Source organism: Pteropus medius, unplaced genomic scaffold, assembly GCF_902729225.1.
Source record: "Pteropus medius unplaced genomic scaffold, Ma_sr-lr_union100, whole genome shotgun sequence".
Taxonomy (NCBI): domain Eukaryota; kingdom Metazoa; phylum Chordata; class Mammalia; order Chiroptera; family Pteropodidae; genus Pteropus; species Pteropus medius.
In genome coordinates, this window is record NW_024354502.1 from 25,666,792 (window position 1) to 25,738,880 (window position 72,089).

Consider the following 72,089-nt stretch of genomic DNA (forward strand, 5'->3'; position numbering starts at 1 on the left):
GTGTAAAAAGAGAAGGCTCGGCTTCCAGATATCTTGATATTCTTGTGTACGTTATGTGAGCAACACAGCCTGATGATGGAGGTGCCTCCCAAGGTACCTTGAGGAGCAGGGGAGGCCTCTGCACTTTAGGGTTTAGGTTATCATTTATACCCCCACACCTATAGCCAGTCTCCTGGCTAGTCATTGTAGAAACAAATTTTAAAATAAGGATACATACTAGAGGAGAAAGACTTTTACTTTTGATTTCTTTAAAATAATGACAGTATGGTAGACAGTTAAATGTAAAATAAAACTAAAATACTGAGACTAAAGTATGAGAGAAAATGAAAAGAATCCTGCAAAAGTTAAAAATGAAAAAAATTCAAATTCCAATAAAATTAAAAGGTTAAAAGTTAAAAATAAGATAAAATAGATGAGATGTAAAATAAAAGATAAAGAGCAAAAAGCGAATGAGATAAAAAATTAAACACATGAAAGAGGAGAAAATGAAAAAAATAAAAGAGTAAAAGGCCACAAGATAAAAAGTTAAATATGTAAGAGAAAAAGAGTAGAATGAAGAACTTAAATGTAAAGTTAAAAAAACTGAAATTAAAAAACTAAGAAGCATTAGGAGGAAAATGTTTTTAAAGGGAAATGGAGATAAACAGCTTGAATATTAGAGAAAAAAGCATTCTTAAAAGCATGGAAAAATCTTCCAGCAGTTGACTAGGAGGAATAATTTGCTATAACATGTTTCTTAGGGATACTTGTGGCATTCTCTTCCTCCAGTGGAATTAAGCACCCAGGTTTATACAAGCAACATCCAGTTCGTCCTCTGGAAAATTCTAGGGGAAAAAAAAAAAAAATAGGACATATAGAGTTAATATTCATCACATACATTTGCCTATTATGTTAGTTTGGAAATTACTTTCCCAATTATTATTTTCTTTGGACCTTTATAACAACTTCATGAGGTGAGCAGAGAAAATTTGTACCTTCAAGTAGAAACAGGTTTCTAGAGTTTGGAGGCTTACAGAGCTGACAAGTGTGGAGTCAGGTAGCATTATACTATGAGGAAAGAGCACTAAATGTGAGCCTCGTTTTTCTAAAGGTAAGGGAGATGAACCTGTGTGTTAACAATTCATAAAGCAGTAAGAAGAACTCAGGGTTGATAAGAGGAAGCCTTTCAGAATTTTTTAAAGGAAGCCCATTTGCTCTACCTGTGCTGTGAATTGCCTTAGCAAGAAGGAAGTTTCTGTAAGGGCCTCAGTGCCATTTCAGTATAATCCCTTTCCTGTTTTCTGCTTGCCCTGCCATATGCAATCTATCCTACAGTCATTTGTGCAGCCACCTAGTGACCTTGCTATGGCAGGTAAGAAATGAGAAATTTTGAGGACGGCTGCACTCCTGGATTTTCATGGCCTTGGCATAAAAATATTTAGTATAGGTGCTTTCTGAGCAGTGAACTTGCAGAATGCTGTGAGCCTTGAAATCACCTTTCTGCCTACAAGGGGCTGCCCCAACTTCAGGGGCCATAGTAGTCTGTAAATACCAAGCCCAGCAAAGGGAGAATTATTGTTTTCTGTGCCATCATTAGAGAATTCCCACTTCTTTTGAGCTTTTCTAGACTTCACTATAAAAAAAAATGAGTGTTTTTTGGTTGGTTGATTGGTTGGTTGGTTGGTTTGGGTTGGGGTTCTTTTTGTTTGTTTGTTTTTGTGGGTTTATTTTATTTTATTTTATTTTATTTTATTTTATTTTATTTTATTTTATTTTATTGGTTTATTTCTGAACTTCGAAGGGAAGGACTTTATAACCAAGGATTAATATGGATTGGAAACTTCTTTGGGTTTATCATTTGCTGATAAACCAGATGTTTGATGTTGGAAAGAGTGGGAAAGAACAATCATTTACTCTCCAGCCTCTGCTTCCTACAATTCTGAATTTCGTTAATATGCTGACTTGATTTTCCTTGCCCTTGAGTTGTTGAAAGATAGAAACAACTAAGTATATGTAAGACAACAAAATAAAGACAACAAGGAAAACAAAATAAAGACAGCAAATAAAAAGTAAAAGTAAAAAATTAATTAAGTAAATAAACTTGTCCTAATAAGTATATCACTTCTTTATAACTATGTTGAAGCACAGGTAACAGACGTATCACCTAAGAATTGAAAAATGAAAAAGAAAGGTTCATAATACTGTTAGTTTCTCACTGTTGGGTTTTGTTGTTGTTATAGTTTTGTTTTTTCAGTTTTTGTTTGTTTTTAAGCATAATAGCATTAGATATGGAGTCTGGCCTAAGCAGGAGACTTTTGTTGTTTTTTCATGTTCTTTTCTCGAGCATTTATTATAAGGACAGGATCTGGAGGTTTAATTGATGGAGGGGATCAGCATGGAACATTTGTGTGTTAGTTGGATGCAAAATCTCACCTGATTTCCAACATCGTTCGATAATAAATATTTAACAGGAAGCCATGCAGAGATGGAAGGTATTCAACTCAGAGGAACTTGTAGCCCACCAGGCCAATGGTTAAACCAAATTACTACATTTTACAAACTGGAGGTAGCAGATTTATAAATGAACTGACAGAAGAATTAAACCACCTCCTAAAGTGCATTGAGTCTGGTAGATGTTAATCCATCTGCTGGCTGTGATTATTTTCATTTAAATATGTATAATCTGCATTTTTATTTAAATGTATGTATTAATTTCAACATGTATAAACATTCATTTAAACAGCTCTATAACATAAGCAAATTTGTAAGTCCAAGTAACAGGAATCAAAGAAAGGCGATCTTTAGAAAAAGAGCTGCATCTGTTACAGCCTACTACAGGTAAAGAAATTATCAAAATAATTGTCCAGTCTGGTCTAAACTGTTAATCAAACAGAAAGAATCCTCCATCACTGAATAACAAGCTCCTGATGAGTCTCCTATTCTTTTTCAGAGTTTTTTCAAATGCTGGTATCATTTGTTTTCCTCAATCTCTTTATTGTCCCTTCAGAAATTTGTAGCTAAGGATTAGGGATTTCCAGAGGGTCTAGTTATTAATAAAATGACAATGCAAATAAATTAATAAATAACTAAAGGATGGTTATTGAAAAGCTCTTTGCAAACCAATTTTCTTTCAATTGAGTTCTCTTTTAAATATACCTGAGACTTTTGTCCTTAAGGCAGCCCTGTTTTGAATCATACAAACAGCAAAGGTTGCCTTATTTCTGTTTTGAATGCTAGATTTCCACCAGTTGAATTACCTAAAGCAAAGAAATCATTAATAAATACCAATTATGAAACTGACTATGAAGTTTTTAAATGATGCAAGCTATTTCTTTTCCTTCTAGCTTTCTTTCATGCCTTTGTTCTTTCTCTCCACACCTTTCTCATTAAAAGGAGAATAAGTCTGATCTCTTGAGGCCATTATTTTTTCTGAAGACAAATAAAAAGACAGCAGTATCCAACCTCCTTCCCACCCTGTCCCCCACCTCCTTTTTGTTCATATACCATGAGGGACTTAATTGTCTAACATGGGTCAGATATGAATACAGTAAGGAAAGATTTATGGGAGGTTGTCTCTTCCCACTTAAAATTCCTGAGCCTCACACATATTTTGACAGTCTTGTAAAATAGAACAGCTTCAAATCATTTAAATTAAAATCTTTCTTTTTTCCTTCTGTTTTTTTTTTTTAAGTCACTCAATTCATGTGATGTTTTCCTAATAGTGATTTTATCATTCAGTGAATATGTAACCTCTGTAAACTACTTAATTGCCCTGACCCATAACCTGTAGTTTGGATAAGAAGCCACTGTCCGGACAGAATAGAGAGAGGCAGGATGGTTTTCTTTAGGCAAAGGTATCAGACAAGGGTGAATTTTATATCCCTGTTTGTTTAATCTGTACACAGAACATACCATACAAAAAACTGGGCTAACCTGAGAGGAAGGAAGAGTAAAAATTGTTGGAAGATGTATCAATAACTTAAAATATGCAGATTATACCATTTTATTGACATAAAGTAGTAATGATTTGAAACAACTTTTGATGAAAGTGAAAAAGGAATGTTCTAAAGCAAGACTGCATTTGAATATCAGGAAGACAAAAATCATGACTGTAGAAGAAATATACAACTTTAACATAAACAATGAAGACATTGAAACTGTTAAAGATTTTGCTTACCTTGGTTTAGTCAACAATTTAAATGGAGATTGCAGCCAAGAAATTAACAGAAGGCTGAGACTCATGGGGCAACAATGGAAGAATTAGGAAAGATCATTAAGAGCAATGATGTGTGGTTAGACCCACGGCCAAGATCATCATATTCCCAGTTATTATGTATGGATGCAAAAGTTGGACAGTGAATGCTGATAGGAAAAAATGATTCATTTCAAACGTGATATTGGAGGAGAGCTCTGTGGATACCCTGGACCAACAGAAAGATGACCAAGTGGGTCCTAGAGCAAATTAAGCCTGAAACATTGCTGGAGGCAAAATGACAAAACTGAAGTTGTCCTACTTCAGGCACATCATGAGAAGAAGATAATACTGCTGGGAGAAATAGAAGGGAGCAGAAAAAGAGAAAGAACAAATATGAGATGGATTGATACCATAAAAGAAGCCATAGGAATAAGTCTACAGGAACTGAGCAGAGCTATTGAAGACAGGACATTGTGGGCATCGCTCATTCATAGGTTGCCATGAGTCAGAGACAATAGCACATAACACACACATTATTCTTTGTAGTTTTAAACACTGATTTATTGAGCAGTATGTACATGTACTTTATATAAATGGAAAGATTCAATTCTTTTTAAATCATCTACATAAGATAAAAGTAATAATAACTAACATTAATTCAAAGAATACTATGTGTCAGACACTCTTCTGAGTACTTTGTATGTAGTAACTCATTTAATATTTGCAACAATCCTGTGAGAAGTGTCATTTATCCCATTTAACACAGAAGGAAGCAGAGAAGTTGAATTACTTACCAAGGGACCCAAAAACTGGAGGTGGCAAAGCCAGCTTTTGAAACCTGATAGACTATCTTCAGAGCAGTGTGCTCTTAATGAAATGAAAGATTGAAGGAAATGAGGACACCTTTTAAAGAGAAAACATGAAAGTTATCCAGAGGTGGTGCAGTGATTGAAAGAATAAGAAATGCACAGTTTCTTACTTTTTGATTACTGGAGAAGAAATGGCCACAGATAACCATCATCCAGGGTACAAGAGTCTCCCTCAAATCTCTTTCAGATCAAGTGGAGTATAGAGGAGAGTGCTAATGTTTAAGGTGATGATTTCAAAAACAGGGGTAAGAAAAGGAACTGAGAAGAGAGTAAAGCAAGACAGCTCCCTGTGGTAAAGATGAACTTAGAAAGAGAAGAGTCTATTTCAGCTGAGAGTCAAATCCATAAAGAACCTAGCAGAGAAGCAGAAGTGCAGATGCAAAGCTATGAGACTTTGAAGAGTCTAAAGAGGAAAAAGAACACGATGGCCTGGGATCTTTAAAATGTTCCTGTAAGTGAGAGGAAGGGTCTTTTTCATAGGGAACTTAACTGAAAAGTGGTATGTTACAATGAAGAGCCAGTTTCAGCTATGTTCATAATTGACTGCTACCAAGATTCAGCCTCAGCTATTCTCAGAGCACTCTGCATTGATTGTTTCTCTACCATCTAGTCTCAGTAGAAGCCAGAATAATCCTAATCAAATATAAATAAAAACATGGGACTTTTCTATTCAATGGTTTCTCATCTACTGGGAACAAAATTCAAATCTTTACCATAACCCACAAGCTCTTCCACACTGGTCCTTACTCACTATGCTCTGGCCCACATGCTGTTCATTTCTGCTAAGTGCCCTGTCTGTTACAGGGCCTTTGCACTTTCTGTATCAGTTGCACTTAAAATAGTACTAGACACACAATAGACATTTAATAATTGTTGAATGAGCAAATACATTAGTCATTGCTGAGAATTTTTAATAATGGTAATGAGATTAAAAGATAGAGAACACAAAAGCTTTATTAGTCTAGTGGCAGTAGACTGCCTGCCCTTAGGCTGAATTCAGTCCTCAGACATGTTTTGTTTTATCCACAGAGCAATTTTTCAACAATATAAACCAATATTTAAATATCAAGAGAGTTCACAGGAGAATACTGACTTCTTTTCAAAAAGTGAAGAGATTTGGCATCCACTGAACCTGTGTTTCTACATTTCAATAATCGTCTGAATTTGAGTAGTAGTTGCCCTTTTAAGGCCAGGCTGACTTCTCCAGCTTGCACACACACCTACAATTATCTTCCAACATCAAGGCCGAGTGTTAGTTGCCATTTATCATTGTTATTGCACTGTCGTATGGATTAAGGAAGAGAAATATTACTTTATACCAATGTCTCTGTCAACAGCAGAAAAAACAAAGGATTAAGAGAACCACATGATTCAAGAAAAATGGGAAGGAGCATATTTCTTTGTAGAAGTGAAGACATTCCTATGTGTTTAGCATGCCAACATTGGGCCACTTGTACCATATGTATTACCTGTGTGGGCCCTGTAATCACTTGAGTTTGCCTCACCTGCTCTCCATACAAACAGACGAGGGAAAGTGGTAAGCTAGGTCTACCAGGCCTCTTGGTGATTTGGCTTCCATGGCCTTAGAATAAGGACTCTCAACTTGATACGTATGTCTACTTCTAGGCTTTTGTATTCATTTCTTATTTGTTATATTTTTTACTTAGTTTCTTAGAAAAATTTCTTTGGAAAGAACACTATGTCTTGGGTGAAGAAGATGAAAGACATGATTTATCATTGAGTACTGTGTGCCTTGAACAATGTTTTACATGCACTGATTAGCTCATTCAATCTTCCCAACAAAACTACACAATAATGATTATTACTCTACTTAATAGGAAAAATTGAAGCACAGATAGCAAAAATATCTTACAATAGCATTAGAGCTAGTAAATGGCAGAGCCAGAATTTAAGAGCAAGTCTGTCTGGCTCTGAAATCCATGCTCTTAATTATCTCATTGTGCTGCCTTCACTATAACACCAGCTACAGCAGAGTCTCACAACCTTGGTGTGATTAACATTGGGGGCAGGTGCTGTTCTGTGCATTGTAGGACGTTTCACAGTACCCTTCACCTCTACCCACTAGATGCTGGTAATACTCTCCTCTTGCCCATGTGACAACCAGAAATTCTCACAGACAGCTAAATGTTCCCTAGGGAACAGAGACCTTTGGTCGAGAACCACTTTGTAATGGAAAACTAGGGTTGTTTGTCTCCTCTTGGCCAAGTCAGTTAGAAGGCAGCAACATTTTGAAGTTAAAAATTTAGGTTATATATATGTATAGGCTATATATATATAGATAGATAGATAGATAATATATGTATATATGTAGATACTATATATGTATATACTATATATTGGTATATGTATATGTATATACATATTTATGTATATACATATTTATGTATAACATATATGTATATATATTAATATATGTACATATAGTGTTATTTCAGTTTGAGCAGTCGTGGCTTCTGGATTTAGTATGAGCATGTAATACATATGTGTGTGTGTGTGTGTGTGTGTGTGTGTGTGTGTGTGTTACATAAGTGTAGAGCTCCAAAATGCAGCATATAGACAAAGAATGAACCTCAACACAGGAAGAGATGTATGGGCGCTAGTCATTGTCAATCTATTCTCATCATGAATTTCTTCCTGTGGGGCAATTGTGGTATAATGTAAAGAAAAGTCACTCATAGTACTGATCAGTGTGAGGCATAGGCAAAGATGAATTAGAAAATTAATGGAACCAAAAGAGCTGGAAATACTAAAACATCCTAGCAATGCACTAGACACCGAATTGGTTTTTCAAACGAATGCTTTAATCGATAAGCTGATTGGTTTCATTTTTAAATAGAAATAAAACATGCATTTTAATATTTCACACTTTATGGAATAAACCTGTTTTTCTGCTGTTAGAACACAAAATAGTACAAGAATAAAATTATGATCTTCCCTGCTCAGCTTTGCTTCAGTACTATTGTTGCTCTTGCTAAGTGCCTCTACTCAAAACTGTCATTGGACAGTTACCTTCACTGTAGAGTAAGTGCACTATGCCTTTAAAAGGATTTGTTTCAGTAATATCTGAAGACAATAGTGTTATTTCAGTTTGATTGAGCAATGGTGGCTTCTGGATTTAGTATTAATTATAAGGTTTAGATTCAATAGTTTATATTTCATAAAAATAAATATTTATTGAAATACCTGAAGGAAATTTCTAGCTGTAAAATAAGAGGGAAAATTTGATTTAAAAAAAGTGAAAGATCGCTAAAGTTCTCTTTCTGTATATGTGTTTGAGTATGCTTTCCCTTTACTGAGGGAAGAACAATAATATGTGTGTGGTTTAGCAAAATAATATTTATTATTGGAGAACTGTTTGACAGGTGGCCTGTGTGCAAAAGAGTGCTAATGGGAGGCACAGTGGTTTAGATGAGACCCTTGCTTACAAGTCACAGAGGCCATCTCAAACTGGCTTAATCAAAAGGAAATTTATTAGAAGGATTCTCGGGTGCTGCACAAAATCCAAGAACATTATTAAAACCAGGACTCAGAAGATGGGAACCAGAACAGCCTGAGAATTTTAACAGCAGGCATTTACAAACTCTCCCTGGAGTTGCGCTTTTCACAGTGTTCACCCTCCTTTCGTTCTCAGTTCTGAGAATTTTTTTGGCCCTTTCTAGCTCAGATGACAATACTTGGTGAAATTAGCTATGTCCAAGAGGTCAGAATCTCATGATAGATAGCAAGATGGCTATGAGAGACTAATATCTTGCTGGGAGATACGGCATTTCTAGGTAAAGTCTAAGAAGTCACTCTAATAAATTCTGAGATTATGTTTTTGAGATAGAGGAAGAAATAAATGTAATATAGGGAGAAATACGAATTCAGAAATCATGGAAGTACGACATAGTGGCATGGTCTTAGAAACAAGTTGGCCTGTGCTCAAATTCTAGCTCTGCCACAGCCCTACTGTGTGACTCTGAGCAAGCATTTAACCTCTCTATGCCTTAGTTTCTCCATCTGTAAAAGGAACCAGTAATAATATCTGACTGATAGCATTGTTTTAAAGATTAAATAAGTTAATTATCTAAAGCATTTAGATAGTGCCTGGCTCATAGCAAACACTAGATAAGTGTTAGCTAGTATTAAGATGTTGAAGATGAAACCCAGATGTGGCTGCTGTTTATGTGTAGCTTGGCTCTCGACCTTGTCAGGTTTTAGATTATACTGAACACAAACTTTGGGTATTCCCTCCCCTGAAAAATTTCTAACTTCACAATATATTAGGGACACAGATAGCTGATTAGATAGATGATAGATAGATGATAGATAGATAGATAGATAGATAGCCTTTCATGGGAAGCCAAAGGAAAAATGTGTATATATATAAATATATATATTTATATATATAATATTAAATATATATTTATATTTAATAAAACGTATATAAAATATTAAATATATATTTAATAAAAATTCTTACTAAGCATTTCTGATCTTTCCTCAAATTACTTTACTGCAAGTTTCTTCCTTTTTTCCATGCAGGCTTCGAAGACCCTTGTAACAGCTTCAAAAATTCAAACTGGCTCCAGATTTGTGCTCTTCTGAGAGGGTAAAAAACAAGTGCTGCGGTTAACCAAACTCACACTCCACCCCAAGGGGCCTGTCCAGGTATCCAGACACAAGTCAACCATGCCTTGTCCTGTGCTGAGTGCAGAGAGAGGGAAAGCGGGAAACTGAAGAGGACAGATTTTGCCACTAATAAAATCTAAATTTTACTTCAAATTTTTAAAATTTCAAAACTGGAAGATATAGAAATATTATTTGAGGCAGAGTGTAGCTCAGACAGAGAAAGAGTATTTCATCTTATCAAAGGCAAATTGACTACAACAGGCCTGAAACTGTAGCGACTGCCTTTCCGATGATCTCACGTTGATGGAAATGTAAAGCCAAGAGCGGAGTAACCTACCTGTGATGTCTGGAGGGCCGTGGGAGGAGGGTGGGTCACTGCGATATGATGCCCTGCAGTGTGGGCTAAAGAAAGCTGGAAAAGTGCGTGATTGGCACTGAAGTTTTAAATTGTAGTTCTCCTACTCGGCAGCTGTAAGGCTTTGGCAAATTACTTGATCCCCTTCTATCCCAGTTTCTTCATCTGTAAAATCGGGATAAAAATAACACATACCTCATAGGGTTGTTTTGCTCATTAAATAATATAATATATTTGCAGTGCTAGTAACAGTGCCTATATATCACAAGAACAAGTTATTATTGTAATAATCATGACACATTATGATTAAGGTGTCTTTCCATGAGGCAGAAGATGCATGAGGTTTGGGGAGAGGTTGGAGCTGAGAGTAGGGAATCTAGTATAAAAGCCTGTTAAAATTCTAAAGTGGTTTAAGCAATGGACATTTTAATTTAATATTTATAGTTATGAAATTATATACTTGTATGTATTTTTTCTTGTGATTACAACAAGCTGTAATGAAGTAATTTTCACCCTAAAGGATGAGGAGATGAAAAGGAAGTAAAGGAAATAGGTCATGGTCCAGTAAAATGCCATTTGAGGAAAAGTCCCATCACTCACTTCCTCATGCCCAGTGGCCTCAGAGTATGGGACTCCTGGCCTCAAACTCTACATCACAAAAGAGCTGTGGGAACTAGTGAAGTGTGAGTCCTAGGTTGTAACCATACATGACACCTCCCCAGTGTAGTTATCAGTCTTCATTGTCTGATGATCACTACCTACTTTAGTGTATAGCTCAAGGCATATTTATTTAATAAAAGACTATAGCAGGCATTTAGTCCCTTTAACCTTGTGAATATATTATCATCCTTGGCTATATTATTATCCACATTTAGTAACAACGAAGCTGAAGCTCAGAGAGATACATACTTCTTCAAGATCATACAACTGAGTGGTAGAAGCAGGGTTTAAGCTCAGACTGCTTCTGTAATATTTTGTGACTTATTTTTTCTGGCAGAAAGCAAACAAAAAGAAAAACCTGCTTCTCATTGTAGTAAGAAGTCATTAGACTGACATTTCAGTTCCTGCAAAGATCTCATACCCATTCACCCTTCAAACTTCCTTTCTCACCTGTTTCTTACACTTGTTTTATCTTCAGCCAAGTCAGACTGCTCTCCCTGAGTTCCTGAAATTGCTACGTTTTTGGTCTTACTTTTATTTCCACTTTCCAAAGTGGTTCCTGCATTCCATTAAGCTTTTTCCAACCTCCACAATGGAAGTGATATGCTTCCTTAATCAGTATAGCATATTCTTTGTGCTTCTACCAAAGCATTTTTAATTTCTTAATTACTAAATGATAATTGCTGTGACTTAAACTTAAGAGAAGGAAACCACATCTTTACATCTCTACGATGCGTAAGGTAGTGTCTGCAGCCTCTAACAGTCTTAACATAGGGCATACTCAATCATTATTAACTGAGAGAATAAGCATACAAGATCATTTCCAGAGGTAGTCTGGTAGAAGGCATAGCCAGAGAAACAATACTTTGATAGGGCTAGATAATGTCCTTTGGGTATGATATGTGATTTGAGCCAGCATATAGCTAGGATGCACGAGTCTAGGAGCCCAAGGGTAAAACTGAGAGTGGATCCTATAACATGTAATGACTTACTAGAAGTTTGTCATTTTCCATCCTCAAAACTTTGGGTTCCTTTTGATTAGAGTTCTCAGTTTGCAAAAGAGAGAAACCTCTACATGACACAGTAAAGGTTTCATTGACCTGAAAATTGAGACTGACACCTGGCCACTTGGGGTTCCTCAAACAGATGAAGTATATATGTTGTCTGTGTGACTAATCCTGATTATCAAGGGGAAACAGAGTTACTATTACACAATAGAACATAAAGAAGCATGCCTGAAACCCAAGGGATTCTCTGTGGAAACTTTTAGTACTCCTATATTTCATAGTAAAAGCTACTGAGAAACTACAATAACAGAATACGAGCAAGACTACTAAAAGCACAGACCCACGAGGATAAGAACCACATCATCTAGGTACTGACTGAGTGCAAAGGAAAAATGAAATGAGCAGTAGAAGAAAGTTACAAATTGCAGTGACAGCCTTGCGACCAGTTGCAAAAATGACAACTGGATTATTTACGCATATATTTCATTGTTTAATATGAGCACACAAACTATTTTTCCTTTCCCCAACTCACTTTCTATTTGATATAAGATTGTTAATAGTGGTTAACTCTATAAATCAGTATTTAAGTTAAAGGATATCAAAAGGATTGTGACTTATTAGAAGAGTAATAAATATCACTCAGGGTGAATAAAGTAGCACACAACTTTATTTTTGTGAGAAGATGAGGATGTATTTGGTTGTAGTCAGAACAGCTACATCGTGTTAGCCAAATATTATTTTGGTCTTTTTTTTAGAAGTTAAATATGGTTTAAAGTCATGATATGGTTCTGAAATTGAAAAAGTGTGGAATATGCTAGATTGTTACATGTCAGCCTTTCACCAGATCTCTCATGCAATGCTCATGACAACATGTTTCACAGACCTCCAACTCTAGAGGGCTTACTTGAAGAAGGGCCCCTGCTGTGTGCTCTAAGATTCATCACCACGCTTGCACTGAGACCACACTTCTTATAAGTTACTTACAACTAGAGGCTGAGTGGCAGGGATATAAGGTAGGAATCTTCTGGGGAGACCTGGGATTCCTCTGATGATCAACTTTGGTTTGAAGACTCCTCAACACTTTTGCAAACCTTCATTAGACTGCACAGAATTATGTCATTGCCACCCAACCTTCCTTCTCTCTTCTTTTATTACTAACCAGGATAGCATCGTGTTCTGATGTTTTAATCTTCCGTAGCTCTCCACATTTTTCTTATAGGCATTTCCCCTAATAAAAACTGCACATTTAACTCTGTATTGGAGTCAGCTTTGTGAAGGAGCTGGACTAACACACCCCTATTCTAAGATCACCTCTATAACATAGAATGGAAGCCAGAAACTCCATTTCTAATACACTCCTTTCCTGTATGGTTCTGAAATGGTTTACCTTTAAAAAATAACTTGCATGACATTCGGAAGGCAGGATAAAGGTGAGGTAACTATCCTTTGGAGGTCTTTGCGTTCAAATGCACTGGTTCCATTGAATTCTCTGTGAACTATCTCTACTACAGTAAACTGGGAAAGTGCTGATGTCTTTCCCAGAAACTTAAAATTTTCAATGCTTCATCACAGTACTTTTGAAAAAAGCCACTATAGTGTTTCAGGATGAAGTTTTTTAATGACTCTTTCCCCAATTTTCTAACTGCAGACTTTCAGAGCTTCATTGACCAAGATGTATAAATACTATCTTCTATATAAACCCCTTTATTCCAGGAATATTAGAAATAGCTCAAATTTCCAAACTATATCCAAACTGATACAAGGAGAAAATGAGGCCTATATCTCTATACGATGTTTAGGAAACTTATGTGTTCTCAGGGTCCCTACACTGCATTTGAACATGGAACATGCTCAATTAACTATTAATTAAAAGAGTAAAGAGAATGATTCATTTAAAAAGGCATAATTAAAAAAATTTAAAACTAGGTAAACTGCCTAAACACTTGACCTTTTTGATTTATCTTGCTCTGTTCCACCATTTGTATAGACTCTTTTATTTGTACTCCCACCTCTGCCCTACCCATCTAGTTTTCAATCCCACTTTTTCCCTCTCCCCTCACTCACATTTGAACCATCAGCATTCGCCAGAACCCTTCAGTTCTAAACTGGACCACTGCCTCCTGTTGGTTCATTTTGGTTTCTCTATTAATTTTCTGCTATTTCCATAAACAATACAGTTCATTCTCACAGAGATCCCAGTATGATCTTTCCAAATCACAAATCTTATTATGCCAAGTTCCATGCTTAACTTGCTTAAATGTATTCCCATTGCTCTTTTAGAACCCAATCTAATCTAATCCAAAATCCTTCAATTGCCTTTCATGGCCCTGTATGGTATTTCTGTTCTCATTTAAAACACTTTCTTGCTTGCTCTCTTTGCTCTCATTATTCAGGCTTTTTTGTTTGTTTCTCTAATGTACATCTTGTTACTTTCCATTTCAAATCTTTTTTACATAATGTCTTTCTCTCTGAAGCACTATCCTCCCTATACACATTCACTGGCATGTGTGTGAATGACATATGCATCTTTCACCTTACTAAGGTTTTAGTTTACATCTCACTACATTGGAAACAAGCCTACCCTGCATCCTGACAAGGTCAAGTTCCAGTTTTACATGTTCTCAGAAGGGTTTCTCTTGTTAAGTTCTTATCACAATTGTATTTAGTTCATTGTTCTGTGATATTTTATGTTTCCCATTTGCCGTTTAAAAGTTCTTATGGGAAAAGATCAATACTCTTATTTATCAGCATATTTATATACATTAGGCATTTAATAAGTATTTTTGAATAAATACATATTCTTCATATCAACAGGCAAAGTTCATAATCCATGTTTTCTCATTGTAGCTATTTTCTGAGTTGGATTCCAAGAGTAAGCTAGTGAGAGCTCATCTTCAAGACAGAATATTAGAATTGGAGAAAATGTTAATATTTATCCCATCTTTACTTTCCTAGAAAACACAATGACCTACTGGCTTATAAAGAGCCCAGCTCATATAAATTAGAATGAAAAAAATCATAAGAAAAATAAAGCTTGTTCATATCCTTAGATCACTTAACCCAATCTTATTTGAAAGAAAAACTTTATGTCCATAAGAACAATAAAATCTAAAAATAGATAAAATTATTAATTGGAATTGAATTTATTATAGACTTCCAGAGAATACTACATATACACAAGTTCTAATGAAAAAAAAATATTGGAAACTTTGCCCAAATTTGTCTTGGGACAGAAGCATATGCTTGTCAGATGAAGAAATGTGCCCCTCTTCAAATTACCCTCCAGGCACACACTTGCATCTTTAATGTTTTTAAAAGCAAGCGTGCATGCCCATACTTTAAGATAAGACTCTTCCTACTGACTTTGAGATAAAACATTTTACTCTGTACAAATAAAAATACAATATGTATTTCTTTAGTAATTTCAGAAAGAAGCAGTATTTGGGAAAAGAACAATACTCTCATATGCTGAAGATCCAAACAAGCAAAAAGGCACTCTTGGAAACCTCTATTGCTGGTAAGTGGACTCTGTTCACATTTCATGCCTCATCCTTTTTCCTCTCAGCTGAAACTATTTGTCTAACAACACTCCAATGTTTATGCGTCATTCTTTTGGACCCTGATCTCAGAAAAATCTCTTCTTTAGTTGTTTTGTTTTTTCGTTTGTTTGTGTGCTTGTTTGTTTTTACTTCAAAGTAGGCTAATATCACCAGAAAAGACTATTTAAACTTAACACTTAGACAGGCTCTTTATAGGCTTGGTGAAACATATTACATGCAGTCCTGGGCATCCAATACTTGTGGATAAATAAAGCCAGAACTCAGAAGCCCAGGAACCTAGTAAGTGCTGCATCCCTATCCTCCAGAATGGTAACCAAAAAGCATTACACTGAGAGTAGTGCAGTGATTAGTGCCACTGTCAAGGGCCTCTGAGATTTAGGAGTAGGTGATTTCTGTCACATTTACAAAACCCAAATGTACCTTAGAGAATGACTATAAATTGTTATAAAGCTAATCAGATTGTGATGCCTATTATATCTATAGTTCCAGAGGTGAAATCTACTAGCACAAATCAACCCAACTCCTGGTACTTGATAATGCAGATATTGACTGAACAAATGCTTTCCTTTCAGTCTACATCAACAAAAATAATCAAAAGCGGTTTGCCTTCAGAAGGCAAAGACTGACATTCAGCTACAATATCTATGCTCAGAGATAAGTGAACTCTCCAATCAATTGTCTGGAGAGCCTTGAATACCTTGATATCTCATAGGAGACTACACTGATTTATTACATTGAGGATAATTTTCCTGAATTGTACTGGTTATTTTTTTTGTCATTACTGCATATGCTTAAGTAAGACACAGTCATATCAGAATATGAGCGATAAACTCAATTAAAGGGCTCACCACTTTAGTGACTTTTCCAATGGCCCACTGGTGGAGACATGTAAAAAACCTTTATAAAATGGGAGACATTTCTCTTTTCTGTACTACCCATTCGATACGAAGAGGCACAAAATTTGGGATCTCGTTGGATTCTGGGAGACAACAAATGACACATTTGAATGTGTTGTGCTGTCACATTTCCCAGATAATCCCAAAGTCTACCTGTTATGCATATGATCTGGAGAAAGAGGAGATTGCTGTGCAAGTTGCACTGCTCCTTGCATTTTAAGATCCAGTAGACTCAATGTACGTTATCTGTGGAACATAGAGGTGACTTGCAGAGCCTCTGGATAAGCTTCCTAGGGTTTGGGGGTTATATAATGCTTGCTCCTGCAAATTTATCTTCTTCTAAAAAGCAAATACTGGATTACTCCTGGGTTCTACTAGAAACTAAACACCTGACCATGGGACACCTAGTAACTTTACAGCCCAAACTGCTCCTTGGGAACTTGGCAATATCTGATACATTGACTCATAAAATGATGAAGCTGTTTCAAATGAAAAATAGAAATAGTACATATAAGATTAAATCTAAGAAGGTCCAAAAGTTACAAATAAAGTGCATTTAGCAAGTGGATCAGATTCCCTTAGTATCCTCTGTTGCCATCTCTCCTTCAACCCACATATATGATCATTTAACAGAGGAGGAAAAACATGGGCCTGGTTTATGAACATGAATGAATAGTATGCTGATACCAGCTAGAAGTACTTAATTGGTATACCAAAGGCCTACTGAAGGATGGATCTGAAAAACAGTGTGGAAATGAAATCCTCCCATTATAAAGAACTTCAAGCAGAAAAATGTTTGTATATTTTCATTGAAGAAGATATGATCTGAGGTATAGATAAAGGTAGATTGATGAATGGTGGCTAATAGTTTTATTTCTCAGGGATTTGGCACAAGAATGAAAGACTGATAGTGTGGGAGACTGGGGGAGAGGTAGAGGCTTCTTAAAATAGGAGGACCTTGAGATAATCAGGCTAAGTGAAATAGGCTAGACAGAAAAAGTTGAAAACCACATGATATCACTTCCATGTAGAATATAAATCTAAAAGCAACAAACAGGACAAACAAATAGAGTCTCACGGACATGGAAAATAGACTAGTGGTTACCAGAGAATAGTGGAGGAGTGAGGAGGGGGGAGCGAGATAGGGTAAAGGGGGTCAAATATGTGGTGACAGCAAAAAAAATCTAACTATGGGCAATGAACACACAATGGGCAATGAACACACAATATATATATATGCCTTACTTTTGAATTCTATATCTGAAACTTACTGGATTTCATTAACCAATGTCATCATAATTTAATAATAATAATAATAATAATAATAATAATAATATTTTTTTAAAAAGAATAGGTAGAGAATGTAAAGACATTTTAAAATACCCACTGGAAGGCATCCATTGAAGAGGGTTAGACAAGATGACCCATTTGCTAAATGTCAACCTCTTCTAACTACCAGTTTTCGTTCAATGCACCTATTTTAAAAGTGGTCATAGAGTGATAGAAGCTAATCTTGAGCTCAACAACATAGATTTTGCTTTACTAAGGTTAATCACACTATGGCCACTTAGTGCCGTAACTGAGTGCCCAAACTGCCAACAAAAAAAGCAAATATTAACCCTGAAAAGAGCATTATTACCTGGAAAAAATAGCCATCTATCTGGTGGCAGGTTGATTACATTGGATCTATTTCCATCATGGAATAGGCAGTCATTTATTTCTATTAGGATCCAGGGTTAGAGTATTTTTATATAAGATGCAGTATGTGCCTTACATATGGGTGATATATAATTATGCTTACCCATTCTCAAAGTGAATTGGGCCTGGGATCAAGGGGTGCCAATAGGAGAGATCACTCATTATAATGCCTAACACTTAAGAGGTTTCTAATTCCTTTCTTCATTAGCTTGAGTCCAGTGGGTTTGGAGATCCTAGTGCTCCAGACAGAAGTGGTTCTACTGAAGAATAAAGATTAAATTGAAAAGCTGAAGTTACCTCCTGGCCATCTGAAGCTTCTCATGCTGATTAACCAATAGGTAGAAAGATAATCACTTTACTGGCTGGAATGATTCATCCAGATTACTAAGAGATAATTAGATAAATCAAGAATTTCACTGAAGTATAGCATATTCGTTCAGATTCATCTTAACCAGTTATACTCGTCAATTAAGATCACCAAGGACCCAGATGCTGTGATGGTTTGGTTCACCCCACCTTCCAGAAGAAGTGCTGACAGAGAGCAAGGGATTGTGAAATTAGTGATAGAAAAAGAAAACTTTGATTTTCAATTTAGTTCTTATAGAAGTGGAGACCGTTACTTCTATATATTGACTTACTAATTGCTATTTCAATAACTACTCTTTTCCCCATTTTTACATAATACAGAGCATGCTGGTGAAGGCTCATATTTTGGGGCTTCATATGGAAATATGACTGAAATTATATCACTGTGATAGTATGGTAGCTGCTAGAACTTTATCTAATATATGAGGGGCACAGATTGTTATCTAGATAAACAAGAATGGTTGCTGAGGGACAAAATAAATGGACTGTGCTCCATAATCTCAGTTTGCTACCACATTCATCTCCACCAATTTCACTCTATCTTTTCTACCCTGTTTTTTGCTCAGAAAGGCTAAACATTATGAACTGACTGCCTGAACTCACTTGCCTATGTGTGGGTTCAGCCAATGATAAGAAACTATGGGACATCATAAGGCAGAAGGTTTATGCCCTTGTGTTTTTGCCTATAAAGCCAAAATTGGTATAAGCTACATTCCTCAGCTAAAGGTCAAATATCTCCAAGAGCCCTCTTCTACAATTATACATCTCCTCTGCTTTTCTTAACTATTCCCTCCCTGTCCCCCTTCAGGTGGGGTGGTACCTACTTTATCAACTCCTGATAGTTTCCATTAGCCTTGTTGACATCTTTGCAAACAGTTTATTCCTTAAATTTCTTTAATTATACCTTTCAAATGTGCCATTTATTTCCTGCTGTGACTCTGACTTAAACAAATTCCATATTCCAGTCATCTTGGAATTCTTTGATCCTTTTCAGTTCTTGTTTTCTCTTATTTCCAGAATTTTATTAGGGTTTTCCTCTTGCCTGGAAGATTATCCTGCACTCACACTATTAAATATACTGTAATTGTGTATTCTTTCCTAAACTTTAAATTCAATGTGTACAATGAGTATATCCATCTTACCTATCCTCATATCCCCAGCACCCCCCACAGATCTTGGCATATAATAGGTACTTAATCAATATCTGAGATAAATGATTCCATGCTCTCTACATCTCCATCCAGAAAAATATTACTTTAGAACATTTTTTTTCATAAAAGCTTTTTGCTTAGCAGAAGTCGATGATTCATTTATGTTATCTGTCATGATTTATGCAACATAGTCTCAGTAAAACTGAAATTACCCTATTTGCTGCAGGGGTAAATGCTCCTCTGCTTACGTGAGTAACAGAATCTTACAGGACGAATAGAAAGACATAATGGTATATAGACTACAGACCAGATTCTGAAGTTTCTGTTCTCCTAAATTAGAGATGAATGACAATGTATTAACTCTGGTTTCAACTCCAACACGTAAAGAGCTTGGAAGTTGTCACTCCCATCTTTACAACAATATAAAATATAAAAATAAAAAATAACTGAATAAACTAAAAATCAGCGAATCTTTTAGATCTATCATATAACTGATTTTTGCAGGAGAAACTTCTAGTATGAAATCTAATGAGACAGGCAAGTCAAGGGAGCCTCTGGTCACCAAGAGCAGAAGTCACTGAGGTAAAAAACTTATAGAAACACTTAAAGCAAGAAAATCCTGGGAGCTGCAGTCTTATGGGAGCCCCCAGAACTTTGTGGGTTTTATCTCCAATAACCTACCAGTTTCTCAAGATAGAGATCCAAGAAAGATTCTCTTACAGTGCCAGGAGAAGAGCAATCATTGTGAAATACTTAAGAGTGTTCTTCATAAGTAAGATCTACTCTTTAGGGTAAAAGATTTTGCCAAAGGCTTATCTGAAATGAGGGAAGGGCACCATTGTCACCGGGCCTTTTAGCTTTCTTGTCTCATCTAAGAGAGGAACATGCTATAAAAATAGTGAAATACTTGTGAAGGTCATTGGTCAGGGACCAAGATCCTTGAAAGATGGAGATTAAATTTTAAGTTTATAAAATGTTTTCTCTCTCCTACTTACTATCACACCCCTTCGTGATAAAAACTCTCAGCAAAATAGCAATAAAAAAGAATTTCCTCAACTCGATAAATCACATCCACAAAAAAACCCTACAGCTAACATCATTCTTTTATATATATATATATATATATATATATATATATATATATATATATATATATATATATATATATATATATATTTATTTATTTATTGGGATAACATTGGTTAATACAATTATATAATTTTCAGGTGTACATTATAATTTGACATCTATATATTCTATTGTATGATTACCATCTAGAGTCCAGTTTCCTTCAGCTACCATATATTTGATCCCCTTTACCCACTGCACCATCCCCCTAACCCCTAGGTTTGACCTCCTTTACCCTGCTCACCTCTTTCCTCCTCCCCAAACCCGTATCCTCTGGTAACCACTAGTCCATTGTCCATGTCCCCGACTCCCTGTTCATTTGTTGCTTTTAAGTTTATATCTCATATATAAGTGATATCATGTGATTTCAACCTTTTCGATCTGGTTTATTTCGCTTAGTATGATTATCTTGAGGTCCATCTAGGCTATCACAAATGGCAGTATTACATATCTTCTTATGGCTGAGTAATATTCCATTGTATATATGTACCACAGCTTCTTTAGCCATTCATCTGTCATAGGACACTTCGGTTGCTTCCATGTCCTGGCCACTGTGAATAGTGCTGCTATGAACATCGGTGTGCAGATATCTTTCAGATATGCGTTTTCAAGTCTTTGGGGTAAATATCCAGTAGAGGGATTGCTGGATCAAATGGTAGATCAATTCTTAGTTTTTTGAGGAAACTCTGTACTGTTTTCCATAGTGGCTGTACCAATTTGCAGTCCCACCAGCAGTGTATGAGGGTTCCTTTTTCTCTGCATCCTCTCCAACATTTGTTATTACTTGTTGTGTTGATTATAGCTATTTTAACAGGTGTGAGATGGTATCTCACTGTGGTTTTGATTTGCATTTTCCTAATAGCTAGCAATGCTGAGCATCTTTTCATATATTTGTTGGCCATTTGTATGTCCTCTTGGGAGAAGTGTCTGTTCAGGTCCTCTGCCCATTTTTTGATTGTATCATTTTTTTGTTGTTGTTATTGAATTGTATGAGTTCTTTGTATATTTTGGATATTAAGCCCTTATTGGAGGCATTGCTTGCAAATATATTTTCCCATTGGGATGGTTGTCTCTTTACCTTGTTGATGGTTTCTTTTGCTGAGCAGAAGCTTTTTAGTTTGATACAGACCCATTCATTTATTTTTGCTTTTACTTCCCTTGCTTTTGAGGTCAAATTCCTAAAATCCTCTTTAAGTCCAAGGTCCTTGAGTTTAGTTCCTATGTTTTCTTCTATGCATTTTATTGATTCCATTATTATATTCAGGTCCTCAATCCATTTTGAGTTCATTTTTAACCTTATTCTTAATGATGAGGTGCTGGATACTTTTCCCTCCAAGATAAGCAACAAGGCAATGATGTCCACTCTCATTCCTATTCAACATAATACTGGAAGGCCTAGTTACTTCAATCAGACAAGAAAAAGAAATAAAAGACACACAGATTGACAAAGAAAAAATAAGACTGTCGTTGTTTCCAGATGACAGAATTGTCTATGTAGAAAACCTCAAAGAATCAACAAGAATACTCCTGAAACTAATAAGAAAGTATAAGTAGGTTTCAAGATACAATATTCATATACTAAAGCTAATTGCTTTACTATTTCCACCAATAAACAATTACAATTTAAAATAAAAGAACAATGCCATTTATAAAACATTGAAATTTACATTTTTTAGTACAAATCTAACAAAATATGTAGAGAATCTATACATGGAAAACTATAAAACTCTGATTGAAAAAAATCAGACTACCTGTAAATGGAGAGAGATTTTATGTTTATGGGTTGGAAGACTCAAAATTATTAGGATGTCAGATTTTCCCAAATTGATCCAGAGATTTAATGTAATCTAAATCAAAACCCCTTTAAGGGATTTAAAACTGATTTTATGTTTATCTGAAAAGAAAAGTGACTAGTAAAAGAAAAATAGCCAATATAATACTGAGGAAGAAAAATATAGTTAGAGAACTTACACTATCTTGATTTCAAGAATTACCTATAGAACTATAGTAATCAATACAGTATAGTATTAATGGAAAAACGGACATATAAATCAATGGAAGAGAATAGAGACCCATCCAAAGGTAGTCGACTAATATTTGACAAAGGAGCATGGGCAAGACAATGGAGAAAGGATAGTCTTTTCAACAAATGATGCTGGAACAATTGAATGTCCAAATGCAAAGAAAAGAGCATATTGCATAGATAAATATATTACACCTTTCACAAAAATTAACTCAAAATAGATTATAGTCCCAATTGCAAACTGCAATACTATATAACCTCTAAAAAACAAATAAGAGAAAATTTAGGTGACCTTGGGATTGGCAATGAGTTTTTAGATACACCAAAAGTAAGATTAAAAAAGGAAAGCAGAATTTATTTAAAAACAACAACAAAACAAAACAAAACTTCTCCTGTGCAAAAAACACAGTTAAAAGAAGAAAAAGAATACCCACAGCCTGGGAGAAAGTATTTGCAAAACACCAATCTGACAAAGGACTTATATCCAAAATATACAAAGAACTCATAAAACTAAACAGTAAAAAAACAAACAATCCAATTAAAAAATGGGCAAAAGTCTTGAGCAGACACATCCCCAAAGAAGATATACAGATGGCAGATAAGCATATGAAAAGATGTTCATCATCACTTTTTGTTAAGGAATTGCGATTTAAAGTAACAAATGTGATACCACTAAAACCTTTAAGAATGGATAATTTTTTTTTTTAAAGAGCAATATTAACAATATTAAATGCTGACAAGAGTATGAAGCGATAGTGACTCTCATTCACTACTGGGAAATGCAAAATAACACATTCACTTTGGAAGACAGTTTGGCAATCCGTAACAAAACTAAACATGGTCTTATTATACGATTCAGCAGTCATGATCCTAAATGTTCACCTAACAGTTATAAAAAGTTATGTCTACACTAAACCCTACACTTGATGTTTACAAAAGCTTTATTTATAATTTATTTATAAAAACCAAAAGCAATCAAAATGTGTTTCCACATGTGAATTGGTAATCAATCTATTCTGTATCTATACAATTGAATATTATTCATTTGTAATAAGAAATCAACTGTCAAGCCACACAAAGACATGAATAAATATTAAGTGCATACTGCAAAGCAAAAAAAATAGTTTGAAAGGTCACATGCTATATGATTCCAATTATATGACATTCTGGAAAGACAAACAATAAAAGAAGCAAAAACAATAAAAATATTAGTGGTTTCAGGGGTTAGGGAAAGGGAGCAGCAGGTTGAATAAGTGAAGCACAGAAGAATTTTCAGGGGGAGGGGTAAAACTATGCTTTGCGATACTGTATAGTAAATACATGGCAATTAACATCTGTCAAACCCCACAGAACTTATAATTACCTATCAATAATTATTTTAAATGTAAATGGACTAAATTATCCAATCAAAAGATATAGAGTGGCTGAATGGATAAATAAACAAGTCCACATGCTGCCTACATAAGACTCACTTCGGACCAAAAGACACACACAGACTAAAAGTTAAGGGATAGAGAAAGATATTCTATGCAAATGGAAACAAAAGAAAGCTGGTGTAGCTATACACATATCAGACAAAATAGACTTTAAAACAAAGACTGTAATGAAAAGACAAAGGCATTATAAATTATAAAGGAGCCAAGATAACATGTAAGATATAACATGTAAGATAAAACACTTAAACTTATATGCACCCAACATAGAAACACCAAAATATATAAAGTAAATATCAATGAACCTAAAGGGAGAAATTGATAGTATTATAGTAATAGTAAAAAACTTTAACGCCCCACTTAGATAGCAAATCAATAAGAAAACATTGGCCTTAAATGAGACATTAAACTAGATAAATTTAATACATAAATATTGAATCTTCCACCACAAAGTAGCAGAATACACATTCTTCTCAAGTACATAAGGAACATTTCCAGGATAGATCACATGTTTGGCCACAAAACAAGCCTCAACAAATCGAAGAAGATTGAAATCATATCAAGTGTATTCTCTGACCATAATAAAACTAAAAGTCAATTACAAAGAGAAAACTGGAAAAAAAAAACAAACATGAAAATATGGAGAAAAAACAACATGCTATTGAACAACTAATGGATAATTGGAGAAATAAAAAGAAATCACAAAATACCTAGAAACAAATTAAAACAAAAATATGACATACTAAAATCTATGGGATGCAGCAAAAGTTGTTCTAAGAGAAAAGTTCATAGAAATAGAGGTCTACCTAAAGAAACGACAAAAAAAAGGTCTAATAAACAATCTACCTCTACACCAAAGGAACTAGAAAAAGAACAAACCAAGCTTAAAGTAAGTGGAAGGAAGGAAATAATAAAGATGAGAGTGAAAATAAATGAAATAGAGACAGAAATACAAAGAATCATAAGAGACTATTATGAACAAATATACACCAAGTTGGACAACCTAAAAGAAATAAATTCCCAGAAGCATACAATCTTCCAAGATTGAATTGCAAATAGAAAATCTAAATAGATATATTCCTAGCAAGGAGATTGAATCAGTAATAAAAAACCTCTCAACGTATAAAAGTCCAGGACCAGATGGCTTCGCTGGCAAATTTTACCAAATGTTCAAAGGAGATTTAATACATATCCTTCTCAAACTCTTCAAAAAAATGGAAGAGGAGAGAATGCTTTCAAACTAATTTTATGAGACCAGCATTACTCTGATACCAAAACCAGAGAAAGATACCACACGAAAAAGAAAATTAAAGGAAGGAAATCATAATATTATGTCCTTAATAAACATAGATGCAAAACTTCTCAACAAAATATTTGCAAACCAAATTCAACAAAACATTAGAAGGATCATACACCATGACCAAATGGGATTTATTCTAGGAAAGCAAGGATGTTTCCACATATGCAAATCAATTAAGATGATACACCACGTTAAAATGAAAGATGAAAGTCATATTATTCTCTCAACAGAGTAAGAAAAAGCATTTGACAAAATTCGACATTCATTTATGATAAAAATTCTCAACAAAGTGGGTACAAACAGACTGTACCTCAACACAATAAAGATCATTTATGACAAACCCACAGCTAACATCATACTCAACAGTGAAAAGCTGAAAGCTTTTCCTCTAAGATCAGGAACAAGCAAGGATGCCCAATTCCACCATCTATTACTATGTTTTATTCAACATAGTATTAGAAGTTCTTGTCACAGCAATTGAGCAAGGGGGGAAACAGCATCCAAATCAGAAAGAAAGAAGTTAATCTCTCACATTCGTAGATGATATGATATTACATATAGAAAACCCTAAAGACTCCACCAAAAAGCTATTAAAACTAATAAATAAATTCAGAAAAATTGCAGGAAACAAAATCAATACACAGAAATCTGTGGCATTTCTATACACTAATAATAAGCTATCAGACAGAGAAATTAAGACAATCTCATTTACAAGTACATCAAAAGAATAAAATATCTAGAAATAAATTTAACCACGGAGATAAGAGACCTGTACACTGAAAACTATAAGACGCTGATAAAAGAAACTGAAAAAGACACAAATAAATGGAAAGATACACTGTACTCATAGATTAGAAGAATTAATATTCCTAAAATGTCCATACTACCTAAAGCAATCTACAGATTCAATGCAATCACTACCAAAAATCCAATGACATTTTTCACAAAACTGGAAAAAAGAATTCTGAAGTTTATATGGAACCATATAATACCCTGAATAGCCAGAGCAATCTGGAGAAAGTAGAACAAAGCTGAAGGTATCACACTTCCTGGCTTCGAACTGTACTACAAACTATAGTAATCAAAACAGAATGGTATTGGCATAAAGACATATATGCAGATCAATGGAGAAAGGACAATCTTTTCCATAAATAGTGTTGGAAAAACTGGACAGCAACATGCCAAAGAATAAAGCTAGATCTCTATCTTACACCAGGCACAAAAATTAACTTAAAATGGATTAAAGACTGAAATGTGAGACCTGAAACCATGCAATCCCTAGAAAAAAAGCATAGGCGGTAACTCTTTGACATCAATCTTGGCCACCTTTTTGTGGCTCTGACTCTAAAGACAAGGGAAAGAAAATCAAAAATAAACAAAAAGACTACGTCAAACTAAAAAGCTTCTACACAATGAAGAAAACCATTATCAAAAGGTAAAAGAAATCTACTGAATGGGGGAAGGTATTTGCAAATCAAACATCTGACAAAGGATTAATATCTAAGATATCTAAAGAATTCAACAGCAAAACAATAAACAACACAAATAAAAAATGAGTAGAGGACCTGAATAGACATTTTTTTCCAAAGAAGATGTACAGATGACCAACAGGAACATTCAAAGGTGTTCAACATCTCTAATCATCAGGGAAATACAAATCAAAACCAAAATGAGATATCACCTTACACCTGTTAGAATGGCCATTATGAAAAAGACAAGAGCAACAAGTGTTGGAGGAAATATAAAGAAAAGTTAATGCTCATACACTGTTGGTGGGAATATAAATTGGTATAGCCACTATGGAAAACAGTATGGAGATTCCTCAGAAAATTAAGAATAGAACTCTACTATATGATCCAGCTGTTTCACTTCTGAGTAATTATCCAAAAAATACAAAAAACTCCCACTAATTCAAAAATAAATATGCACACCTGTGTTCATTGTAGCATTATTTACATTAGTAAACAAATGGAAACAAAGTGTCTATCAATGATTGATAGAGAAGATATATAAATATATCCTTTCTTTTATATGTGTATATATTGATAGATATTAATTGGTAAAGGAGATATATATATTCATTCTTATATTCGTTCTCTCATATATACGTAGTCATTCTTTCTTATAACTGAATAGTGTTCCATTGTTTGTATGTGTATGCACTCAGCCATAAAAAAGATTAAAATCTTTCCATTTGCAACAACATGGATGGATTTTGAGGGTATTTTCTAAGTGAAATAAGTCAGACAGAGAAAGATATATACCATATGATTTCACTCATATGTAGAATCTAAAAAAGAAAATAAACAAAATAAATGAACAAATGAAAGAAAACAAAAACAAACTCAGATGTAGAGGACAGATTGGTAGTTACCAGAAAGGACAGGAGTTGCAGGAGGACAAAATAGGTGAAGAGGGTCAATTGTATGGTGAAAGATGATAACTAGGATTTTGGTGGTAATCACTTTGTAATGCAAATGCATACAGATTTCGAATTACAATGTTGTACACCTAAAACTTATATACTATTATATACCAATGTTACCTAAATTAAAAAAAAACACACACAACAGAACTTTGTCACACTTTATGTATGCCAATTAAATAAACAACTTTTAGAAGGTCAGGAGAATCCCAGGAAGGAGTGCAGAGTGTGACAGTACAATCTAACTTTATTAAAAATGTATGAAACAATCTCACTATAAGGGATGGGGGAAAATTGCTGAGCTAATAACTTTGGAAATGAGTGAAATCTGCCAACTAAAAGCAAAAGAAACTATACATAAGGATTGTACTCTCCTTGATAAAATTGTCTCATGGGTATATAGATTAATAATTTTAATATTTCTTTTATACGAGAATTGAACAAATAAGTAAATGGACAGTGAATAGTAGAAGCCAGATTTCTCACTGTTTGGTTGAGAAGTTATAGACAGATAAGGAACAAGAAAAGACTAGAATTATCCATGAGAAAATGAGTTAGAGTTGGAGATATCAGTAACCGTTCATGTTTAGCTTAATATAGATACATATTGTAACACATTAAAATATTTTTAGATATGTGTCTATACATGGGTTAGCATACGCACATATATCCCTTGCTCTGTTAGCTAGGAGGACCCAGAAGCAAGGACACGCCAGCAGCAACAAGCACTCCTAGTACCTAGACCTTGGTCTCATACCATTTCCCAATAAAAAGAATGAGGACAACTTTGAGAAACAGCTGAATCTAGAACTAGGTTAGGAAATACACAAGATAAGCCTGGAGTATCTTGAAATGACTGAAAATAAGGAATCTCTAAAAACGAACAAAAAACATAATAAAGGGTTATGTCAAAGAGATACAGTGGCCAACTGATAGAGCTCTCAGTGGCCTAAGCTGGAACAATTTGAGCAATAAGAGAAGTAGTATTGGATTATAACCCAAAGTATAAAATAAATACTTGTGAGTATATACTGGTATAAATAAATGATAGATTGAATAAATCACTAAAAGAGGCCCAAGAATTCCAAATAATTTATGTACATACTCTGTCCTCAGGGAGCTATAATATAATTCCCTCTCCTTATGTTTGGGTTGCATTTAGTGACATCCTTTCAAAGAATACAATATGGAAGGGGCAGGGAGACAGTAACTTTACAGTGGAGAAACCTGATAAACACTACTTCAGGCAGGTGATCAATAGTGATATTGTGTTGTTTGTATGTACCTTTTATATGATGTGATGAAAATAGCACTTTATCTCTGTGGTCTTCCTCTCAAGAACCCATATCCCAGCCTAATCATAAGAAAAATACCAAACAAATACCGATTAATGTACATTCTACAAAATACCTGATCGATCCTCCTCAAAACTATCAAGGTCACCAAAAACAAGGAAAGTATGAGAAACTCTCGCAACCAAGAGGAGCCTAAAAAGGCATGATGACTAAATAGAATGTGGTCTGAATAGAATCTTGAACAGAAAAAAGACATCCAAAGAACAATAAAGAAATCTGAATAAAGTATGGACTTTGGTTAGTTAATACAAAATAAGCAAATGATTAATCTTATCAACACATGTTATAATAAGTTCCATTGTCATGTCTTTAGTCATGTTAATCTCTCAAGATGAAATGCTATAGCCACCTCCTTGTTGTTGGAAGTTCATTTATTCTTTAAAGCTAAACTAGAGACCTACCTTCTTCACCAGTCTTGGCCCTACTACTCAAAACCCTAGTGATCTCTCAAGTAAGGACTTAGTGTTAGAGTAGGTATCATACCATTTAGCCTATAAATATGGGCTAAATGGTATGATACCTACTCTAACACTAAGTCCTTTCTATTGTAGCTTTCCTTTCTATTCTCTTTGTATCTATATCTTGGCTCCTTAAATGATCTCAAGGCAAGTGGCTATCTTTGTAAACTTTCTTTATATGACAATCATCTTTGAGTAAAATTCTAGGCTTAAGGGTATATGACAATTAAAATTTGTTGATTAATTTAAACAAATTATAAGTGATATGCTCCTTGACGCCTTTTCAAGCCCAAGAGTGTGTCTATCACTAGGTACCATTTTCCTGTGTATGACCTACTACAGTTTAGAGATTTACAGGAATAGCAAAGACTAACTGATCTTTTCTTTCAAAGGATTCCACAGATCCCTAATGGCTATAATATAAAATCTCAACTCTTCAGTCGCTTCACAAACTGAATTCTGCCAACAACTTCAGTTTCATCCCCTGATGAAACTGAATTTACCTTGTGCACCAAATAAATATTTTAGTTTATTGGGGGTGGAGATTTCAATGCTCTTTCCTACCTATAGTTGGAAGTGAACTTCACATTGCTCAAACCACTTACTCAATAAAGCCACTCTTAACCCTTTAGCTTAAGACTTAGGTACTTTCCCCCCTGTCATTCTATATTATTTCAAAACATTGAATCTCATTATTTCAAAGTAACTATCAGAATATTTATTACATTGATGTAATTATGTTTATCTATCCATTTTTCCAACTACGTGTGAAACTTACAGTAATAAAGGCTGTGCTTTCTTCATCTTTATAGCCCCTGTAAGTTACAGATGAGTTGGCACTTAACATATCTTCAAATAGGACTAATTGTTTGAATAAATGAATGAATGAGTATGATTATGGTGTGCAAGAAAAGAATATTCTAGCAGAGATGCTACCCAAAGCCTAAAAATCCATAGAAAGTTGGCGTTGTTGATATATTTCCTACAACATTTTATAAAAAGCAAACTCTCCTAAGAAATGCTTTGTAGAAACACCCACTAACCTTCTTAGTGAAGGGACTAAAGCTTTAAAGCACAAATTCCATGGATGTTATGCTGTAGATATGGCCATTCTTTATTAATTTACATTGTATACTCTTTATTACTTTTACTTTATATAGCACATTATATTCTATAACTCACTTGTACTGCTTATTATGGACCTGCCCTGTTTGCTACATAAATCTTGAATCAACTATCTATCTGAAGTAGAGATTACCTCTTTTGGTTGCAAACTTCCTTGAAATGTTTCTATATTTTATAAGAATGTGAACTATCAGAGAACATAGTCCATCTCCTATAAATTTCTAACCAAGCAAATGAAATTTGCAAGCACATTGATCAAGAGACTGATACCAGGCCTAGACAGACACATAAGCTGATCATTGCTTTCAAGATGTGACTTAGTGTCCTAGTATGGTAATGCCGGAAGTAGATTCCCTTCATTCACTTAGCACACTTTTGGAGGGCACACCAACTGCGTGCAGGTGTGATGCTTGGCTCTGAGTTGTTATAGACCCAGCTCAACACTTTCATTTTATGTGAGTGAAGACAGAGGTCCTAATGGGTAAGTCAGTTCTCCCTAATTACTAAGCTAATTATTTCCAGAGTGAAAACTAGAAGCCAGGTCTCCAAGATTCTCCCTTTATTGCTTTTACTAGATATGAAAAGTCTAGTAAAGTTTTCCAAGAGGAAAATTCTACCCTTTCCAGAATGCCCTCAGTACTGAAATTTCACCATCCATTCTTTTGGGTTTCTTTCAAATTTTCCTGCAAGAAGTAAGAAACTAATATTAAAATCTGTAACATTTTAGGATAAATTAATTTTTAAGTATGGAAAAAATTAGAGTAGTATATAAATCCTGGGGACCTGGTAGGAAAATGGATAATAAGGAACAGGAAGAAAAGAAAATCTAGGAGATGCACTGAGATAGACAGATGCCAAGTCCCTCTCAACTTTGCCTCAAGCCAAACTGGTCTGTTTCGGAATGAAGTCATTACCTTGCTTAAATCTGAGCTTTAGGTGCCTCTGTTAGAAGGTTTCCCTGTGGTTTATTGACGTCATGCTTCTGCCTATGAGTAGGCAGACATGGAGAAAAATCGCCTATGGCACAAAGTTTGCTGCTGGTTAACGGGATTACTTCAGAAGTGCCCACTCTGGAGTCCAAAGAACTTTCAAGTTCCTTTTTTTCAAGTGTTGGTTGCAATGTTCTCCCTTGTTTGTGGTCAGAGACATCAGTAGGAAGAAAGGACACTTAAGAAAGGATTTGTTTTTCAGTTGTCGAGACCAGAAGAAATTCTAGTAAGAGCACAAGCTTTCTGATAAAAGACAGTCGGAAAATGGCTTGGCCTAGCTGCCTGGATGTTTTACTCATAAATTGTTTAGAAACACTAGGTGGACCCTGGGTGAAAGTAGAAAAGAACCATTCTAGACAACCCAAGGTCAAGCTTAATAGAGCTGTGCCTGGGCAGGTGGCCAGATGGGTGAGATCATGTTGTTTAGAAAAGAATACCAAAGAGAAGGAAGAAGGAAGGCTGGCACATTATAACTGAGAAATAAACCATTTTTCTCCACATTTCATATAAATGCTGGCCAATAAAATCTAGGACCACAAAGGATGAGAGTTAACTATTCACTCCGCCTGTGGACAGTCCCATGAGCATTAGAGTGTGCATCTGTTGCTGCTGATGACTCTCTGCTTGAAGCATTTGGTATCAGAATGTGGTGGCAGAAAGGACACCCTTCGTGCAGGGAGTTCGACAAATCATTCTTGTGAGGGCCTGGTCTGACACTCTCACTCAGAGTTTCTGTTTCATCGCCAAAAACACTCCTCAGAAAGAGTCTAGATACATTTAGAAGCTCTGCCTTGACGAGGACAACAAGAGAAATGGATCGGATACCCTTTGGTGTCGTTTTATTTAAAAATAAGAACTTGTCTCCCAAGGGGAAATCATTTGTCAAAGGGGTAAGAAAGTTTAGTCTTTGAATTAGAGTCTGTATTTTCTGGGGGTTTTTTATTAGAATCATAGTGCAAGACAACTCAGAATTACAAACAAAGCTGCAAGGTATTAGGTATTCTGCTGTTGTTAAAACTATACTTCCTTTCTTTTGCCTGTTTCTTTGTTTCTTTTGGCTTTTCATTGAGGAAGGATTCCACATAAAGAGTAGAACAGAGTGCGCATGAGTATATTCAGGCACCCATCACTGAGACTGAGAGTTACAATTGTTTGCCAATCTCGTTTCATCTCTCTTCTCTCACTCCTCTCCCTACTTCCACTGTGTTATTTTAAAGCAAACCTCAGACATCATATCATTTTGTCATAAATACTTCAATGTAATATAGGTTATATAAATACAAGTTACAAATGCAACTTGGATTTGTATAACCTCTCTTTCTTAAGATGTATTTGACTGGTACAGAATAATTTGGTTGGCTCTGCTTGGGATCAGATGCTGCTTTCTTCTCGATACCTGAAACACTTTCCCTCCAGGGCCAGTGACATGACTAATAGCATCTGATTTGGAGGCCCAGGAAATACAATTAGAGGCAAGAGGAAAGACCCAATCATGGCATGGTGACTGCTTTCTGCCTGGCCCCTTGGATTCAGTTTTAGTCTCTGTGATTTGAGTAAGCTCAGAAAGTGGATAGAACCGTTTCTATGTGAGGCAGAGAACCTGAGTGTGAGGCTAGTGCCTGGAGGAGTTGTTTGGGGGAACATGAGAACACTAATCAAAATAAGTTCTGTTTTGAGGCCCATGTGTGAGATGTGGCTTGACAGAAAATCACTTTTCTGACTTTTGCATGGAACTCAGCAACACTCTGAGACCCCAAGATTTATGTAGTATTTGGAAATAATTTCATCAGCAGAGACTTTGGCATTTACAAAAGGGGCACTTTTAGCTCTGGCAAGAGCAAATTCACATCATTTATTCATTGATTCTTTTTTTTATTTATTCAAGAATGTATTAAGCCCCTACTGTGTGCTTGGTATCATTCATATTACTAGGGTCATAGTACAAATCAAGATAAAAAAAATTGTTCACATTTAGAGAAAAAGATAATATTCTCTAAATATACAGTTTAATGTCAGGTAGATAAATGCTATAACAAGGAAAGTAAACCAAGTCAAAAGGTCAGTAACTTCAGGCTGAGGGCTGTCTTTTATACAGGTGGGCATGGAAGACCTCAATAAGAAGAGAACTTCGGAACAGAGGCCTCAATAAAAAAATGAGGACAAGACAGGCACATGCGTAGGTGAAGAACATTTGGGATCAAGAAGCAGCAAGTGCAAGCTCCCTGAAATTTAAATAAGGTAGCATGTCCAAGGGAAGAAAGACCAGTGTGGCTATAGTGAAGTGATTAAGGGGAAGAATGATAGGAGACAAAACCAAGGCAGTTTTGATCAATCTTGTAGTTGCTCTGGAGACCAGAATAATGAATTTGTTTGTGTTCTGTGCAGGGCCTCTACATGGCTTAAGGACAGAGGCACGGTTCATTTCCTAGTCACACAGTTGGACACCACATAATCTGCATGAGCATGCACCATGGACTTAAGGCTAAGTGTTTTGAGCGAGAGAGTAACAAGATCTATTTAGATATTTAAAAAAAAGACCCTGGCTTCTATGTAGGGAAGTGATTGCAGGGCAATGCTAAGACCTTAGAAAAACTATTGAAATCATCTGGCAACAGATGACAGGGTAAGCCTATTAAGGAGATAGTGAGATGTGCTTGGATTTAAGCTACATTATCAAATAGAGCCAATAGGATTTGCTGATGAATATAGGGTGAGAGGGAAAGAGACTCCTGTATCTGGGGTTTGGCAATGAGGTATACAATTGTGCCCTTTGACAAGGTGGAAGAAAGTAGATTTGGGAGTGATGCAGATACCTTAGTTGCTACTAAATCATCTTTCCTACTTGCTCTTTTTGGCATCGATTTGTGCCTTTCTACTGATCACTCTTGGAAGTTCCAATGCACAATGAATTTTCCTATATCATATCTAATCTTCGAACCTCCCTGGATCAGCAGGATCTGGCCCCAACTGGTTGCATATCCCGTGTTCACGGGTCAATAGGCTTCTCCTGGGTTTGGCCAATGAGAGAAAATAGGGGAAAGACTGGAGGACAGGAGGAATGAGAACATAGGATGTTTCTCCCAGGCCTTCTGCCTCAAGTGGCATCTCTGGTGGAATCAAGGACTGATCCCTTTGGCACTTTGACTCTATTTAAAGTGGAAGAAAGTCAAGGGGGTCCAGAAAAAGAGAATAAGCTGGAGATACCAGTAGGGAAAGGGAACACCGTAAATCAAATAATAAGTTCCTTTCAAGAAGGATAATCAACTATGTCAAATGCTGCTGAGAAGTCATATAAGATAATAACTGAGATTATAAATTATATTTTATGGTTGATTCTATTTGAAGAACAGCTTGGTTGGTTTGGTGGGATGAAAGCTTGATCAGGAAAGATTAAGGCAAAATATGAAAAGAAGTAGAGATAAGTATTGGTAAATTTTATGGGAAACATAGAAATATGACTGTAACTTCAGAGGAATATAGTGTTTTCTATAGATGGGAGATATATCAATCAGCATTCATCATAAAACAGAAGTATCTCCAAGCATTTAAAACAAAAGTTGTTTAACCAGGTAATGGAATTGCTGAGACTCCAGCAGGGGCAGATGGAGCCTGGAAATTAGCCTGCAGGCTATTACTTACTTTTGACTAAAAGGACAAAGGAAGGAAAGATGTCCCAAATTTGGAGCCCCAAATTTGGGATCAGCTGCAAAATCTGGAACTACAGAAGTTATGTTCATTTGGAGCTGGAGCCAAGGAAAAGATTCAGCTTTTATCAAAGATATTTAACCATTAAGATTTTTCCTTCTAATGACTCAACATTGACTTGAAGAATCTTATACTGGTCAGTGATTCTCCACAATGTCTGTACATATGACTCACTTCAGGAGTCTTTAAGAATACCAGTGCCCCGAATATACCCACAACATATTAAATCAGAATCTATGAAGTGAAGAGCGAAGCTTTAGTATTTTTTTTAAGGTTTTCAAATGATTCTAATATATAGCCAGGGTTGAGAACCACTGCTCAAAATTCTGCATTATAAAACAGTATTCAGTATTCCCTTGCACAAAACTGCTTCCAGTGCTTGAATCCACACCCAAGGTTTCCATCATAGCAACAAAAGGTGTAAGCCCCAAACCTCTCTGTACCACTGAATTAATTTCCTTAATGACATAAGTTGCCTGGAAGCTGCAGATCTTAATGCTGTTTGAGGTTATGAGAGCAAAAGTTGAAAAGCCCAGAAGCAACATTCTCTGTGATTTCTTTTACTGTAACAATAACTAGGTGACATGGTTACCCACGTGGCACAGAGAGACATGTTTTCTGGGATGCTATAGGTCATAACTGACAAAGGTAGAGGGGCATATGCTAGCCATATGGAGTGAGGAATTAACACATCTGGTCTCTTTCCAAACCACTAAAAATGCCTTTCAGAGCAGCTCATGTTTCTTCTTCTCTAATTTGGAATATATTACATACCTCATAATTAGGGCTTCTCTTTTTCTTGGAGCCTGAAACGTTTGTCACTTTTAGGGAATCAAAATTTTGAGTCTGTGGATCAGAAATAAGCTCCTGATCTTTTATTGAGAATCCTACATTTCGGGTAGGTAATTTCCCCAAGCAGCTGGGATTTAGTTGGTGTTCTTAGTTATAATTAAATGATAAATCTTCACATGGAAGGCATCCAACACCAAATATGTCAGTTCAATCAAAGAGGAATAGAGCACAAGATACATTTACCTAGGAAAATGATTCTACTTTGGAAAACTATGTTCTCTTGTCAGAAGCCAGATGACAAGCAGTTGCCAATGAACAGTCAATAACAAAAGGCTCTTTAGGGTGCATGATACATCTTCCACAACCTGCACCCAGGTAGTTTTCTGGAAATAATGAGTGGCTTCCTCCCTGTCTGACATTTCCTTATTGACTTCAGTGTCTCCAATGTCCAGGTAAACTTAGTATTCGGCATAGATTTAGGGACGCTGTAATGCTCAGCTGGGATATGAAGCACACAGATCATTCTATCTTTCTGTATAGTTATGTTCCTTTCAAATCTCTTACTAAATAACCATTTATTAAATACCTACCAGGGACTGGGCTAGTGCTAGGCAATGTGGGAGGTACAACCCTGACTGTGACACTTTTGATTCATTTTTCCAGTCAGACACCGGAAGTTCATTAAGATGAGGAGAAGCAGAGAGCTTTGAGTTGGTGATTCAAATTGTCCTTTCCAAAATAAAAATTATATGGCTTTGTTTACATATTTGTGTTTATCCATATATTTTATATGTTTATATAGTATTGTTTAATTCACTTATGTACCTCATGTGTCCTATCACAAAGCATTGTAACTATTAAGAGTTCAATAAGCTTGTGCTGACAGTGCATTACATGAATGGGATACTTATGGTCACTAGAAATGCATAAACATTAAAAGTGATAACTAACACATAGATTGCTTATTGTGTGCAGAAGACTATTAGAAACCATTTAATCCTCACAACCACCATAGGAGGTTTTATTATTATTTTCATTTTTCATCTAAGTAATTGGAGACACATGGAGATCAAGGAACTCATCCAAGCACACACAGCTGGAAAGGGGCAGACATAGTGCATACTCAGGCTTTCTGGTGTCAGTGTTACACTAATAAAACTACAGTCTCAAGAGGTGTGATAAGCTAGGGTTTGACCAGTGCTAGAGTTGTTCTCAGAGGTAAAGCAACATAGTGTTCTGGAAAGAGCTTTGCCTTTAGGATCCAATATACTCATCTCCATACTTAATAGCTCTGTGACCTTGGGAAGTCCATGGATCAATCTGAGCCTCAATTTTCTGATCAAAATTTAAGTGTACTTATCTTGTTAGTAAACAGATTCTGGGGCCAGACTGTCTAACCGCATGACTGAGCAAGCCACTTAACCTCTCTGTGCCTCAGTTTCCTCATTTGTAAAAGGGACATAGGAATCATAACTATCTTTTATGAAATGTTTTGAATAATTCATGACACCCAATAGGTGCTACATCAATGTCAGTTATTAGTATATTGCTATAGATATTACTATCATTATTTGGCTTTTCTAGATAGTAAATATTTTTTATTGCTTTCTAATGCCAATCCTTCCACTTTGCAATAAATCAAACTCTCTCACCTACTCAAGAGTTCATTCCAGAAATTCTTCCCTCTTTTTCTTGTAGCATCCTTTCTACTGGATCATTTGAATCAGCATTCAAATATTAAAGAAATAATGCATTTTATCCTGTTCCCAACCCAGCTGTCACCCCCTTGTTTCTGCTTCTTGTCATAGCAATATTCCTTTAAAAAACCATGAGAGGGCATGGCAAGAAGATGGCAATCTGTAAACCAGGAAGTAGACTCTTACCAGCCACTAATCTGCTGGCAACTTGATTTTGAACTTCTCAGCCTCTGTAACTGTGAGAAATAAATGTTTGTTTTTAAGCCACCCATCCTTTTGTTATGGCATCCCAAGTGTACTAAGACGAGAATTGGTACCAGGAGCAGTGTGCTATTGTAACAAACACCGAAGAATGTAAAAGCGGTTTCGGACCTAGGTAATGGAAGCTGCAAGAATTTTGAAGTGTAATCTAGAAAAAGCCTGCATTCTGTGAACAGACCTTTAAGGGCAATTCTAATGAGAGCTTAGAAAGAAAAGACAATAGCTGTAGAGAAAGCCTTAGTTTTCTTAAAGAATACATAAGCAATCCCAGATGGAATGTTTCTAGATAAATGAATGGTAAAGCCAATTCTGATGAGATAACAGGCAAAAATTGTGTGCAATGTTACTGGACACTGGAGGAAAGGTGATCTTTGTGATAAAGTGGCTTAAAATAATTTGGCTGAATTGTATTCATATTCTAGAGTTCCATGTGAGCAAGAACATTGGATATTTAGCTGAAGCTATTTTTAAACAGTATTGAAGGTGTGGCTTGGCTTCTCTTAATTTCTTATAGTAAAATGCGAGCAAAATTAAAAATGGAATTGTTAAATAAAAAGGAAGTGGAACTTAAAAATTTGGGAAATTCTAGGCCTATCCATATTATTAAAAAAATTAAAAAGCCTGGTCAGAAGAGAACATTAAGGCTGGGGCCAAGAACCATTTGATAAGGAGGTTCGTATAGATCAGCCATATCAAAGGAAGCCAGAAGTTATTCTCCAAAACAATGGAAAAATGACCTAAAGGCAATTCAGAGATCTGGGCAGCCACTGCCATCACCAGCTCAGAGTGCAAAGCCTGAAGCCACAAAGCGTTTTTAAGGGAGGGGCAGCTGGCACCTGTGGACCTCGATATAGGCAGCCAGCACTGCCTCACATCATGGGTTGCACTCCATGCACTCCAGTACCGTGCTGTGAGGAGTAATATTGCCACTTCATGGGCCTGAAAGACAGAGAATTGAATCAAAAAGTATTCTTCTCGAGCCTTAGTGCTTAAGGTATTGTTTGCCCTATTGAATTTTGGACTTACCTGGGACCTGTCATTTTTTTCTTTCCTATTTCTCTTCAAGAATGTCTTTCCCTATACCTTTATCACCATTGTATTTTGAGAGCACATAACATGTTTGGTTTCACAGGTTCACTGCTAAAGAGGAGTTTGACTCAGGATGAATCTTTCTTTGAGTCTCACTCATCTGATTTAGATATTTAGATGAGACTTTGAACTTAAACTTTAGAGTCGATGCTGGAATAAGATAAGATTTGCGCAGCTATTGAGATGAAATGGATGTGTTTTTAATTTGAGGAGGACATGAATTTGAGGGGCCAGGAGCAGAATGCCATAGACTGAATGTTTGTGTACCCCCCACATTTATATGTTGAAATCCTAACCCCAATATGTTGGTATTAATAGATGGGGCTTTGGGGAGGTAATTAGGTCATGAAAGTAAAATGGAAAATGGAGAAAGTGGACTTCATCAAATTTCTAAATGCCTGATTTTCAAAAGCTACTCCTAGGAAAATTAATAGGCTACCACAGATATGGAAAAAAAAATATCCACTATACATATAAATGATAAAGGAGTTATATGCAAATAATATTTTTTAAAAATTTTTACATTTAATAATATGAGGACAAACAGCTTCCATAAAATTTGGCAAAATATTTGAACAGAAACTTCACATAAGAAGCTATATGAGTGGCCAATAATCACAGAAAAAGGTGTTCAATATCAGTGATCATTAGGGAAATGCAAATTAAAACAATAATTAGATACCACTGCACATTCACTAGAATAGCTAAAATTAAAAAAAAAAAAAACTAAAAAAATAATTAATTAGCAAGAAGGTGTTGGTGATTACATAAAATGGCTCAACAGCTTTGCAGAACAATTTAGTAGATTCTTATAAAATTAAATGCACACTTAAACTTGCATAATCCAACAATTCCACTCTTAATTACATAAGAGAAACAAAAACATTTGCTCACACAAGGACTTATACACAAATTTTCATCATGGCTCATTCCTAATAGCTAAAAAGTGAAATAGCACAAATGTGTATCAATGGGTGAATTCATCAATGTTGGTATATACATACAATGGAATACTAATGAAAAAAAGCAATAAACTACTGACATATATAATGGTAAGAATAGATTCCAAGACTAAGCTGAGAAAGAGAAGCAAGGCAAAACAGAAGCCAGATACAATATAGTTCATACTGTATTTTTCCATTTATATGAAATTCTATAAAAGTCAAATCTGATCTATAGCGATATAAGTCAAATTGATGCTTGCTTAGAGCCAAGGAATGAAGTTTGGGATGGTGCAAGTGTGTCGAGGAAATGGTATTGATCGAAATAGAACTCAAAGGAACTTTTTGAGTTATGTAAAAGTTCTATGTCTTGATTATGGTGGTAGCTACATGAGTTCCCTAAGTGTATACATTTATCAAATATCAAACTTCATTAAAAATGGTTGAATCTTAATGTATGCAAATCACACATCAGTAAAATTGAATCAGAAAAAAAAAAACAACAACTATAATCAAAACTTTCCTGAAATTAAAGAACTGCATCTACATATTAAAAGGATCCACTGGGTTTTCGGAATAATTAACTTGAAAATCTGACCTCTATGACATACCCTAATGATTACAATTTAAAGATAAAGACAAGAATTACCAGGACTTACACACTAGAAAACCAATGTAAGAAAATAATATTGGGATCAGACCTCTCAAATTAACATACAAAGCAAGGCAGTAGTGGAACAGCATTTTTAAGAAATTCAGGGAAAGAAAGCGTGATCCAAGCATATCATATCCAACTGAGACACTGTTCAACTGTCAAAGGCACAGATAACAAGTTTCCACCTGAAAGGGCTCAGGCTATTATCATGAGTCTTTCTGGAAGAAACTACCAGGGGATGATCTTCAGCCAACCAAGAGATAATGTGAAATTTTTGGTGAACAGACTGATGGTAAACATTGAGTACATTTAATTATAGATGTAAGACTAAAACGAGAATGAGGAAAAGGTTGAAAGAATATGCAAATATGATCTCACAAAATGCAAAGAATTCCACTTTTAAGATGAAAAAAAGAGGAAGTAAAAATGCGAAAAATAAAATTTAAATTCATTGACTATCGATATGGGAGTAAAACATGTTAAGCATTTAAAACTGACAAACCAAATAATAAGAGGAATGTTAGAAGAATAATGGATATATAAGATAAAATTTAAAAAACTAATTTCTAGCACAAATAAAATAAACAACATAATGAAAGAATTTTTTTGAAAAAAAAGAGCAAAGAAAATTATGTAAAAAAAAAGTCATGTTTTAAGTTCTCAGAAATAGTGTTAACTAGAATTTTTTCCAATCTCTCCCTCACCACACTCTCTCTCCTTCTCGATCTCTCTCATCCATTCTCTCTCTCACTCTCTCTCTCTGTCTCTCTGTCTCTCTGTCTCTCTGTCTCTCTCTCTCCCTCCCTCCCCCGCTCTCTCTTTCTCAGTCTCTCTCTCTCTATTTTTAGTACACACTTGGATGGTTGGATTGTATTTTCATTTACTATTTTATCATGAGCATTGCCAAGGCCAAACAAAATGACTTTAATAGATTCTTTTATATTCCACGTAATGGGTGGATTGATATTTTTATATTTCTGAAATCTTGCTGGCTTATTCTCTATTCATAATCACGCATTCATTTATTCAGTCATTTAATGTAGATTTATAAGATGTCTATTGCATATAATACATCTATGAGCAGGGTAAAAGTATTCTCTCCCCTCCTAGGAGGGCAGTTAAACAATTATATGTGAGATTAAGGTTAATAATGTGAAAGTTGAGAGAGATGTGGGAGTACAGTTTAAGGTGATCCATCTCAATCTTGAGATAAAGGCTAGGCCTAGTTTAGGCACCCCTGGGGAAGGAAGTGAAGCTTAAAATGAGGTCTGAACAATGTGAAGTGAGTCTGGGAACCGGAGATGGAGACCTTTTGGTTATACTTTCTTATTGTCTCCACCTTTCTATCGCTTGAAAAGGTAACATTTTTCTTTGATTTTTTTTCCCTTCTGCAAACTAGAGTACATATTTACTTTTTAATTCTGTATGCGTTCAAGGTTTTATAAAACATGTTAAACCCATTCTTTTTCTAATTACGCTGTCTTAACTCTTACTTGTGTTAAGATGAGAAAGTATCTAACTTTTCTCGTTTCCTTCTTTGTTGCCACTCTTTTAACAGTTTTGTTGTGAAACTTGACTTTGGGATTCACATTTATGAATAATAATGTATTTTTCATTATATAACTTTTTTAAAGAATTGTTTTAGACATTTGCTATATATTATAAACATTTTAATGACTGTTAAGTATGTGTAACTGGTTGTTGAGTTATTTCAGAGCACAACTTGTCCATTTTTGAGTGTCTTATGTTGACTAAATTTTTGGAGCATTGAAAATATTCCCCACCCCATACCCCAGGAAAATGATATCCTCGTTGATATTTATTTATACCTTCTACATAATATTTTTAAGAAAGATTATAGTAATTTAATCAATGAAGAAGTCAGTATGTTTTGGCAAGATTATTTTTAAGAAATGAAAGGATGAACATTAAGAATCAGTTTAAATTCCATTTATATAAAATGTCCAGAATAGGCAAATCTGTAGAGACAAAGAATAAATTAGCAGTTGCCTGTAGCTGTGGGACAGGGGAGATGAGGTCCGAGGCTAAGTGTTATGGTGTGGGTTTTCTTTTTGAGATAATGAAAATCTTATAAAATGCATTGTGGTGATGGATACATAACTTTATAAATACACCAAAAGTTACTGAATTGTATATTTTAAATGAGTAAATTATGTGGTTTGTGGATTACATTTCACTAAAGATATAAAAAATGAATCAGCTTATTCTTTTCAGGGTTCCGTAGTCTATTATTTGCTGAAATTTTTCTGAAACCAGAGGCATCATTTGCTCATCTCTGGGCTTTTGGCATCTCCTCCACCATTATTTCAAACTCAAAGTAGGAACTAGATAAAAACCCCAGCATCAATAAGCATTTCGCTCTGACATAGTTGGCTGTAATAATAAGGATTTAAAAATCATTTCCAATATTTACTTTTACTTCGCTTTTATCTGTTTCTGTTGTCTGATGTTATGCCCTCTCCACACTTTACCCCTTAGCCAAATAAGCTATTACAAATGGGTCTGATCAACTAATTCATGTTCTTATATAAAGGCTTATACTTTGACCCCTAGGAAATATCACATTCCACAGAAACTTTATCATAATGGCAAAAATCCTTAAGCTAAAAAGCAGAAGTTCTAATGATGAATTTAGGCAATAGAAGAGATTGGAGAACCATTGGGAATATAAAGAGATTTTCAGGTACACTAAAATCAGTATACATGTGGGTCCATTGGCCATGCCTCTCACTGTAGCTGGCTCTTGAGTGCCCCAGGTTTGCACTTCTACCCTCTACCTTATAATTCTGGGAGCCATTAAGGCTGGTATTTCTCCAAGGAGTTCTTCTTGCCTACCCGAGGTAGCTAATGACATCTTTATATTTAGTTTGTTTTTTATCCTCTCCCTCATGTTCCTCTTTCCTACAAACTATAGATGGAAGATATTTAAGGCCAGTGCTATGAAGAAAGTAATAACATTCAAATAATTATTTTTTATTTATGTTACTTTATTGAAACCTTTTATGAACTTTGGCATTTTTTCTTCTCTTTATCTAAAAGAATGCTAAAAATATTTTAAAATGTAGGCAAGACATTTATGAAGCCTTAGTAAGAAACAAAATAAGAAGAAACATAATTTTAAAGAAGATTACCTGTTCTTCTGGGAATATTTCATAGTAACTAGAAAAGGAGGGCAAAAATATAAAGATATTTTAAAATTAACTCAGCATCACTCACCAGCATCTGGAGGTTTGTGGAAATGAAATCGACATGTTTGACACTTCACAGTGAGCATCAGCCAAAAGGGAAGCTTTGCCACCTGGGAACTGAACGAATGGACTGACTCTGGGGCTTTAGAAGAGCCTTCCAGGACCCTACTATTCACTCTCTCCACACCTCCTATCCAATAATTAGGGCTGTATCAATACAAGCCTTTATCGATAATAATCAAATCTTTGGAGAAAAATGATACTTTAATTCCAGATAATATGTTGTTGTTTAGCAATACCAACGATTAAGTCTTTAGGTAATTTTGGTTTATCTTAACATACCTTTGTTACAACATAGCCTCCCTTTTTCCTCTTCTTGTGTCCAGTGGAAATGAAAGTTTACTATCCTTTTGGTTTCATCGTTGTTTATTGTGGTTTTTCAAATTAAATAATGTATTTCCCTATTCTCCTTACCTTTGGCATGTTTTAAGGTGAGTTATCAGAAACTTCTCTTAGAATTTACCTCTACCTCAACCTGTAGAGTTTAAAGCTGTGTCCTTTTCCAGTGCCATATACTCTGATGGGCCCGTCTCCCAGCACTACTTCTGTGTTTACACAACCACTCACATCAAACTCTATTTAAATGGAATCTCTGCATTTCCAGCTCACATTAAGCCAATAGTCCCCCAGGCCCTCTCAGTCTTTCTCTCTTTCATTTACACATAACTCCTCCTGTATTGACAAAGTTTGTTTTAACTTTATAAAAAGAAACTTTTCTTTGTTTCTGCTGCCCTTTTTGCAGCTTTTCAGGGAGGCACAAGTGTCAGCTGTTGAGGCGGTTTTTAATTATTGACTCATCAGCTTAGGCCTTCCCTAGGGGAAGGGAATCTGCTTTTTCACACTTGTGCTATTGAGGGCAACGTCTAAGATATGATAAATAAATAACAGCGCATGATGAATGTCGGAGCCTCTGTAGGCCACAGGAGAAAAATTCTGTCAAAATATCCATGCTTCTTTCTCCTTTTAACGAAGCATCAACACAATAGCAGCCACAGCTACTGCAGCGGAACAGTAGGCAAGTGCTTAAAGCACCCATTTTTTTCTACGTTTGGAAAAAGAGGGTGGCAGGGTGATAAATCCTAAGTTGTGGGGCTTGTCTATTTTCATCCTTTCTCTGGCCCATATTAAAGGAACAAGAGCAGACGTGAGATTTCCTCTCTAGAGGCCTAGGTGCGTGTCCTTGCTTCATCATTGTTGTTCTTTTAGCAACCTATTATCTCTCTGATCTTTACTTTTTTTTATCTAAATAGAAATATTACTTCACTCTGCCTACACTGCATTATTGTTATGAGACCTTGATGAAATAATATGCTTGGAAAACATAAAATTATAAATGTTTATTTTATCATCATTACGAGGAGGTATTTTTCTCTTTCACTCATTCTTTTACTTGAAGAATGTTTATTTTAAGGTCTATGAAACATGGGGCTTTGTTTTGCTTACTGTTATATCCCCAGGACCAAAAGCAGCACCTGACACATGGTGAACACTCATTAAATATTTGAGAGATAAATAGATGAAGGAATGAAGAAATGAGTTAAGCATCTATCATGAAATTACTGCACCTGATACTGGCCAATACAAAGATGAATAAAACACGCATTCTTCTGTGCTTATGGGATTTATAGTTTCATAGAAAAGTATAGAATGCTTAGAGCAAAAAATACTGAGTTTCCTCTCAAGTTAGACTGAACTAGAAAAAAAAAATGCAACAAAATCTAGGTCTAACATTAAGTGAACTTTTGAAGCTGGCAAAGCCATCTTGAGGATCCAGCTTTTCTCTTTTATGTTCTTCATGCTCCTCCTTAGTGACCTTCCTCTGTTCCCTCTTTCAGACCACATCCCTTGTAGCTAATTCTGGTTTCCCCTATTTTCAAACTCTTCATATGAAAACACATCAGTGATTTTCATATTAATGCAATTCTCAAGCTAGTGTTCTTGGAGATGTCAATATTTGTTTCAAGTAAAGTGGATATTGATATTTAACAACTCTGGAAAATGTTTGGTTAAAAAATAGTAAAAAGGATGCCACTGAATCTATACATGGATTTCGTAAGAACTGACATCTCGGAATGATTGTCTTCCCATGTATAAATATGTCTATATGTCCATTTATATAAGTTTTATTAATTGCATTCAGCTATATATTTTTTAAATAAATTTATTTATTTAAATTAGTTTCGAGTATACAGTACATTGGTTAGACATCTATAATATTCATAAAACAATCCCCCCAATTGCTCCCTCCCTCCCCTGGCTCTCCATTTAGCTATCATATTAATGCTAAATTCATTCCCTCTTCCATGCTCCCCATGCCCAGCTATCAACTACTAATTTGTACTTTAACCCTTCACCCCATTCTTTCAGCCTCCCAACCCCTCTCCCCTCTGTCTGTCACCAAATTGTCCACTATATTTGTGAGTCTGTTTTTGATTAGTTTGTTCTTTTTGTTCCTTAGATTCCACATATAAGTGAAACATATGGTATTTATCTTTTTCTGTCTGACTTATTTCACTCAGCATAATAATCTCTAGGTCCATCCATGTCGTTTCATTCAACTATATTTTGTAGCTTTTAGTGTAGGAGTCTTGCACCATGCTTGTTAAATTTATTTTTAAGTGTGTTCGATTTTGTTATTTTAAATATTTTTTAAATTAAATTTTAAATAGTTCATCATTAGTATGTAGAAATACAATTAATTTTGTACATTGACATTTTGTCTTCTAACTTTAATACATTTACTTTACTTATTTCTAGTAGTTTTTTTAGATTCTTTGGGATTTTCTATGCAGGTGATCATATCATCTGAGAAAATTTCTTTCTTTTCAATAAATACATCCTTTAATTTCCTCTCTTACCTTATTTTATTGACTCAAGGTAGCCAGTTCAATGCAGAAAAAAATTAGTGAGAGTGGAGATATTAGAAATAAGGTACTCAGTGTTTTATCCCTTAAGTATGATGCTAGTTGTAGGCTTTTCATAAATGTCCTTTATAAGAATAAGAAAGCTTTCTTCTATTCCCAATTTGCTGAAAGTTTTTATCTATTATGAGTTAACTATTATTTTATTATTATTAATGTTAATAATTTATTATTATTTTATTCTTTATGGAGGATATGTTAGATGCCAAATATTATTCTGCATCTAATGAGCTGGCAATACGAGTTTTCTTTATTCTGTTAAGATGGCAAAAGACATTAGTTGTTTTGTGAATGTTAAACCAATTTTGCTTCTCTGCAATAAGCTCCAACTTGTTCATAATATATTATCATTTTATATATTCTTATATTCAATTAACAAATACATTTCTTAAAAGTTTGGTATCTATTTTCATGAGAGATATTCGTATACAACATGGTTTCTTGGAATCTTTGTCAGGCTTTGATATCGGTGTTTTGTTTGCCTAATACAACAACTTGGTACATGTTTCCTCTTCTTTCTCATAATATTTGTGTAAGATTGGTAGTGTTACATTCTTAAATGTTTGTTTTGATAAAATTTATCACTGAAGTAATCTGGACCTGAAATTTTCTTTGTGGGAGAATTTTTGATAGTCGAATTATTTTAATAGGAATATGAGTCTTCAGATTTTGCTTTATCTTGTACCACTTTTTATAGTTTTTAAATTTCAAGTAATTTACCCATTTTATCTGAGTTGTCAAATTTAGTGGCATAAAATTGTTCATAATATTCCCTTAGCACCATTTAATATCTCTACACCTATTCTGATTTACCATATTTCATTGCTGATACAATATTGGAGACTTCTCTCTCTCTCTTTCTCTCTCTCTCTCTCTCTCTCTCTCTATTAGTCTACCTAGGAACATATCGATTTTGTTAATACTTTCAAAGAAACAACTTTCAACTTTATAATTTCCTCTATTATATTTTTGTTTTCTATTTTGTAGATATCTGCTCTAATCTTCCTTATTTCTAATTACTTTATATTTACTTTGCTCTTCTTGTAGCTTCTTAAAGTGTACCTATGGATCATTGATATTAGATCTCTGTTATCAAATATAAACATTTAATGTTATAAAGTTTTCTGTTAGCTTAATTCCGTTCATTTTGATATTTGATATTTTCATTATCCTTAGTTAAACTAATTTTTTTATTTTTATATCTTTTTTTCAATTATAGCTGAAATGCAATATTATATTAGTCCCAGGTGTATAAGGCAGTGATTAGGTATTTATATAACTTATGAAGTGATAACTTCAATAAATCCAATACCCAATTGAAACCCTACATAGTTATTAAAATGCTACTGACTATATTCCCCATACTATACTCTACATCCCCATGACTATTTTGTAACTACCAATTTGTACCACTTAATCCCCTCCCCCCTTAACCCACTCCCTACCCCCAATCTGACAATCATCAAAATGTGCTCTGTACCTATGAGCTTGTTTCTATTTTTTGTTTGTTTCTCCTGTTCTCTAGATTCCACATATGATATTTGTCTTTCTCTGTCTGACTTACTCCACTTAGCACAATAACCTCTAGGTCCACCCATGATGTTGCAAATGGCAAGACTTCATTCATTTTTATGGCTGAGTAATATTCCATTGTGTGTATATGCCACCTCTTCTTTGTCTATTCATCCATTAATGGACTCCCAGGATGCTTGCATATCTTGCCTACTGTAAATAAAGCTACAATGAATATATGGATTCACATTTCCCTTTGAAGTTCGGTTTTGGATTTTTTTCAGATAAACACCCAGAAATGGGATCCTTCTTTATCTCTTGTTATAGCCTTTGTTTTAAAGTCTGTTTTGTCTGGTGTAAGTATTGCTACCCTAGCCTTTTTGTGTTTTGTTTCCATTTTCATGAAACATCATTTTTACTCCCTTTACTTTCAGTATGTGTGTGTGTCTTTGAATCTGAAGTGAATCTCTTATATGTAGCATATGTAAAGTTCTTGTTTTCTTATCCATTCAACCACCCTATCTTCTGATTGCAGCATTTAATCCATTTACATTTAAAGTAATTGTTGCTAGATATGTAGTTATTGCATTTTATTATTCATATTTTTGATATTTTTTTCTTTTTTTCTTAAAGAAATCCTTCTAACATTTCTGTAATGCTGGCTTGGCAATGATGAGCTCCTTTAGCTTTGTCTTGTCTAGAAAGCTCTTTTATCTGTCCTTTGATTCTAAACGATAGCTTTGCTGAGTAGGATAATCTTGGTTGTAGGTCCTTGCTTTTTATCACTTTGAACATTACCTGCCAATACCTTCTGGTGTGCAAAGTTTCTGCTGAGAAATCAACTGACAGTCTTATAGAAGTGCCCATATAGGTAACTGCTTTTCTCTTGCTGGTTTTAAGTTTGTCTTTAACCTTTGGCATTTTAATTTTGATATGTCTTGGTGTGGGCCTCTTTGGGTTCGTCTTGTTTGGGAGTATCTGTGCTTCCTGGTCTTGTATGTCTATTTCCTTCACCAGACTAGGGAAGTTTTCAGTCATTGTTTCTTAAAACGAATTTTGAATTCCTTGCTCTCTCTCTTCTCCTGGTATCCCTATGATGCAAATGTTGGTATGCTTGATGTTGTCCCACAGATCCCTTAAACTATCCTTATTTTTTGGATTCCTTTTTCTTGTTCCTGTTCTGATTAGGTGTTTCCTACTACCTTATCTTTTAAATCACTGATTCGAACCTCCACTTCATCTAATCTACTGTTGATTCTTCCTAAGGTATTCTTTATTTCAGTTATTGTATTTTTCATTTCTAACTGGTTCTTTTTTGTTTTCTATCTCCACTTTGATGTCTTCTATCTCTTTATTAAAGTTTTACAGAGTTTATCTACTCTTCCTCTAAGTTATTGAGCATCCTTATAATAAGTGCGTTGAACTCTGCATCTGATAGACTGCTTGTCTCCATTTTGTTTAGTTCTTTTTCTGGAGCTTCGTTCTGTTCTTTTATTTGGGACGTGTTTCTTTGTCTTCCCATTTTGGCTGCCTATTTGTGTTTGTTTCAGTGTATTAGGTAGAGCTGTTGTGTCTCTCGGTCTTAATAAAGTGGCCTTATATAGCAGGTGTGGTGTAGGTCCCACTGGAACAGTCTTCTCTGGCCACCTGAGCCAGGTGATGCAGGCATGTTCCTTGTATGGGCTGTATGTGCCTTTCTGTTGTAGTTGAGCCTTGATTGCTGTTTGATCATCAGTGGGAGGGCTTGACCCTCAGGCTGATTTGTTGTGATGACTGGCCGTGACCAGTGGAGGAGTTATTGTGCAGTGGCTAACCACGCAGAGCAGGATTTGCTTTAGCGGGGCTCTGGTGCCTGCCCTGTCTGCTCTTTGGGTGTTTCATCCTCAGATGTGACCCCAGGTGGTGTTTCAGCTCACACCGAAGCAGGCCACCAGGCATGGAGGCCAGGGCCTCCTAGAAGGGGCCCTTTCACAGGGGTACAGCTACAGCCTGTGCCCTGCCCTGGGCCACCTGGCATGAGTTACCAAACAATCCACAGATGGCCACTACCGATGCTGGGCTTGGAAGTGCCTCAAGAGGCCAAGCTGCAAACTGAGGCCAGCTGACGCTAGTGCTGAGCTTGGAGCTACGTGGTAAGAGGTATGGAGCATGCCAAGGCCAGATGCTGCTTGTTTATGTTTTGTGAACCTTTGAGAGATTTTAGGAAAGTCCACAGCATGAGCCAAGACAGGCCATTTGTATGGAAAATCCACTGGAAGAGGCTTGGGTAGATCTGCATAATGAGAGGGGCGGGGTCTCAAAAAATTACCAGGGCGAGACGACCAGTGTTAGCTATGTTGGTGAGACTCAGATATGGCGCCTGCCTGGGTCTGCAAGCCACGCAGGGGAAGGCTCAACAAAGGAACAGTGCCCTCTGCCAGCACTTCTGTCTAGGAGAAAGCCACCCCTCCAGTCCTTGCCCTGATACCAGATGACTCAGTTCCCCTCTTATGTACCTGGTGCCTTTCGAGCTACTGTCCCAGAGCTGGAACCCAGTGAGTGAGTCCGTCACCAAGTAAGTACATGCGCAGACTCCTTAAAAGGAAAGTCTGTGATTCTCTCAGCCCTTCCTCTTACTCTGCCACAATCTCCACTGGTTTTCACAGCCAGAAGTTGTGAAGATTTTTATTCCCAGTACTGGAATCCTGGGCTAGGGATACCAGTATGGGGCTGGGACACTTTGCTCTTCCGGGAGGACCTCCGCAGCCAAGATTTCCCTCCTGATTCTCACCTGCCACACGGGGGTGTAGGACCAGCCCGTTTCACATCTCTGCCCCTTCTACCAGTCTCGGTAGACTGGGTAGACCTCTTCTGTGCGTGCCCATTTGTAGGACTTCTATTCAGCTAGACTTTAGGTGACTACCAATGGTGGCTATTCTATAGTTTAGTTGTAATTTTGATGTGGTGTAAGAGGAGGCAAGCACAGTGTTTACCTAGTCTACCATCTTGCCTGGAAGCCAAATTAATTTCAAATATTTTTTGTGGTTTATTCCTTGGCCTCTTGTGGTTTATATAGATATCTTACTGTTACTAATTTGTAATTTAATTGCATTATGATCAGAAGACATCATCTGTAAAATTTTACTCTTTTAGCCTTATTGAAACATTGAAAACTTTTACCATACTGAAACTTGTTTTATAACCTAGAGCTGGGGTTCTCAACCCTGGGGCCGTGGACCAATACCAGTCCATGGCCTGTTAGGAACTGGGCCGCACAGCAGGGGGTGAGTAGCGGGCGAGCAACCAAAGGTTCGTGTTTGCAGCCGCTCTCCAGCGCTAGCATCACCGCCTCAGCTCCACCTCAGATCATCAGGCATTAGATTCTCATAGGAGCACTGGTCCCTGTTGCCAAAAATGTTGGGGACCACTGGCCTAGACTATGGTCTGTTTTGATGAGCATACAAAGTATACTTGAAAGAAGAGTGTTAAAATTTTTAACTAAATGTATGGATTTTTCTAGTATTTAGTTTAGTTGATATTCACATTATATCTCTTAAAACTATTATTAGCCATATACGTATTTATGATTGGTATATCTTCCTGAAAATTAACACATTTATCATTATGAAAATCTCTTTTTCTCCTGTAATATTCTGTCTTGAAGTCTGCCTTCTCTGATATTAATATATGTACTCTAGCTTTCTCATGCTTACTGCCAGCATGGTATTTACAATAGTAACTCTGTTTTATCTTGTGCTTATTCCTAATATTGTGTATTTTTCCATTCTTTTTTTTTTTTTTGCAACCTCCCTTCTTCTTTTCTTTTTTCGTGACTTTATTTTTTTAAACAGTTTAAATATCACAGACAATTTAAAGGGAAGATAAAGATTTATGCACTGCCCCATACATTCATAGCCTTCCCCCATTATCAACGTCACCCATCAGAGTGATAAAATGATTAATTTTCCATTGTGTGACTGTACCACAGTTTATTTATCCATTTACCTATTGAAGGACATCTTGATTACTTCCAAGTTTGGACAGTTATAAATAAAGGTGCTATAAGCATCCATATGCATGTTTTTATATAGACATAAGTTTTCACCTCCTTTGGGTAAATACCAAGGAGAGTGATTGGAGGATATGATAAGATTATGATTAGCATTGTAAGAAAATGCCAAGCTGTCTTCCAAAGTGACTGTACCACTTTGCTGTCCCACCAGAAATATCTGAGAGTTCCTGATGCTCCACATCATCAGCATCTGATGTTATAAGTGTTCCAGATTTTAGCCACTATAAAAAGGATATAGTGTCTTATTGTTTTAATTTGCATTTCCCTGATGACACGTGATATAGAACATCATTTCATAGGCTTATTTGCCACCTGTATATTTTCTTCAGTGAGGTATCTGTTAAGCTGTTTGGCTCATTTTTTAATTAAGTTGTTTGTTTTCATATTGTTGAGTTTTAAGAATTCTATATATGTTTTGCATAATAGTCCTGTTTCAGATGCGTTTTTTGACATTTTATTCCAAGTCTGTGATTCATCTTCTCATTTTCTTGACATTGAATTTTGCAGAGCAGAATTTTTAAATTTTAATGAAATCAAGTTTATCGGTTATTATTTTCATGTATTTCTTTTTGTATCTGAAAAACTATTGCTATACCCAAGATCAGCAGTCCCTAACTTTTTTGGCACCAGAGACCAGGACTCCTATGAGAATCTAATGCCTGATGATCTGAGGTACTACAGTCTAGGGGTTCGGGACCCCTGCCCAAGGTCATCTAGATTTTCTCCTATGTTATCTTCTCTGAATTTTATAGTTTTGTATTTTACATATAAGTCATGATCCATTTTGAGTTAATTTTTTGAAGAGTATAAAGTCTGTGTCTAGATTCTTTTTTTTTTTTTTTTTTTTTGTATGTTGAGATCCAGGTGCTCCAACAACATTTGTTGGAAATTCTATCTTTGCTCCATTTTATTGCCTTTGCTCTTTCATTATTGTGTTGGATATTCTAGGTCTTTCTACTAGATTAAACTTTAAAATAAATTTGTCAATACTCACAAAGAAATTTGTTGGGATTTTGATTGAGATTATTTTGAAACTATACATCAAATTAGGAAGAGGAGACATCTTGACAAGTAGAGTATCCTGATACATGGACATGACATACTTTTCCATTTATTGTTATTCTTTAATTTTATTCATCATAGTTTTGTATTTTTTCTCAGATAAATCTTGTACATATTGTTTGATATATATATACATATATAATTTAACTTTTTGGATGCTAATGTAAATGATATGTTTTTAATTTCAATACCCACTTGTTAATTGCTGGTATATAGGAAGGAAATTGACTTTGGTATAATAACCTCTTATCCTGCAAGTTTGCTATAATTATATATTAGTTCCAGTAGTTTTGTTTCTTTTTTTTGGGAGGGGGGAGCAGTTAATTCTTCCAGATTTTCTGTGTAGATAATTATGTCTTTGTAAGCAAAGATTATTTATTTCTCCCCTCCAGATTTTTAGTTCTTTTATTTTATTTAATTGCCTTATTACATTAGAAAGGACTTCTAGTACAATTTTGAAAAGAGAGTGAAAGGAAACATCCTTGCCTTGTATCTCATGTAACTGGAAAAGCTTTGAGTTTCTTACCATTAAGGATGATGTTAGCCATAGGTTTGTTGTAGATATTCTTTATCAGGTTGAGAAAATTTCTCTCCATTCTTAGATTACAGAGAATTTTAAATTATGAATGAATGTTGAATTGTGTCAAATGGTTTTTCTGCATCTGAAGATATAATCATGTGAGCTTTCTGGTATAGCTTGCTTATGTGACAGATTACATTGAGTTTTTCAAATGTTGAACCACCTTTACATGCTTGAGATAAATCCTACTTGGTTATATTGTATAATTCTTTTTTTATAGATTGTTGAATTCAATTTGCTAATATTTTGTTGACAATTTTTATATCTGTATTTATGAGATATTGGTCTATAGTTTTTTCCTTGTAATATCATTTTCTAGTTTTGGTTTTAGGAAATGCTGGCTTCATAGAATAAGTTAGTAAGGGTTACTTCTGCTTCTACGCTCTGAAAAAGATTGTAGAGAATTAGCAAAATTTTTTCCTTAAATGTTTTGTAAAATTCACTAGTGAACCTATCTGGGCCCGATCCTTTCTCTGTTGGAAGTTCATTAATTATTGATTTAATTTCCTTAATAGACATGGGCCTATTTACATTGTCTGTTTTTTCAGTGTGATTTTGGGCAATTTGTATCTTTCAGGGAATTAATCCGTTTCATATAGGTTATTAAATTTATAGTCATAGAGTTGTTCATAGTATTCCTTTTTTAGCCTCGTAATTTCCACAAAATTGCATTGATATCCCCTCATTCATTTCTGCTATTAGTAATTTGTATCCTCTCTCTTTTTTACTTAGTCTGACCAGAACCTAGGGATTTTACAGATTTTTCAAGGGACTAGCTTTTGGTTTAATTAATTTTCTCTATTTCTTGTTTTTAATTTTATTGATTTCTGTTCTAATTCTTATATTCTTTTTCTTATGCTTACTTTGTATTTAATTTGTACTTCTTTTTCTAGTTTCCTAATGTGGAATCTTAGATGATTCATTTTAGATCTTTCTTCTTTTTAATACATGCACTCAATGTTATAAATTTACCTCTAAGCAATGTTTTCCCTGGATCCTGCAAGTTTTGTTAAGTTATGCTTTCATTTTTATTTAGTTCAAAATATTTTTGAATTTCTCTTAAGAATTCTTTTAACCTATGCCTTACTTAGAAGTTTGTCGTTTAATCTCCATGTATTTTGAGGATTTTCTAGTTATGTTTCTGTTATCGATTTCTAATTTAATTCCATTTCGATCTCAGAGCAGATATTGAATGATTTCTTTTTTTTCTTTTTTTTTTTTTTTTACATTTTTTTTTTTACAGTTGTTAAGATGTGTTTTATGGCCTACAGTGTGGTCTATATTGGTGAATTTTCATGAGAACTTGAGCTGTATTCTGCTGTTGTTGGATGAGTAGTCTATAAATGTCAGTTATTATATCCAGTTGATTATTGGTGTTGCTGAGATCAGCCACGTTCTTACTAAATATCTGCCAACTGGACCTGTCCATTTCTGATAGAGGGGTATTGAAATATCCAGCTATCATATTGAATTTATGTATTTCTCTTTGCAGTTCTCTCAGTTTTGTCACATGTAGTTTGACGTTTTGTTGTTAGGTATATATACATTAAGGATTGTTATGTCTTCTTGGAGGATTGAAGCCTTTATCCGCTTCTTTATTCCTGATAAATTTCCTTGCTTTGAAATCTACTCTGTCTGAAATAATATAGCTATTTCTGTTTTTTTTACTTGATTAGTGTTAACATGATATATTTTTCTCCTACCATTTACTTTTAGTCCATATATGTCTTAGATTTAAAGTGGATTTCTTTCAAACAGCATATAGTTGGGTCATGTCTTTTGATTCACAATGACAATCTCTGTCTTTTAATTGATACATTTAGACCATTAATGCTCATGATGATTATTAATATAGTTGCATTAATATCTACCATATTTGTTACCGTTTTCTGTTTGTTGCCCATGTTCTTTGTTCTGATTTTTGCCTTCTATTTTTTTTCCATTTTTTGTGGTTTTAATTGAGCATTTTATATTATTTAATTTTCTTTCTCAGTATCAGTTAATATTTTTATTTTAAACTTTTTTGAGGGGATTGCCTTAGAGTTTACAATATATATTTATAATGAATCCAAGTCTGCTTTCAAATAATACTGTACCACTTCACTAGTAGTATTTTATAATAACAAAATAATCTTAACCCTTCTTTCCTGTCCCTTGTATCATTACACCATCCAATTCATTTATAAATAAACATGTATGATGTATACATAAACATACATAATTGTGTATGTTGTAATGCTTATTATTTTGAACATTTATTAGGTCAATTAAGAATAAGAAAAATAAGGTTTCTACTTTACTGTCCCTTAATCCTCCTTTAATGCTTTGTCTTTCTTTATGTAGACCCAATTTTCTAATATGTGTGTGTGTGAGAGAGAGAGAGTGTATGTGTATTTTTAACATTCCTTGCAAGGCAAATCTACTGGCAACAAATTCCCTCAACTTTAGTCTGAGAAATTCTTTATTGTTCTTTCACTTTTGAAGGATAATTTTGTAGGGTACAGAATTTTAGGTTGGTGCTTTCTTTTTCTCTCAACACTCTTAAGTTTGTATTCCACTTTCTTCTTGCTTATCTAGTTTCTGAGAATTCAGACGTATTTCTTATCTTTGTTCCTCTGTATGTAAAGTGTCCTTCACCCCATCCCTGGCTTATTTCAGGATTTCTTTGTTGGTTTTTGTAATTTGAAAATGGTATGTCTAGGTGTAGATTTTTTGTTTCTTTTTTCTTTTTTGGCATTTATCCTGCTTGGTATTTGTTGACCTTCCTAGATCTTTGATTTGGTGTTTAACATTAATTTGGAGTAATTCGCAGCCATTATTATTTTAAACATTTCTTCTGTTCCTTTCTCTCTTCTTCTCTGATAGTTTCATTATCTTTAGTAGTTGTCCCATAGTCCTTGGATAGTCTGTTTGGTTTGTTTTTTTTTCAGTCTCTGTTTTCTTTGTTTTTCAGTTTTGGAAGTTTTTATTGTGATATCCTCAGGATCAGAGATATTTTTTTCTTTAGCTATGTTCAGTCCTATATTCCTATGTTCAGTCTACTAATAAGCTTATCAAAGGCATTCTTTATTTCTATTTTAGTGTTTTTTTAAATCTCTAGCATTTCTTTTTGGTTCTTTCTTAGGATTTTCATCTTTCTGCATACATTGCCCATCTGTTTTTGCATGCTGCCTACTTTATCCATTAGAGCCCTTAGCATATTAACCATAGTTGTTTCAAATTACTGATCTGATAATTCCAACATCTCCTCTATATCTGGTTCTGATGCTTGTTCTGTCTCTTCAAATTGTATTGTTTGCATTTTGGTATGTCTAGTAATTTTTTTTTTTTTTGATAGTCAAACACAATATACTATATAAAAAGAACTACTGTAAGCAAGCCTTTAGTAACATGGTGGTAAGGTGTGGTTGGAAGGAAAACTGTCTATATTTTTATGATTAGGTCTCTGTCTGTTATTCGGCCTATGCCTTGGGACTATACACTTCACAAATGCTTTTCAGGGTTTGTTCTCCCCCTGCCACCCTTAGGTGAGAGAGGATGGCTAGAGTAGGCTGAAGAAGGTATTTCTGCTTCCCCAAATGGAAAGCTAGAGCTGGCTGGAGTTGAGTATTTTCCTTCCCCTGGTCAGTTACACTCTGACAAAACACCACCAGGTTAGTTTTTGGTTAACTAGTTTCTCCTGAAGGCAGACCTTGCTTTCATTTCAAAATGCTCATTTTCCCCTTTTCCTGCCAGATGCCTGAAGGGATATTTCTGTATTATTTACTCTGGGAATCTGGTTGAACCCCTAGAAGTAAATTACACAGTATTGTGGAGGTCCCCCTATAGCTGGGTCCCCCCATAATTTCTAACTCTTAGAATTCTCCATATTGAGCCTCCAGTAATTCTTCAATTATAGTTCAAGTTTTTCTACCCCAGCATTTGTTCCCACAGCTATTTCTGCTTGTGAGTCTCTACTCCAGTAAGTTGTTATTCTCTTTGTTTGCCTGTCTTTCCAATATTGGAGGCAGTGGTTTGCCCTGTGTCCTCACCTCTTTTATGGATCCTAGAGGAGTTATTGGTTTTTCCATCTGTTCAGCTTTTTATTTGTTGTTAGGATAGAACAGCAGTTTCTAAGCTCCTTACACAAGGAATCAAGAACCATACTCATCATTTTATTTTTAATGCATCATTCCCATTCCCATACATATATGCTGTCATTTTCTTAACTCAACATTCCTTTTAGCTATCATTTCTCTGTTCCCCTTTACAAGAAAACATGTTTAGAGATACAAACTCATTACTTTTAATTAGGTTCCTCCCATTTCTCCTTAGGTCTACTCCAATAGGTCTTTTACCTATAATACTTCACTGAACTTGCTCTTACCAAATTCACACAAGCCTTCGTGTTGGTAAACCTAATAATTAATTCTTTGTCACCTTACTTTATGCAACAGTAATACTTAACATAATTAGTCACTTTTTCCTCTTGGAAATATTTCCTTTACTTGATTGACATCCAAGGTATCACACTCTTTCTTCTTCACTAGCTGCTGCTTCTCAGTCTCCTCATCTGGTTTTCCCTCATCCTCTTGCCTTCTAAGTAATATAAGACTCAGTCTTTGGGCATTTACCCTTTTGTATTTACTCTTATCATTTAGAGATCTTATCTAGTAACCTAGCTTTAAATAACATCTGGATACTTATGTCTTTCAAATTTGTATGGTCCTCTCCTATGAATTTCAGACTTGTTATACGAAGCACATTCATCAGGAAATAGACATTTCAAACTTAACCTGCCTCAAATGAAACGTATAATCTTTCCCTCTTAACATATTCAATCCATAGTCTTCTCTAACTCAGTTAATGGCAATTGCATCACGCAGTTGCATAGGGAAATCTGTTGAGAAATTGGTTAGAAAAGACCGTTGCCTCCATTACAGGAAATATTCTGAATTCTCCATCATCACAATTCTTACTATAAGCTCCCTGCTCAAGTAGCCATTTCTCTTGCCTGAATTATTACCATATTCTCATAACTTGTCTCCTTTTTTCTGTCTTTGCTGAACCTGAATCTACTCTCAGTATTCAACCAAGTAAGTCAGATCTTGTTACTTGCCTGCTGCAAACCCTCTAATGGATTTCTACCCAACTCAAAGTAAAGGTCACATCTTTCAAGAGCCTACAAGTCCTACACAATTAGCCTCACTTATTCTCTCTCAAATCTCATCTACTACTACCTCTGTTCACTTATTCTATTCGAGCCACACTGGCCTTCTTACTGTTTTTTCCCACATTTTATACACACTTAGGACTTTTGGATACAGTTTCCATTTCCTGTAATGCCTTTGTCAGATGGTATGTGCATCTTGTTTTCTTTACTCCTTCAAATATTTATTTAAATGTTTTGTCAGTGAGGTCTCCTACGATCATCATATCTATAATTAGGATCTTTCAACCTATCTAACTCCTTTCCCTTCCTTATTTTTTATTTTGAGAACTCATCACTTTCTACATGCTCTGTCAATCTATCATTTATCTATCTATCTATCTATCTATCTATCTATCTATCTATCTATCTATCATCTATCCATCCATCCATCCATCCATCCATCCAATCATCTACTTTTGTCTCCCTTTCACTCATTTCCATTTATGGATAGATTTTTCCTTGTTCTATCCACACATTGAAAATGAATATATATTATGGCCAACTATTAATTTTTCCAACTAATAGAAGGTAAATCTAAAGTGTGAATAATGAAATAATTTTAGGTGTTGATAATTAGAATAGCCATTACTTATTGAGGGTTTATAATATGCCAGCCTCTAGATTAAGAGTTTTACTTTTAATCTTCATAACAATCCATTGAAGTAAAACTGTTCTTTCCCAATTTTTCAGATGAAGAAACTAAAGCAAGAGAGGATAAATAATTTTCCCAAAGTCAAATAATCTGTTGGCAAGGTTAGCGTATGAACTCAGGCATTCTGATTCTAGAACCCTTATTCGTAGCCAGCACACTAACATTTGACATTAGTCTGCCTTTCTAATAGGGATTCTTTCTGAGTTTTGCCTTGTGCTTGCTTTGCATGTATATTATAGGTATTTGTGAACAAATAGCTATAATACCTATAAACACACTTTCCCAAAGCAAATAATCTGTTGGCAAGGTTAGCGTATGAACTCAGGCATTCTGATTCTAGAACCCTTATTCGTAGCCATTATAGGTATTTGTGAACAAATACCTATAATACCTATAAACACACTTTCTTTAAATATTATTAATCAGAAAAATAAAAGCTACTAAGATGTTTTTGAATTAATAATATAGACTCATCCCCATACTTTTCTTTCATAGACTCCCCATTTTGAGTTACACAAATGTGAAAGTAACATTTTTCCCTGTATTGGGCAGTTTGGAATCTATAGTTCTTAAAAACTCTGAAGAGGACACAACTAAAATTTTAATGGGCATTTCAGCTTAGTCTATTTGAATTTTGTATTAGATTTTTCTTTAGCCTTGGGTAAAGCCATAAAAAAAATTGCCTGCTTAAAAATGTAATCATCACACAGGAACCTTTCTAAAGTCAGCATCAAATAGAATAAAATATATTTTATTAATGATACAATTCACAAAATTACGAACCCTGCCACTCTCTGCCCTCCAGGGACACCTACTCTTCCTATTACATGTACACCAGTCACTGGTGTTTGTTCTGTGCAATTTAACCTTCTGATTGCCTTGAATGCTTAATGAACCAGATTAAGTAAAATGCTGATTAGGAATGTTGACTTCTACTTCTACGGGAAAGTGAACCAGTGAAATCTTTGTCTTGAGGCAAAGCCAAGGAAAACTCAGTTCTGATTGAGGAATTAGTATCAAGAAAGGACATGTGACCTTTGTTTTCGATTCTAAAGTGAAATTTAATAAATAAATGGAGTCCATTTTCAAAGATCCAGTCAGGCCTAGGAATCTGGACCCCTTTCAAGGTGCAATGGCCCTGTTTCTAACAAATGCTTTGCTTCTTCCTCAGTATACATGTCTAGAATTCATCTGAATTATAATCAATCTCTTCCCTCCTGCCTCAGTTTGGTTCATTTATCCTTGTCTCAAAACTAAATAAGTTTCTTCCTTAAATTTGTCTTAAAGAAGGAGGAGCTGTACCTCCACAGGAGACCAGTCCCCAAACCTAAGATTAGCTCTGTCATGAAGCCAACATATCACCTTTACAAAGTTCCGTGGCTGCTTAGAAAGATAAAGAAAGATACTATTTGTTAATGTTTATAATTATCATTTTGTAAGAAATAAAATTTGATTATAATATTTTAATCCAGGATTCATTAAACAATGACTATTAACTATTTGTTAGATTTTAATATTTGGTTAGGCTTTGTGGGTGAGCTCCCCCAAAAGAACAAGATAATTTTTTAAAACAGTTCATAGCCCCAATAAGATTTGGCAAACAATAATATAAGTAAAAGTTACCAAGTAAAATTTTTAAATATTATTTAATACGTTAGACTTTGAGAACTAAACTGCAAAATATAAAGCTGGGGCAATTTACAATAACAAATTTTCAATATCTAACATAAATTTTACTATTGGAATAGAAGAAATGGTCAAAATGGCATGTTGATTATTCTGAGAATAAATTTCCACAGGCTAACTATACTTATACAGAAAAATAATTAGATTTATTAAACTTATTTAATCCCAATGAAATTATGTCTGCACTTCAGAGGACATAAGCTAATGAGAAGATAAGCTCTTGTTTCTGAGCTGTTTTAGAGTGGAAGACCAAGCTAATCCTATTTTAACAGACAGGAGTTTTATGTGTGTATTTGTGTGGGGGCTGCTAAGAGACAAATAAAGCAGCAAAGCCATGGCTACATAGAGGATCTTGTGTAATTGTCATTATTTCCATCCTGTTCAGAAGCTTCCCTAAAGACCCAATTCTGCACGTAGCCAAAACAAGTGAGATTCGAAAGGAGCTTTTAACAAGCATCACATCTGCTGTAAGATACATACTTGACAAGAGCAGGATGTCCATACCATGAGTTAATTCTACCCTGTTACAGGGGTTGAAAATTAGGAAATGATTAGCACTGCTTTCAACTGTTCCTTTATTCTAATACCCCTAATAAAGTACTTAATTGGGCTGAATCATGTATTTGTGCTCTAAAAGAATTAAATAGGCTGTTCGTAAAATGCTCCAGCTGCCCCCCAAACCATTCTGTAATGTTGCATTAAACAAAACAACAATTAAGTAAATATCTTGGGGCAAAACAGAAGTAGAGAAAGAGTGATCTTTCAACCTGTCTACTTTATGACCTCTGACATTATTTTTAAAAATTTGTTTAATCTCCAATACCTAAATATATATGTTCCGTAAACCTTTGTTGAATAAATTAATTCACAGAAAAAAATTTTAAAAAGGCATGTAAATGAGAATATAATCTTATGACAGTGTTTTAATATTTTTAATAATATTAATTAGTAGATGGAAAGAACTCTATGTATTTCTAAAAATCAGAGAGGATACAATTATCTGTACTTTATAAGCCTGTCATTTTATAGTTATACTCAGTTTTTAAGAACAAAGATTCAAAGTCATATTCAGTGATACTTATAATTTATATTTGCTCAATTTATTATTCTAATTAATTCTTCTTTATTGATACAAAGAAAGGTCCAGTTTCAAAATTGGATGAAAGATGGTTGCCGGTGATTAGTTATGAAGACAGGGTTCAAATGTTTCCCAAAGAGATGAAAAAAAACTCTTCATAAAATTAACTCAAAATGGATCACAACCTATATGTAAAATACAAAACTATAAAATTTAGAGAAAATAACATAGAAAACCTAGATGATCTTGGGCTTAGCATAACATGATCCATGAAAGAAATAATTGATAAGCACAACTTCATTAAATTTACAAACCTGTGCTCTGCAAAAGGCAATATCAAGACAATGAGAAGATGAATCACAAACTGGAAAAAAAATGTTGGCAAAAGACACATCCGATAAAGGACTGTTATGCAAAATATACAAAGAATTCTTAAAACTTAACAATAAGAAAGCAAACAACTTGATTTAAAAATGGGCCCAAAACTGTAACAGATACTTCATTGAAGAAAATAAACAGATGGCAAATAAGCATATGAAATGATGCTCCACATCATATGTCATCAGGGAAATGCAAATTGAAATGAGATATCACTACTTATCTATTAGAGTTGGCATAGTTTGGAACACTTACAACATCAAATGCTGGTGTGGAGCAACAGGAACTCTCATACATTGTTGGTGGGAATGCAAAATGGTGCATCTACTTAGGAAGACAGTTTGGTATTTTCTTAGAAAACTAAGCATACTCTTACCATAAGATCCAGCCGTTGTGCTCTGGTTCCCCAAAGGAGTTGAAAACTATGTCCTAATAGAAACCTGCATATGGATGCTTATAGCAGCTTTATTCATAGTTGTCCAAGCTTAGAAGCAACCAGATGTCCTTCAATAAGTGAGTGGATAAATAATAAACTGTGGTACATCAGGAAGTGCAGTCTTATTTAGGGCTTAAAAGGAAAAATGAGCTGTTAAGATATGAAAAAAACATGGAAGAATTCTAAATGCATATTTTAAGTGAAAGAAGCCAATCTGAAAAGGCTACACACTGTATGATCCAATAATACAACCTTCTAGAAAAGATAAAACTGTGGAAACATTAAAAAGATTAGAAGTTGCCAAGGGTTGGTAGGAGAAAGGAGAGAAATAAGGGGAACACAGAGGATTTTTAGGAGAGTGAAAGCATTCTGTATATTATCATAATAATGAATACATATCATTGTGACATTTATATAACTTATAGAATGTATAACAAAAATGAAGCCTAAGGTATAATATGGAGTTTGGGTGATTATGTGTCAATGTAAGTTCATATATATAACAAAGATACCACTCTGGTGAGTGATATTGATAATGGGGAGCACTTGCAAGTGTGGACCAGAGGATATATGGGAAATGTCTGCATTTTTCTCTCAGTTTTGCTGTAAACTTAAAACTGCTCTAAAATAATTAAGTTTATAAAAAATAAAAGCAAAGGAAAAGAGAAGTGCTGGACAAGGGTGAATTACCACAGTGATGTCTTTGGAGAGAGATGGGATGAAATCAATCCTAAGAGCACCTGAGATAGTAAATGCAGCACGTTGTGAAAGTTTTATTCTGATAATTTCACAGAAAATTAAAAAATAAGCTATAAAACAAGTATTTAAGAGAGAGAAGAAGGTATGAAACATTTTTTGGGAAGGTGCTACTTTTTTCTAATCTTCTAGTAATTATAATGAGCTGTCGAGTGTGTAAGGACTGCTATCTGCCAAGCTACCTTATTATCTGGTTATCTCAAATTAACATTTTCTCTATTGAGATGATTCAAAGACTCAATTTCACTATACTGTTGAGAACAATGATCATGTGTTTGTGTTCCTGGCAGCTATTCAGTATCTAGGACACAGTGGATATTTAATCAATGTTTACTAAATCAATAAACATTTTAGGACCTTATTGTCTTTTTATGTATTGCTGATTTTTTACATATATATCTGTTGACAGTATGTGTTACACGTTAGTTCCTGAACCCTTCCCAGGACTAATTATTCATGTATATCCAGAATACTCCGTCTTTCTCCTAAAGTTAAAAAAGAAGTATGCTGTCTTTTAGAGAATATTTTAACAACCCAGGGTCTGTAAATATTTAGACTTGGAAATAGTCTTTTCACTGATCTGTATCCTAGGGCAGAGATTCCAACTGTTCCTAGTATACTATCAGCATTAAGAATTCCAACACAGAAGAAAAACCATACTGTTCGAAATCAGAGTTAAGAATTCCAACACAGAAGAAAAACCATACTGTTCAAAATCAGAGAGCTTGTAATCGGAAATTATAGTCTTATTTGGAAAGTTATGTTAGCACTCTCATGGCCCATGTCTATAGACTGAGATTATGTATTGAATGATATATTATGGTTCATATCAAAGTGTATAGTGGACATTTAATAAATTATAGCTAAGGAACTCATTATATTCCTTTTTTTTTTAAGACAAGTTAACATTGAAAGTTGTCTAGTTGGAGACCATAGGTTACCTTGGACTATATTTTGATCAAAGAAGAATCACTTGAGTGGAATTCCATTATAATATAAATGTAAGACTCATAGGCACTCAATGACCCAGGAGGAAAGACTACAATCAAATATTTTTTATGTAGACTGAAGAAAACCAATCACAATCAATGGATATGCTTTGAACATAGAGACAAACTGAAGAACATCAATAGGCAAATAGACGTTACCTTTGAAAAACCACAGAGGTTTCTACAAGTGTTTAGAACAGAAAGAACTTCATATCACTGAGAGAGATGGCTTCAGACTGGCTGGATCAGTAATTTACTGACTGGCAAGTATATAAAAGTGACAGTAGAAAAGTCCTATATTCTTTTACCGTCATGCATCTCAATAGAGTAAGCCTCTCTCAATTCACAGACAATTCTGCTCATTGTCAAGTAAAGATTCAAGTCAGTTTTAATTTGAAAATTAAAAATAAAAAAGTAACTTTATTTTATAGTAGCTAGTGCGTTCAGTCATAACAATTATAGTTTTGTAACTAATAATATAATCATTATTAGCTGATACCTTCACAGAGGAACTCCAAGGGGGAAAACAGAACGTCCCATTGTTTTCCTCTTGTTTGATTCCCTGAGTGCCAAATGTTTTTCTGAAGCATTTTTTTTTTTTCCTTAATCTCAGGCGTTTAACTAGGACCAAGATTCTGAACCCAAGTTCCTACTAATTTTCAGCTAACTTTTCTACCCTGTCTCCTTTTCAGAATACTCCAAGGACATCAACAAAAAAGTAGCTGAATATTTTCACTCCCTCTTTGGAGAAAATGCCAGCATGTCTTGACTTCCTAGAAAAACCATAAGCTCTTAGTAGGTAAGTACTATCTTACGCTTGATTTATGGTCTCCATAACATCCAGCACAGTGAGTAGATTTATGATTGATGGATTGGTTAGTTACAAAAACACTATTTATAGTGGGCAGTGAACCCAGGAATGAAGAGAGCTGTCTGTCACAGCTGGAATTTCCAATATCCCTGTGGTGCTAATCATGCTTTCCTGTTGCTTTACTCATCTGACATAACTATTTCTCATCAACCTTCACCAAGTGCTACTGTTGCTGTTTCACTATTCTTTACACTGACTTTCTTTACCATCCTATACACTGCGAAAAAAAAAAAAGGGGAAAAAAAAACATTCTGGAGACATTGTTGTATGCTTTTTGGTGTAAAATACCAAGTCTGTGAAAATTTAGTTTATACGAAGATCAGAAAGGTAAAAAAGGGAGCTGGCATAAAAACTTGATATGTCCTTCCCCTAACACTAACATCACCTCTTTTGAGATTTTCCTCTTATTTTTGTTATTCTGTTCTATGATAGCAACTATATTTAGTACCTTGGACTATCTCCATTCTTAAAAGTAAAGAAATGTTAATTGTGTCAAAGGCTAAGCATCATTTAATAAGACTTTTTAAGAAATGATAAAGGCATTGAAAATATTTAACCATGAGGTGAATTTCAGTGAAGTAGCAAAATTAGGTGGTGCAGTGTTCCAATTCAGTGAGCAGTAGGCCAGATTTAAAGAATGTAAGTGAATGAAAGAGAAAATGTGATTAAAACGTCAGTCCTACCAATGTTCAATTACTTTTCCCAAAAATATACTAATCCAGTTCCTCAACCTGTTTATTCCTCAAGTAGTCTCTTATCTCCACTGTCACCTTTCTTTTGGGGGCATGTAAGGCCTTTAATATGGTTTCCCAAATAGTTTCTTACTAGTAAAGTAGAGATAAGCCTTTAAAAATTATGTAATTATTATTTGACAACAAAGCGCTTGAGTGTTCTGTCGCAGTTTATCTTCCTAACAAGAATTTTAGCCTGAAGACTTTCAGCCACCTAATTCTCTTCCTCAGATTCTTAATGGACTAAAGAACTGGTGTGAGTGATTGGGTAACTGGGATAGATATGACTCAAAAATGTTAGAGCTATAATGGGATAGGGTAAAAATTGATATCCAGATTAAGTCCAAGGTCCAAAGAGTAGGTTCTCACCACCAAACTACTTCCTCTGAAGAAGCTCCTCTGATATCAAGCTCCCCAGTATCACCATCCACTCCCATCTATTCGTTCTAATCCACCATCTCTAGGTGCATATGTGTGTGTGTGTGTGAGATTTAATTATTTATTTCGACCATTTAAAAATATGTATATACTTAGCACTCCCTCTGGACCAGTTATCATGTTGTTAAGAAAAGGGGATAGAAAAATGAAACAATATATGGTCCTTTTCCTAAAAGGCTTACACAGTCTTTCTGGGGGCACATTTATGTAAACAAACCAAAGCCTAAACAAGTGTGATAGAGCGTAAAATAAAGAATACCCAACTCTACATGAGGAAACCAGCAAAAGCATCGCAGACACATAAAGCATGAGTTTGACACAATAAATGAATAAGGAAGGCATCTCATTAGAGAAAACAGCAAAAACAAATGCACTATGGCATTTTAAAAAAATGGTACATCCAAGGAAATACATTTAGTTGGGATGACAGCAATGCAGGGTATTTAGGGGAAGAGCAAGGATTATAACAATTAAAACTAAAAGATTAAATCATTGATGGCAAGCAACTGAAGAATTTCATGAAGAAAATTATGTGATTTTTCTGATGGTCAAGTGTAGGTAAGAATGTAGAGTAAAGAAAACTAATTAGAGGTCATCCCAATAGTTCCGAAAGGAGAAGACAAAGCTTTCTTGGTTATGGAGAAAAGAGGTTGAAGAGATATTTGAAGTTAAAATTTATGTAACTCAGTTAAACCGAAAGATGAAAAAGAAAAAGACTCTGGTTTCTGACTTGTACTTTCAGGTGGTTTATAGTGTCTTTAATAAAATTGAGAATATAGGAGGAATAATAATCTTGAGTTAAAAAGGTAGTGTCAGAGTTGAACATTTTTATTTAGAGTTATTTGTAAGGTTCCTCAGTAATTGACACCTACCAGGCACTTAAGTATACATGTCTGTAACTCAGAAAAGAATTCCTGTTTGGTAACTTGGATGTAAGTGTCACCAGCAGACAGGTGCTAATAGAAGCTTTGTCTTTGAGAAAGCATTCATCTTACCTTACCTTACAATTCTAGTATCATTTGTGATCATTCTTCTAATCAATTTCTTTCCTACAGAGAGCATATTTTTTTCACTATCTCAACACAAACTTTATGTATTTTTACCCTCTATGCACTGTTCATACTATTGCCACTCCATAAAAAGTCCTCTTTCTTCTTCTTGACTCATAATGTGTTATTTTTCCTTTAAAATAAACTTGAGTCCCTCTTAGTCTGGGAACACTTTCATAAATAGTTCAATCTCACTAGTGCTTATTACTACATCTTTTGAATCCCTGTATAGTACATGATCTATTTCAACTATTAATTGCTTATTTTCTAGTTAATAATATGTAATTTCATAATTTATATTAATATATAATTTTAATACATATATTCATAATGTATGTAAATATTTCTGTTTTGAAAATTATTCTATACCCTATAAAGTTGTTTGTAATATATTCTGTCTCATACATAATAAGTATGCAACAATATTTGCTGCCAGTTTTATAATATACGTATTACAATAATTTACTGCTAATAATGCTTATAAGACCTCTTTAAAAAAACTATTGAGTAGTTCAAATGGAATAATTTGTGAAAAGTACTTTGTTATTTTAAAGTATTTTATAAATCTAAGAAAGTTTATTATAATATTAATTACATAATAAATATATGAGAAGTATATACATTATTACATTCTTTATGCATAATGAATAATTATAAGTTAGGATCAACAGATGTAACATTATAGACCAGACCTGGTGAAACTCTGCTTATACTGTTAGCCTTTAAGAGTAGGACCCCTGATTTATGATGAAGAAAACTTTTGTATTCTGAACTAACAAATGAGAAGAAAAGAACAATTCCAGGATCAAAGTTGTTCTGGAGAATGTCATGTTAATTATTTCCATCTTGTACTTCCTTAGAATTATGTTTTAAAACATAATGTCCATTTGAACACATTCTTTGGAAAGCAGAAATGCCCATAATAAACAACTTTTAAAAATAAGAAGGCAGTTCAAAGTTCACTACCTGACTTCTAGATTTATTGCAATATTTTAGTAATGAAGACAGTGTGGTATTGACATCAAGATAGAGAAAATCTTAGTGACCTTGGGTTTGTCAACAAATTTTAAATGGGATACAAACATTATGAACTATAAATGCAAAAATCAATCATTTAGACTTCATAAAAAATTTAAAAAATATCTTGCTCTTCAAAAGATACTTCTATAAAAATTAAATGGCAAGCCACAAACTTTGAGAAAATACTTGAAGAACATATATCTGAAAAAGGCTTTGAGTTTAGATTAAGTAAAGAATACTACAACTCAATGTTAAGAAGACAATCCATTTTTTTAAGTGGGCAAAAATAATTGACTACATATTTCACAAAGATATATCAATGACAAATAAGTATGAGAAAAGATGTTCAACATCATTAGTCTTTAGGAAAGTGCCAATTGTTATTACAATGAAATATTACTAAATACCTACTATAATGGCTAAAATTAAAAAGAATAATTTTATCAATTATTGGTGAGAATGTGGGGCAATTAGAACTCACATTTATTGCTGGTAGGAATATAAAATGGTTCAACTATTCTGGAAAATGTTTAACAGTTTCTTAAAAAGTTTAACAAATAATACACAAACCTGATATTCCAATCCTAGCTATTTACCCAAAAGAAATGAAAATTTATGTTCAAAATATTTATGCATGAATATCCACAGTAGTTTTATTTGTAATAGAAAAATAAAAACTGGAAACAATCAAAATGTCCATCAGTATATGAATGAATAAACCATTTACAATATAATCACATAATAGAATACTACTCAGCAACAGAAAGAAACTATTGATACACACAACATGAATTTATACCAAAATAATTATGCTGATGAAAGAAACTAAATAAGAAAGAGTTTATACTCTATGGTTCCATTTATATAAAATTCTAAAAAAAGTAAACTAACTATAGTAACAGAAGTCAGATCAGTTGTTGTCTGGGGTCAGGGATAGGGCTGTTGGGGAGGAAGAGAGCAAAAGGAGTTAAAAGAGGCATAAGAAAATTTTGAAGATAGATATGTTCATTATCTTGATTGGAATTTGTATGCATGTGTCAAAAATTCCAAAGTGGTATACTTTAAATATAGGCAATTTATCAAATGTCAATTATACCTTAACAAAACTACTAAAAAATTCAAGGCTAAATGATTAACTTCAAAGGAAGAGGATATGTCTATTTGTATATATTCTTGAGAAAGTAGAAATCACCAGCAGAACTTTTATGTTTACCAAACCACTCACTTTGCTTTATATTTCTCTTTTGAGTCTCCTAGAAGTCCCATTTTCATGCTCCACATCAGTGGAAGAGGAAAGCCAATAATCTGTTTAGGGACTGGAACGGGGCATGAATCAACCTCTCCAGCCTCACACACTACTCACCAGAACCCAGAATGGCACTGTATTTGAGTGCGAATTTAGCTCTGTCAGTAAAGCTGGAAGCATTTCTAATTACCAGCATTGATCATGGAATTTCACTGACAGACTCCTTTTTTGGGGGACCATATCTTTACTGCTATATACTAGAAGTCACTCATCATAATAGGACCTCTACAAGATACTTTTACAAACTGAATTCTGAACCTTTTCCTGACATCTGGAATTCCATTTTTTGATGCGTATGTGTTTCCAGGTATCTCAACAGATTATAGATATGTATCATATAGACCACAATAAGAATTATGACAGAAAAATTACAAAGATAATATGAGTTGACTCAGTAAGCAATCTTCGTAAGCAATCTTCAAGCAATTCACTTGAAGATAGAATATGCTATATATCCAAGAATAAAGGAACTCAGTCTTCTTTAGAGGGAAAAAAACTTACCAAAAGAGAGTGAGATTGGCCACTTGCCTTTACCAATCCTTCTCAGCCTCATGCATTGAGAGGACCACTTACAGACTGAGCTACAAATCAGTTCTGACCATGAGTAGAAGCATATCAGGAGATGCCTTCCCACCAGCAAGGAGCAGTGAGTCTGAAATTTATGTTTCTTTTTCGATCTTGGTGTCAGCTTTGAACACTTAAGTGATCACTGAGTTGTATCTTTCCACCACCCATCTGTAAACAGTTCTTGTAGTCTGAATTATCTGATTACATTTCAATTTACTTTACTGAACATTCACTAAATCTTACTCTCTGCATTAAATTCTGTTGAAAGAATACAAGGATAAATACTGACAAGAATCTCTCCAGTTCATGAAAAAAGAAATCTAGTAATACATGGATCTTGACCTCAGTGAACTCCTATTTAAAATAAGAAACAAAACACACGCCTTATTACTAATCCTGGTTGTCACACACTTATTTATTGTTTGATTCTAGACATCTCCTCCAGGCTCCACTCTCTGTTACTGATCAAAAATTCTTGCTATCACACCAGGGACTATTTGGGACTTTTGGGGTACTGATCCATAATATGTGTTTTCCAAAAGATTGGACACTGTGGTTTAAATGACTGGCAATCCATCTGGGGTTAATGTTAGCACTACCTATATGGTTAATTGTTAGCACTACCTATTCCTACCTTCTTTATCTTTCCTACCAACTTGCCATAAATATTTCTAAATATTTGAACCCAAACCTCTAGGCTATGAAACTCTAGTCAATACTAGTTCCAAATATTATTAGGGCTCACTTTAACATTCAAATATTACCTTTGACATAAGAAATTCAGGGAGGTCGTCTAAAGTAA